The sequence below is a fragment of the Phacochoerus africanus genome, chromosome 1 (genome assembly GCF_016906955.1).
Source record: "Phacochoerus africanus isolate WHEZ1 chromosome 1, ROS_Pafr_v1, whole genome shotgun sequence".
NCBI classification, from domain to species: Eukaryota; Metazoa; Chordata; class Mammalia; order Artiodactyla; family Suidae; genus Phacochoerus; species Phacochoerus africanus.
In genome coordinates this window covers 248679227-248751315 of record NC_062544.1, presented here as the reverse complement: position 1 = coordinate 248751315, position 72089 = coordinate 248679227, and positions in this window count along the sequence as shown.

Sequence of the window (72089 nt, the reverse complement as noted above, 5' to 3'; positions counted from 1 at the left end):
GAGTTTCCACTGTGGCTCAACAGTAGCAAATCTGACTAGTATCCATGAGGACGTGGTTCAACCCCTGGCCTAGCTCAGTGGGTTAGGATCTGGCGTTGCCGTGAGCTGTAGTGTAGGTCACAGATATGGCTCGGATTTGTTGTTGTCGTGGCTGTGGTGTAGGCCAGCTGCTACAGCTCTGATTCAACCCCTAGCCTGGGAATCTCTATATGTTGCAGGTGTGGCCCTAAAAAGACAAAAAAAAAAGTAGAGTTGATATTATGTAATAATATTTCCCTTCCCAGAACTCTTTCCATGGGCTTCCAGGATTCTGAGAAGCACAACTGAACTGAACTGTAGCACATGCCCATAGCAGAAATGCCATGATGGGACCTATATTTTGATTGAGATGTATATTTTTCTGCCTTCTGAATAAGTGTAGAATTATTCTCTTTTAACTTTGCTAATGGGATTCCTCTTCCCCAATATGATTTATGAATCAAATCTTTGCCAAAAAAAAAAGAAAAAGCGATATGTGTGTCTACTCCAAGTCTGACTGCTTAAGGTATCTCCCCTTTAACAGAATAATCCCTCAGTGGCAACTAGCTCCTTTTAATGTTCTTTGATTAAAAACAATTGTGATTTATAGAGTAGAGGTAATAGCGCTGTTTAAGATCCTACTGTTATTAGCAACACAGCAGGAGAGCTCTCAAGACAACAGTCTTTCAGCAGAGGATGTTACGAAACAACTGTAACATATTTCAATAGTACAGCCCATCATTTTTCAAAGTGCCCAAGGAAAGAATATTGCACTAATGAGTAGATTGAAAATATACATATGAGTGGATTTCATGAACCAACTCCATGCATTTTGTTAATTTGGATTTTTAAAAATCATTTTGCACATATTTTTACTATAGAACTACTTGGAAAGATTTATTAGGTAAGACTGTCTTACAGAGCATTGGCATATTACAAGTGAACGAGTCATCCATTTTGGGTTGTATTAAAAAAAAATTCCTTTGCTTCAATAAATACTTTATACAATTTTTTAACAAAAATCTTAACCTAATCGTGTTTACTGTTTAATCCCAAAACTCTGGAGACCTCATTTCCCCTAATCCTAAACACTTAACATTTTAAAAAGGAATATCTTTTCTCAAAATTTTATTGAAGTATAGGTAATTTACAAGATTGTGATCATCTCTGCTGTACAACAAAGTGACCCGGTCATAGATATATACATATCCATTCTGATTCTAAAAAAGAATATATTTACTTTCTACTAGTAAAATTAAATGACATTTGACAGAAAAGTAAATGAAGTTTGGGGGATGAGCTAAATGTCCTTTACTTTTTAAAAACATTAGATATGTGGCAAGAAATTAAAACAGATATTCTAGGAGGCAAAAAAAATTAATCATTGCATTGGGGCTATATTTATGCAGACATTCAATAAAGAAGTGTTGAGTCAAGAGTATAGTGCTCTGCTGAAGTTCCAAGAAGAGCTGCTTTTGAAAAGCTATTGTTTAGATTTACATGAATTAGTTACTGAAATTATTATGAGTAATATCCTCACAAAAAGACATTCAGAGCTCACCTCTAATGTTCATCCAGGGGATAGAAATGAATATTTGAATGTAAGAGTTGGATGGACCCTCTATTGATTAGGAAAGCTCAGACCAAAGAGGTGAGTTCTCCAAGGTCACACGAAGGCCACGGCAAATCTGGCCTTTCATTATCACATTGCTGCTTCTTCTACTCCACCACCAATCCTATCCCTTAGCATAGGTCTAAGCAAATATCTAGAAGTTTCTGGGCAAGAGTTTTAGCTAGTACAAACTATAACCCTGTTATAACTTTTCTCCTTCCAACCATGCTGCAAATAAAAAATTATCTGCTCTCCAATTTTTACTGAGTCAAACAAAATTTTTGTAGTCTCTCTTTCCTTTTTTCAAAGTTTTATTGTTTATTATAAGCCGTAGTGGTAATGCCTGAGTTAGCAGTGGTCAGGTAAGGACCCTGAATAAAAGACTGACTGCTTGACCCCTCTGAATCAGCTGAAAGGACTGGGTATAAACGTCTCTGGGGACGATCCAAGTAGGGTAGGATAACAGGTCCTTTCAGGCCACTGAGAGGGCTCTAATATCCCAGGATGATACTCTGAGGTTACATAGCTTTACTGCAGGTTTGTAATAGATACTGCAAGAAGAAATATGGTAGGGAAGAGACAGCAAAGGGATTGAGATGATTTCCCTGAGCCCAGGAAGGGATGGGTTGGTCTTGTTCTGAATACAAGCTGTAAATCAATAGTTTCAAGACCAATGTTCTTTCAACTGATATTCATTGAAAGTGACCCCAGAGTTTGAAAAGTATTACAACTTCAATGTTGCTAAGCATTCTTCTAATGTACACAGAGAGAGACTAAAGACTTTTAACACAAGCTAAGGCTATACAAATAGCAGGATCTCAAATGATCCTGACAGCAATGTGACCTGAATGCTTCCAGACCCTAGTAGGATTGTGTCCTGCCATTCCTACAAATCAAACTGCTATGCAATGGCCTTTCTAAATTCAAAAGTAATTCCACTTAATTTCTTTGTAATGCTATTCACCAAGAATTTTATTTTGTGTTAACAGGATTATTATACAAATAAAGTTGCACAATTGAAAGGGTCTTGCATAAAGTAGAGGCTTAATAAATAGTGAGATACTACAATTTAAGCAATATTCTATGTTTTCTTACACCAAAATATATTGCTCTATAAGACTCCAATTAAATTTATACGTTCTGTGTTATATTCAGTACCACTCAGCAAAGTGAACATTTCTCTAGCAAATTGAACATCTAACAAAATGTAAACAAAAAGACTTATTTAGTTAAATATAGGGAAATGAAGCCTTCTGTTTTAATAAAAAGTTTGTTCAGTTATTAGCCCTGTGTTTCCATATGTGAATGTGTATATATTTAAAATGAAAGAACAGTAAAAAACTATGTGTCTTTAATTTAAAAAGGGGAAAAAAAACTAAAATAAAAGGGCTGCCAACTCTTATTTTAAATGAAACCTTCACCATGACCCCAGAATATACTAAGCTTTGACAAATTATTATTCAAGACTTTAGAATGTCTAAAGAGAGAATAAGTTAGAGCTTACATCTAAACAACTCTTCAACCTCACCAATGTTTCTATCAATCCATTGAATTCACACCAGAAAACCACCAGATTACCACAATTTTGTCAAATCTAACAAATCTTCGATCTTCTTAGTAATTCACCTTAAAGACTACTTCCCATTAACTTTCCCCATAGTTGATTTCTTCTCCTAGAAACTCTCTCTTACCTTGGCTTCAAGGACACAAAATTTTCCTGACTTTCTTCATTTCTTTCCTTGGCCACTACTTCATAATTTTTCTGCTTCCCTTCTACTTGACATTTACTTATTGAAATTTCTCAGGACTCCTTTTTATACTCTCTTCTGTTCTCACTTTAAATTATTATTCCAGGTTAATCTGCAGCCTTCGGTGTCATTTTAACATAAAAGGATAGTCCCCACCTTCCCATCCCAACAGCATCTTGATGGGAGTAGAGTAAACTAGACAAGAGACTTTTTAAAATAACTCATCAGTTTGAAAAAACTTAAAGACCTAATGGAGATGTCTCTTATGGAGAAGAGACTCAGATCACACCATTGTGATACGGTCAAGAGTCACCATTTTTATGACCTTGAGAATTACAAACTACTGGACCCTGAAGAGGCTAGGGTTTAGAAAGACCAGGTGGCATGTGAGGAGAGACGAAGAGATGAGGGAGACCATCCATGTTCATGAACAGCTAGTGGGAAGACTGTTCTTTACTAGCTACAGTTTCTGATAATTGGCTCTGCATATGCACTGTCCAGATGCTGAAGGCGTAATTAATGAGTCATATCAATGCCCTGTACTCCCAGTTTTTATCTCAAGCTAGATTTTCCTTTGAGTTCCAGACCTTTATACTGAGTCATTACTCAATATATCCATGTCTCCATCCCCTAAGTAATTATGAAAGAGTACCTTTTTCTTCTGGTGATGTTTATCACACTGTTGCTCACAAAGAAACACACATTAAAATTAATGTTTCACTATTCCTCATCCTCCATACCAAATTCATTCATTCTGTTCCATCAATACTCTCATCCAAGCTGCCAAGATCTCTTGCTTGGATTATTTCAATGGACACCTGTTTTAATTATTTTATTTATATTTTTATCAAAGTTATATATGCATGCATGAACACTACACAGATTAAATTCTCAAATAATTCTATGTACAAGGGTTGCAACACAGACACACACACACACACACACACACACACACACACACACACACACACTGACAGACTGCTTTTCCGACATCTTCCTCCTCATTTCCCATCTCTAAACTTTTTGTTTGTTTGTTTTTAGGGCCTCACCTGCAGGATATGGAAGTTTCCAGGCTATGGGGTGAACTGGAGCTGCAGTTGCTGGCCACAGATACAACCATGCCAGATCTAAGCCACATCAGTGACCTATGCCACAGCTTACAGAAAAGCCCAATATTGATCCCAATACTGAGCAAGGCCAGGGATCAAACCCACATCCTCATGGATACCAGCCAGGTGCTTAACCCAATGAGCCACACTGGAAACTCTGCATTTCAACCATTTTCAATTCTTTTAGCTAATTTTGGGGGCATTTAACATTAGGTATCTACAAAGCAAATATAGACTGTTATTTCTTGATTCAGAGTGGAGCATTAATTTCCTGCATGACATTTTATATCCCCTGAAGTTTGTAACCATCTAGTTTTTTTTTTTTTAATTGCTTACTTTCTGTTTATCTCAAACTCTTTGCCAGGCGTTGTCTGTATTTAAAGTTGTTCCATATGTGAAATAGTCTTTCAGTTTCTGCTTCTTGGAGAAATCCCACAGCCTGGTGGCTTGCTCCAGTCTAGTTAGTTGGCTTCCAAGCCTGGTTTTCGTCTCCTTTCAAAACCCTCCTGGAGACTGCTTTTACCTTTCTCCTGTGTTTCTCATTTTCTGTATTCTGCAGCTTTCTACTTCTTGCCTCATTCGCCTTAATTGAGACATAGCCTTCTAAGCAATTGTGACTAAGAGGTGAGCTTTTGTACCTTTCATGTATATTTTCTGTTCTACTCTAACAATTCAATGATAGTGGGGAATTATGGTATTGTAGATTGAAAACAGTGTTCCTTCAGAATCTGAAGCACTATGCCATTTTCTTCTATGCTTGCAGGGTTGCTGTTGAGAACTCTATTTTGAATCTGGCTTATGTATTAGTATCTTTTTTCATTATTTTGGCTTTTGTTGTTTAGTATTTGTTTTCTATTTCTCTCTGGAAATTCGTAGGTTCTTAATTTTGTCCCTCTGAAATACCAAGATGGGATGTTTGAGGCAATGGCAGATCTTTGCAGTCAGTACATTTATGTTTCTCTGTCTTTGCAAACTCTTCAATTCTTCCATTGAACATTTCTTCCTCCATTTTCCTCCTCTTTCTATCTGGAATGGCTATTATGTGAATGTTATCCTTCATGGGCTGATCTTCTAATTTTCTTAAGTTATCTCTTATTTTTCTATCTTTGCTCTACTATTTGGGATATAGTCTCACTTTGTACTTATTTTACTATCTGGAGTATGTACCCTAAATTAGCTTCCACATCTTTAGTTGTTTCTAATATGTTCTTATTTTTAATATCACAGGAGGGTTTTTTTGTATTCTGAACATTCATATTAATAGCATCCTTTAATAATAATCTGTTCTTGATTCCTATTTCTTTATCTTTTAATATCTCAAGTTATTAATCATAGCTTTTATTATCTTCCCTACATAGTTTTTTTCTTCAAATTTTTATTTTTTTGTTTATTTTTCAAGTAAAGAGGATCTCATCACATGTCTGACAATCCTCTGCTGACTGTTCATATTTTATAGTGGGAGATTACAACTGAATTGCATTTCTGAGTGGGAGTGAGACTTTGCCAATGTGGGTTCAGTAGAGATATCTGACTGCACTATATCTTTGGGAAAACCCCAGTCACTATTTTTAGGCTTTTCCTCATAGTCTTGCCAGATTAAACAAAAGCAATTTCTCATGCTCAATGCTTAGCTAGTAGCAACCTGGCTGACAGAATTCCTGAACCCAAGTTGAAGAAAAAGACTTGAGAGTTTCAATATCCACTGCGTTTTTGTTAGTTTTACTACTCAATTTTTATTTATTTATTTCTCTTTTTATGGACCCACCTGTAACATATGGTAGTTCCCAAACTAGGGGTTGAATCTGAGCTGAAGCTGCCAGCATACACCACAGCCATGGCAACGCCAGATCTGCGCTGCATCTGTGACCTATGCCTACAGCTTGAGGCAACACCAGATCCTTAACCCACAGAGCCAGGCCTGGGATCCAGCCTGAATCCTCAGGGACACTATGTCAGGTTCTTAAAGTGCTGAGGCTCAGTGGGAACTCCTTACTTTCTTTTTAGTACAGACTGTTACCACCTCCCAATCATCATTACAACTATACATGGAATCTATAAATATGGAGATTTTGTGTTCACTTCTCCAGACACTGTAAACTTTTATACTTCTGCTCTTATGGGAGGGGGTTTGGGGATCTAACTGTATCCTAGCTTACAACCCATTCACCTTAATTTAGCCCCTCCTCCTTTGTCCCTGCTTCCATGGACCTGGAAAGACAGATTCCTGATACACTGGGAAAATAGGTGGCACACATTTGTTCTGCTTCTACCTACCTCTACTGTTTGTTTAGGATTCAGCTTTCTTCTTTTTATTTAAAGAAGCATTTCCTAATGTACAATCCAGACTTTATTTCTCTACATACACTTAGCAAAATTCTCTACTTCTTCTGAGTATTAATTGCAATTGCAACTCAATCTATTTGAATAATTACTTAAACTTCTGTCTTCCCTGCTAGGTTGCAAGGAACATGACAGCAGTCTAAGGTTGTTTGTTTTCAACTCTAGTGCAGTGCCTGGCACATTTTCTAGTACATGATAAGTCTACAGTACTAATTTATTAAATGAAAGAATGAATAAGAAATAAGAGAACTGAGATAAACATTGCTAAAATCCTCAAGACATAGCCTGTGGCCCACAACTCTTTTAATTATTGGGTCAAACTACAAAATTATTTCAAAATATTACATCATCATATTATACTTGATATGTTAACCCACTTCAAACCCAGAAAAATTTGCTAGTTTATTCAGTTTTAAAATAAACTGAATTTTTAAAACTTAATTTTATGAAGTTATATGTCTTGAGGAATGATTAATATCATAAATCTAGTAGAAAGTTACTAAAATAAATACATATGTATGCCAGATAGTGCTAAAGAATATGAAATATACTAAATCAGAGTAAGGGGCAATGAATACCTATTTTAGATAGGAGGGCCAAGCAAGATTTCTATGTTAAATTCATATTTGAGCAGAGATCAGGAGGAAATTAGAAATTAAATCATGAAGATAACTAATTGTTCTTCATATATACATATATATATATACACACACACAAACCACTAATCAAAAGAAATATTAATTTTGAGTGGCAGTGCAGTTACAAAATGAGAAAAATATTTTTCTATTTTGAAATTATGGGAAATATTTTTTAAAAAGTACTTTTCTCAGCATAGATTTAGTTCCTATGGTTGTTATAGTCAGCATGTTTTAGTTCTTTTCCTTTTCCCCCAGATTCCATATTGTAGCCTTCAAGTTTGTCAGAAATTAGATTAAGATCCATGTTGGACCAAATACCTATTGTTAGAGAAAGAGTAACATTGAAATAACTGTTCTAATTGAATCACAACTAAATTCTTTGCTAACAGTATTCTTGATGAAAATTTCTAAACTATAACTGTGAGTGATTCAAAACTGAGAATCCGCTGAGAGTTCCACCAGTCATCCTTCTTTTCTGCTTTTATCTGTAAACCCCCAGTGGTTCTGGGATCTAATTCCACATGATTCTTTGGATACATAGAATCTAGGCAATAAGCTTTATTTCTTTGTATGTATGTTTCACTCCCAAAGTGAAGGTCTTGAAAGAGAAAGAGACATACAGAGAGAAGACCAGAGAAACCAGGTACATTTAAATATCAAGATACAACCTGACAAAGAGGCTGTAGCAAAATGATCAACAGCAGCACTTTGTCACATCTTTATTTATTTACTTTTTTTTTGTCTTTTTAGGGCTGCATCCATGGCATATGGAGGGTCTCCAGGCTAGGGGTCAAATCAGAGCTGTAGCTGCCAGGCTATGCCACAACCAAAGCAACATCTGTGAACTACACCACAGCGCACAGCAATACTGGATCCTTAACCCACTGAGTGAGGCCAGGGATTGAACTTTCATCCTCATGGATACTAGTCAGGTTCATTAACTGCTGAGCCACAATGGGAACTCCTGTCACATCTTAATCTCAAATTTAATATACAATTCACATCACGTTCCATTACCTAAGGGTAAGATTACTTCTCCATATTATTAACTACCCAACATCATTCTCTCCTATCATAAATTCATTGCCCTACAAGAACAGCTAATATTAGCTGAGTATTTAATAGAAATTGTTATAAGTACGCTAGATAGAAACACACACACACACACAGAGAGAGAGAGAGAGAGAGAAAAAAAAATAGACACATAGATTAGTAGGTATAAACTCATTTAACCATCACATCAAATCATAAAATAGGGGTTAATTTACTCCTACTTTACAGAGAAGGAGAATACTGCGGTATAGAGACTGCAAGCAATTTGCCAAATGTTGCAGAGTTAGTACGTGGCAAACCTTCTATTCAAACCCAAATATTCTTGAGCCAAAATCAAATTACAAAACTTTAATTACCATCATACAGCCCCATCTTCCCCTTAGTTTTTCTTTCATCTAGCATCTCACACTGTCCTATTTCTTCTTTTATCTGTTAGAAGAGTTTAATAACATTTTTGTCATTCACTTCTCCATCTTCCATAAGAAAACCCTTCACAAAAATCTTGCTGCTTTATTCCAAGCCTATCCCTATAGACATAAATGATTCCACCATTTGTGGGTATTGAGCATAAACTGCTATATCCACCATCTTGTTCTGAAATAAACATTGACTGACAAGAAAATTGAATACAGTAATAATTGACTCAACACATCCTTTCCATTTGTAAATTATTTTTGATTTCATATTCATAATAAAATCTGAGAATAACTCTGCTTACCAATGACTTAATTAATACTTTGCCAGGTGGTGAAGCAAAGAGCTTGTGATACATTAATCTTGTCAGTCTCTTTAATTTTTTCCTATTTCTATAAAATAATTATAATGGGAAATTATTAAACCAAGGTTGAAAGAGATAAATTTAGAGGACTTCAATATGAACTCACTAGATAGTTATACAGACCATCTGAGTTTCAAAAAATAAAAAAGCATACTTAGAAAAAAAATTTTAAAGCAATGTAATGCATTATAGCATATTATACTTAAGATAGTACATTTGCCCATGCACTTACAGGCAACTAATCTATGACAAAGGAGGCAAAAATATACAATGGAGAAAAGACAGCCCCTCCAATAAATGGTGCTGGGAAAACTGGACGGCCACATGGAAAAGAATGAAATCAGAACACTCTCTAACACCATACACAAAAATAAACTCAAAATGGATTAAAGACCTAGATAGAAGACCAGACACTATAAAACTCTGAGAGGAAAACACAGGCCAAACACTCTCTGACATAAATGAAGCAACATCTTCTCAGATCCACCTCTTAAGAGTAATGACAATAAAAATAAAAATAAATAAATGGGACCTAATTAAACTTAAAAGTTTCTACACAGCAAAGGAAACCCTAAACAAAATGAAAAGACAACCCACAGAATGGGAGAAAATCTGTGCAAATGAATCAACTGACAAGGGATTCATCTCCAAAATTTATGAACAACTTCTGCTGCTCCACACCAAAAAAAAAAAAAAAAAACCATCAAAACATGGGAAGAAGATCTACACAGACAGTTCTCCAAAGAAGACATACAGATGGCCAAAAAACACATGAAGAGATGTTCAACATCACTCATTATTAGAGAAATGCACATCAAAACCACTATGAGGTATCACCTTACACCAGCCAGAATGGCCATCATCACAAAGTCTACAAACAATAAGTGCTGGACAGGGTGCGGAGAAAAAGGAACCCTATTACACTGTTGGTGGAATTGTAAATTGGTGCATCCACTGTGGAAAACAGTATGGAGAGTCCTCAGAAAACTAAACATAGAACTACCATTTGATCCAGCAATCCCACTCCTCGGCATCTATCCAGAGAAAACCATGACTCAAAAAGACACATGTACTCCAGTGTTCACTGCAGCACTATTTGCAATAGCCAAGACATGGAACCAACCTAAATGTCCCTCGACAGAGGAGTGGATCAAGAAGATGTGGTACATAAACACAATGGACTATCACTCAGCCATTAAAAGGAATGAAATACCAGCATTTTTAGCAACATGGATGGACCTAGAAACTATCATGCTAAGTGAAGTCAGTCAGACAATGAGACACCAACATCAAATGCTATCACTTACATGTGGAATCTGAAAAAAAGGACAGAATGAACTTCTTTGCAGAACAGACACTGACTCACAGACTTTGAAAAACTTATGGTTTCCAAAGGAGAGAGGTTGGGGGGTGGGGGGATGTGCTGGGGGTGTGGGATGGAAATCCTATAAAATTGGATTTTGATGATCATTGTACAACTATAAATGTAATAAAATCATTGCGTAATAAAAAAAGATGAATGCTAAAAAAAAGGATTATTAGGATGAGAAAAACAATTGGAAAATAAAGAACTCAGAAATGACATAAAAAATAATAGCGTCACCAAAAAAAAGATAGCACATTTGATTCCAACTTTATTTCTAAGGATGTGGGCAAAGTTACTTAATTTGTCCATTTGTTAAGAGGAAATGTTGAAATTTACTATCATAGAGGCTCATTTCTATGCTAAAATTCTATTTCCATATTATTATAAAACAAAGGAAGTGGCGAGTTGATAGAAATGGCCTCTTCCAGAATTGATATCTAAGATCAGGTGGTTTTGGCTTCTCCTTCAAAAATTTAGAAAAAAAAATATGTATATATAATATATATATATGCAAATGCTTTGATGAAACTGACACAGGTCACCTATCCACACCCACCCAATGCCAACCTCCACCGCCAGTTTTTAACTGTATGGGCTTCCTCAATTCTTCCTCATTTATATTATAAACTACACAGATGAGTAGATATTCCTTAAGAAATAACTTCTGCCCTTTCTAAAGGACATGAATGGGGAAAAATCTTCTAACTTCTTCATCACCCCTAATTACTTTTGAAAGAGTTTTCCAAGTTCTCTTGACAAGATGGCATTTGTCCACTAACTATCCATGCTTGGAAGTACCCCAGTTTTCTCTAGATAGGTCATTTCCAACTTTAGCTGCACATTGGAATCATCTGGAGAAGCTTTTAAAAGTATTAATGCCTGGGTCCCTCCCCAGGGATTCTGATATTTTAGATGTGGCATGGGGCCTGAGCATTGGGATTTTTTTTTTAAAGCCCCTCCAATGATTCCAACAAACAGCCAATATTGATAATTCTTGTGACTTCTGAAAATGTACTGAAGGAATTCAAACTCTGGATCAAGGAAAACGCTGTGTTCACCTTTATATATCAGCCTCTCTACCTCACTTCTGGTGTATTCTAAGTTGCAAGAAAAAAAGCATACACTTTATTTGCGGCCATAAGAAAATATTGCTATTTTAAAAGAATGGAAATGATTGCAGGCTTCCCTATATTTTGGCAACTTCATAATTCCTCTTAGGTAAAAAATGGTTTCTTTAAAAAAAGACGTCGTTTTTTTTAATTATGAAAGGCAGAGTTTGAATGAGGAAACAGAGAAACACAATTAACTGTTTTGCATAATAAAGATAATATTTGCTGTTGCTGGTGTAGAGACAGTATTTTAACATAAAATAATGTTAGCTTTGAACAGGTAAACTCAGAGGCAAGAACTATTTGTGGGTATGGGTGTGTGCATTTTGCTGCTTTTTATTTGCACTTTTACTGAAAGTGAATGTCATGAAGGATGGAGAAGAGGTGAAACCATCAGGGATAAAGAATATAGAGGAGGAATGGGAAGAAAAACTTTGCAAAGAGAACATATCTCAGCAACATGGGTGATTAAGCCCAAATTTTGAGAAAACATGGCTAGTATTTAAATATTCCCTGAGACAATGTGGGATCAATAAGTCTAGAAAGAGCAATTTTCTCTTTTATGCTATATTTTTTTAACCCCAACCCTTCCCAAATCTTTAGTAGAATTTAACTGTTAACTTAGTAATTGTGTCTCTTCCCTCCACTTTGTGGAATAAAGTCTAAATTTACATTTTGTGGTGAAGTCGACCAGAAAAGCTAAAAGCCTATGTGGAGGTGGAGAGAGATGGCAAGAATGGTCAAGGGAAGCCTGTCGAAACCTGGAATTTGGCACTTGAGCCAACAAATAACCACCAAGACATGTAAGCACAATCTCCTGGAATTCTCAAAAATATCTGGGAGGAATACAAACTTCTTGGAGTCTAAAGTGCAATTGGAATTCAAATCATTTCATTTAGAAATCAAAGAAAAATATTCTCCACTTAAGGCCAGAGGGCACAAATGGGTTACACACTGGTGTATTTATTGGTGGTGGGGAGAGGGGGGATTGCAGAACTCCTAATACCAGACTCATTTATTTCCTTTTTTTCATAAGCCCCATCATCCTCTTTGGGATGAGTGTAGAAAAACATCACAAATTCCGAAAAGATCCTTGACACCTTCAACATATAGTGGAGAGTAAGAGTTTAACAAGTACCTTTTATTGAAGGGCTAAAGACCTTGAAGGAACTCCTAATTTCTAGGTTACAGTCATGACTTCTTTGAGCCTCGCAATAAGTCCTGGGAGAGTAGCAATATCTAAAGTTAGAGTTATTTCTTTTTGTAAGTGAAATGGAAATCCTATCAAAAGAAGAAAACAAGCTATACCTTGTACAACATTAGGGCAATTATAGAATGCTAAATTACTAAATAATTTCTAGGTCTATAAACAGAGTATACTTTATTTAATGATAGTATTCTGTGTTTATTTATTTTTCTTCCTTTAAGGGCCTTAAAATAAAATACGCTTAAATTCTCATCAGGGGTCAATTTTACTATACTCATGGGAGAGTCTTAGTGATAGATTATATTTTTTTCTTAGAGATATTTTTTCTTACAGAAATATTGGTGTGATTTCTAGTCCAGTGGATCTAAGAATATATGAAACATAAACACAAGTAAAATACAAAAATAGCCAGCCTGTGTAAGAATCATTTCTGTGGCTTATTAAAGCTGCAGATGCTAGGTCCCAACAGCAGGGTTGAGGAGCAAGTCTATTTCCTAGGAAAAGCATGGAGAAACCAGGTTTGAGAAACACTGGGCTATATGATAGACCGCTCAAAAAAATCTACAGTTCTGGAGTTTAAAAAATCCTTTGCTGCTAAGAACAAATGCACATATTTGACTTGTGTTGTCTGATAATGTTCTTCATTTATTTCATAGTTTCTAAATTTCTCTCCAATCCCTTCTCTCCTTTCTCTTCGTCCGCCTCCTTACCATCCTTTGGCTTATCCAATCTTTCATCTGAATTCTAAAAAATGAACAGAAGTTAGGTAAAGGAATATCTGAGAAAAGTTTATTCAAAGCTGAAGGAATACCAAGTTCAAAGTGACAAGCAGGAACAAGTTCATTGTGCTTGAGAAACACCAGGAAGCTATCCTTGGTGAGTGAGAGGTATCTGTGGTGGGTGAGGCAGAAAGGGATAATTTCCAAGATCAGAGACACAGGCAAGAGTTGGATACATATGGCTTTGAAGGCCATGGTAATGGTTTGGATTTCATTCTACTGGCAATAAAAAGTACACAAGTACATACACATATACGTAATCATATATATGATTATAATTATGCATTAAAATATTCCAATATAGATACACATCATATAAAAAAAGATATACACAAAAATGGTACCTGTAGTTAGCAGTGGATTATAAGATTACAGTAACTCATCTTTCTTCTTGTGCTTTTCGGAAACTTTCCAAATTTCTAAATTTAAATAATAACTTTAAAAATCAGGGGGAAATGTAATTGGAAGGCTCTAAGTATGGAGAAAAGGTGAAGTTCTGGCTTATATTTAAAATATTGCTCTACCTGCTTTGTGGATATGAGTGAAGAGTAGTCAAGAGAAAGTTCTGCTAAGAAGCTACAGCAGGAGCATAAGCATGGAATAAGGCTGATTGGAGTTGAGCAGCCCTGAAAAGGATATGTGTTGGGTATTATCTTTTGACATTCATTGTTATCCCCACCTGCTTTTGTCATATGCCCTTTTTAGTGGGTGCAGCCTACTGGGAACTATATTTCCACAAGATCTTCACCAGCAAGTGTCTGGTTATACTTTGCCTCTTGTAAGCACTCACACAAGATTCAAAAGGAAAGGACTTAGAAATCATTCTTCCTTCAGTATGCTACCAGCAGCCTGGACTGCTGGAGTGGTGGCAGTAGTGCAGTTTCACAGGTGCAGTTTCAGTAGAAGCTTCTTGCATTGTTATAATTTCTATAACTCAAACCTCTCCAACAATACTATAAGCAGTTGACCTTGTATTAAATATTTCTGTTTGAAATATACAGATTGATTTCTGTTTCCATGATTGAACTCTGACTGATGTAGTATACTCCTTTGCCCAGGAGTAATTCCAAGAAACAGTCCCTTAAGGAAGGGAATCTGGGAATAATTAATTATCTATCCTGACTGGATTTGAAGGTGGCAATGACCTCAGCTTCAAGAGAAAATGGAATATTGGTCATAATACACTTAGACAAAGTGTCCATTAGGGTATAAGCAGCAATTTAAGGGTTCTGTGAGGGCTAGTTACTTCTGGCTCTATTGGAAGGATGATATAAAGAAAATTATGAGTTTGATGTTTTAAATTCTCTATTCAAGTTACAAGCAGAACGTAACTAAAATATCCTCTGAGTGTTTCAGTGATGGACCTAAAATAACCTTTTATCTACAAGAGATAAGATGACCAATATAGACAAAAGCAAGACTTGAAAGTTTGAGTGGGTTTGAAAGGTCATAATGTAATCGAATTTAGGGTTTAAAAATTATAATGGAAATTGAATTCAGAGCATTTAAAGAACTCTAATTTGAAAAGTTCAGTACTTATAAAAAGGAAACAAACCCAGAAAACTGACTATGAAGAAGTTTGGTTTAGTTGGGTGAATCTGAGAAACTTGAGCATTTAGGTCCCACTGTGCTTCCTGATGGGAAAATCCCCTTCTTTCTTGCGTGAGGGGAAAATATTTTCTTATATCATCTGAAGAAATTATCTTACAAAGAGTGAACAGTGTGTCTTCAAGATCTACTCATCATCTCTCACTCTTTCCAGAACTATAATTAGAACATGGCCCAGGATTAAACATACACGGTCTGTCCATAAGGAAATATATTCTACTCCAAAAGAACTACAACATTTTGCCAACTTTCATTGACAAAAATCATGGGGGAGAGAGTATATACTTGTAAAAGGCCAGAGAAGAAGATACAGATCACTGGTCTGGGCTAAATTTAAAGATATAGCTGCCCTGAATTTACTAAGTTAACTCAAAGAGTAGTAAAGGATCCAACAATTTACTCAGGTAATTAACTAAAATCTTGACTCAAAAGTGTCCTACATGAAAATTCAGATGTCAAACGTGAATTAGTATAATGTAAAGGACAGATCTCAAGGTCTGGGGAGAAGGGAGATTTGGAGTGGACCTAGTCTCATACTATGGCTCCTAGGAAGGCCCAGAGGATTGCTTTCACCAAGATATTACAAGAGAATAGCATTGATGCAGTGCCCGTAGGAAAACTTCCGTACTTGCTATGCTTTCTGTATAGACAGAACTGTGAGATGATTCCACCAGAATGGAATCTCTGGTTTTATGAGAGATGCAGTCCAAGCATGGCAGCATCTAAATGTCTGAGACAAAGTTGGTAAGACCACCAAAACAGGTCAATCATGGGGCTGACCTGGTGATCAGAAGGTATAAAATAGGAACCCGACCCAAGTTATCCAAATGGAAGTTCTCAGCTTCTCACTAGGATCCTAGACCTTAATGAGTTCATACACCTGAAGCTCCTTGAATAAAGGTCTCTGAGAATCTGCCAAAAGTCTTTATTATAAATCATCCTCCTAGTCTTCCCCAAAGGGACCTGTAGACACTTGCCAGTGTCCCTGTGCACAGAGGAGAGGGAAATACCCAAGCTTTGGGGAAACTAGAGGACACTGAACCTAAACTGACACTATTTCCTGGGGATGGGATTCAAAGTGCCCATATCATCCATAGTCAGAAAGAGGATTTATATCCATGTGATAAAGATTTAGCTCCAATCCATCAGCATTGAATCAAACTGAGCTATCAATCTGTCTCTTCCAAGCTGTTAAAATTAATGCTATTCTGTGTTTTCTCCAGAGTTGTAGAATTACATTTATTTCTATAATTTTGATAGGGATAATAATTTGAGATCCTTACTCTTGGTCCTATCTACCCATAGTGGTCTTAATTTTATTACTTTTAAACTAGGGAAATAATACCAGACTATTGAAAGAAGCATTTTTATAAGAAAAGAAACTTGCTTCTTGAGTGTGTAAAAAGATAGGCCACAGAAGATAGCAGTAAACTTCTTCAAAGTAAATGGTATACTAATTGCAGCTGGTGTTCCAGGCGTGATCTCTTTGCTGGAGTAAATTAACATTAAGATCAGATTTTCATCTGGCCAGTGCCCCCTCACCTCCAAGGGTAATTGTTAAACATCACCTAGCAAGGATGGCAGGAAAAGTTCCTTCTTTTACTTCAGAAGTATTTCAAGTTTCAGGTTATCTGTCATAATCTAATGCTCAGAGCACTTAATCATAGCTCCATCACACAGGACACTATACTGGCTCACTCCACCCATGACCTTATCATGATCACACCTGGTGAGCAGGAAGGAGCAAATATCCTAAATGTATTGACAAGACATATGCATGCCAGAGGGAAAAGATAAACCTCATGAAATATGGAGAAATGTCCTCTTCATGAGGTTCCAAGAATCCAAGAGAATTGAGACATGCCCAGATATCCCCTCCAAAGTAAAGGTCAAGTTGCTTTGCCTTGTATCTCTGTAACTCAGAGAGAGACACAAGCTTAGGATGCTTCTTTAGATTTTGAAGGCAAAATTAATATGCTGCTCTGAATCATGCAACAGGCAGTTTAGATATTAGGCACAATGGTGGCCCTCCATAGATGTCCATATCCTCTGGAACCTGTAACTATAGTACTTGGCAAAAGGAACTATTATGCTAAGATTAAGTTAAGGACCATGAATTAGGGAGATTAGTCTGTATTACTTAATCCAATCACATGGGTTCGTAAAAGCAGAGAACTATTCCCAAGTGTTATGAGAGGGAGATGGGACTATAGGAAGAAAGAGACACAGCATTGCTGGATATGAAGATAAAGGGGCAAGAGCACAAGGCTAGGAATATAGGGGGCCTTTAGTAGCTGGAAAAGGCAAGGAAATGGACTTTCCCCTAGAACCACCAGAAATAAATGCAGACCTGACAGCCCATGTAGGACTTCTGACTCACAGAACCCTGAAGATAATAACTTTTTTACTGTTTTAGGACACTAAATTTGCAGTAATTTGTTACACATCCATAGAAAACTAATACAAGACCAGAGCAATAAAAGATTCTGAAGCCGGTAGTTATGGTATAACATGCTTTCTTGCTTGGGCTTTATGACCCAGAAGATTCAACAGTGCTCTTAATGTCTACGGCAGATATGAATCCTGATGGACCATATATAATTCCTGATAGTGGAATCATAATTCAGACTTCTAGACTTTTGGGATTGCAGATATCCGTTATTACACAAGGAAAAAAAAAAAAACTGACACTTTGAGAAACAGTTCCTGGGCTAACTACTGAGCTCTGGTAGAGCTTGAATACCTGATCGGGAACATCAAGGGAGCATGTAAACCTGATCTGCCCATTTATGAACTGTTGTTATCTGAGCCATCAAATTATAAAGTTGAGTGTGCACACAAGCAACCCAATTGCAAGTCACTGAGAGCACAAGGAAGTTTCATGTATATTTGCTTCAGGATCTCCTGACACATGCTGCTCCTGCATTTTCCCACCTCTCTCAACTCGAAACTCCTGTTAAGTTCCCCATGATGATTGGTAAAAACAAACAAGCTAAAAATTTCATCTAGATTTATCAATGCTCACCAAAGTCATCTATTACAGAGAAGGGGATGAATATTCATATAGACAATGAATATAATCAGTTCTGAGTGTATCACTCAACCAATATTTTCACAATTCATGGGGAAAAGTACCCATATCAGCAAGATTAGTAAAGTTATGTGCAAAAATAAAGTTATATACTCAACAATACGATATTTCCCATATCAAGCCTTATCTGAATACTGCCTTGGCTGTATTCCCAATCTGTAACAGCAAAGTCAAGGCAAAGGTCTTAATATAGCTCTGTTCTCTAATGGACTGACCAGGTACCCACAGATAGGGTCATTACATTGGGAACCTTGTACCAGGGAGATTACTAAACACACTAATCCTGGATATGGATATGCCTTGTCCCTACTGCTCTTTCCAGCACCACCACCCATTCATTGCCTTACTCATGATTATCATATCCTCATGCATTGCTTCCATGTGAGAAACTCATTTTTCTGCTAAATAAGTGAGGCTTTCCAATTATACTATGTATCTCATCTTTCCGAAACAGCTTCCTATAGAAGTCAGAAGGCCTGTTGGAGATTCAGTTTAGGACTAGTTATGAGAACACTTGGGAGTTTGGGGTGCTGGCCTACAGGATACCGAATAAGCTTTTAACATTATTTTGATCCTATAAATAATGAATGGATCTGTTCTTTCAAAGCCAGAATAAATGGAACTGGGAGCCAAACAGTAGAAGATGATAGGGGTGGCTTCTGTCATTGTTGCCTCTAATAAATCACTCAAATAAATTATTCCTTGTCCCCAGAAATTTGGGTGCTAATATCCTAATACACCTAATTACCAAGAAGGGAATTTTCCAACAGGAAATACAACAATGTCTTAATTTAAATAACATCTGCACTCTTCCTGGTGAGTGTGCTTTTTCTCAGCTCTGCTGCCTAACTTTTCCTCTTTGTCCATTTGTCAGGCTATATCTATACTTCTCATCATATGTAATAGTTCTAGTGAAACATAAGCACTAAATTTCTCTCAGTTCTTACTGAAAATGCTTAGGAAAGCACATGTGAGTGTGCTGCGGTCAGATTCTAACTGCAATTTGATTAGCAGAGCCAGAGAGCCAGTGATTAAGGTCAGAAGGCAAAGGGAAAGAGGGGTCATCACTGTCTACGCAGACATTCCAAAATGTGCCTCGATACCAGCTTATCATGTTCACTATCTCATCAAATTCTTACATCAAATGCAACTTAGATGTCAACTGAAGACTTTCTGTCTTTTGAGTTATGATTGACTTGAACCCCCAACTGCATGCTCTGTAGTTCAGTTTCTTCCACATGATGTCAGCTACGTGCCCAAAGAGGCTTCTGTTTTCCACTCTGAGACCCTGCTTCCTTGTAATTATTTCTGCTCCCTTCTACTCTATCCCAATATAAAGCTGAATGATTTATTTAATTTCCACTAAAGCAAAACAAAAACTATTCACTTATGTCATGCATCATACTAGGAGTTTAGAATTATAGAGAAGTTCATAGTAAAACATCAACAAATCCAAGTATACTCTCCCATAAGATTTTTTAAAATAGTTTTTATTCTTTATTTATTTTCTCTTTTTATGGTTACACCTGTGGCACATGGAAGTTCCTGGGCTAGGGGTCAAATCGGAGCTGCAGCTGCAGGCCAACAGCAAAGCCACAGCAATGCTGGATTGAGCTGCATCTGCAACCTATACTGCAGCTTGTGGCAACACAGATCCTTCCACTTAGCAATGCCAGGAATTGAATCCACATCCTCTTGGCGACGACACTGGGTCCTTAACCCATGTAACCATGGTGGTAACTCCCTCTCTCTCATGAGATTTTTAAATTATGTGAGCATTGGTCTTTTAATTCCTGTACCACTGCCTCCCCTCTGGTCATTTTCCACTCAGAGAGAAAATCAAAACAAAATCATCAAATTTTCTCATGCTCTATAAGTTAACACTTCCTCTTAGAAACAAGATCTTCAAATTCAACACGTTAGTCAAGTTTTTCTCTCTTCCCCAAACAGAAAATTTTTAAAAATTCTTTAAAAGTCTATGAGATATTGAATAATGATAAAAACTTATCAAATGATAAATTTATTAAAATGATAAATCTTCACATAATTAAATGATCATGAGATATTGGAATGATTGTACCTGTGTTGAAGGGGAGGGATATGAGACCAAGCAGTGATAAATTAAGTGCCACATTATGTAGAAATGCAATTTTAACCCAAGAATGTTATATACCAAATTCATGAAGTTTCCACAGCAACAGACTTTTTCCCAGATATTTATGCCTTGCTCTCTACCAAAGTCTTCTTATTATACTTCAATTATTCCTCCCCATAAAATTTATAAAGTCAGCAGTTAGGATGTTTTAAATTTTGGCATCTAGTCAAGATATATTCTGACTAGCTATGATAACTTTTTGAACCTCTGTTACTTCACCTAGAAACTGAAGCATATGGACTTAATTATCTGGGTGACCACTTTTGATTATAATCTTAGGGGACCATATTATACTTGCTGTCATTCCTTCTCTGTTTGTAGTAGTAACTTTACTCTGGTTTAATAAATGCTTCATTTCTAGGAGTTCCCGTCATGGCTCAGTCGTAAATGAATCCGACTAGGAACCATGAAGTTGCAGGTTCAATCCCTGGACTTGCTCAGTGGGTCAAGGATCCAGCGTTGCTGTGAGCTGTGGTGTAGGTTACAGATGTGGCTCAAATCCCACATTGCTGTGGCTCTGGCATAGGTCGGTGGCTACAGCTCTGATTAGACCCTTAGCCTGGGAACCTCCATATGCCACAGGAGTGGCCCTGGAAAAGGCAAAAAGACTAAATAAATAAATAAATGGTTCATTTCTAGCATTTAGTATGTATATTGTATTCAATTTTCCACATGTAGGTCTTTTAGCTATATTTTGGAGGACAAACCAAATATTTATCTTATGTTCCCAATGCCTGTATATAGTTAGAACTCAGTGAATACTTGTTGATTAACAAATAAATGAATACGTATAGTTTAACTACGTAACCTAGAATTGTATATAAGGGAATGATTTATGTTTATTAACAGGCTAATGTGAAAGTCTGCATTGATTTTACTACAATTCAATGGAAGAATACTTCCCTTTAACTAGATAGATTTTATTTTAGAAAGTGAAATGCAGACATACAAAAAATACATTTACAAAGGTGAAAGTGAGTTCATCTGTTATTGAGTAGGACATTCTTTGTTTTTTCTTTGTTGTTTGGTTGGTTTTTTTTTTTTTGGTTTTTTGGTTTTTTGTTTTTTTTTTTTTTTTTTGTCTTTTTGCCTTTTCTAGGGCCGCTCCAGAGGCAGAGATTCCCAGGCTAAGGGTCGAATCTGACCTGTAGCCGCCGGCCTATACACGTGGGATCTGAGCCACGTCTGCGACCTGCACCACAGCTCACAGCAATGCTGGATCTTTAACCCACTGAGCAAGGCCAGGGATCAAACCTGCAACCTCATGGTTCCTAGTCGGATTCATTAACCACTGAGCCACGACAGGAACTCCAGTTGGTTTTTGTTTATATTGAAATATGAGTATGAAAATATTGTGTTCACATTGGCCATTCACAGGCTTAGTTTTTATAGCACCCCATAATGCACTTATTCAGATATGTGTGTATATATAAGGTAGAATAGTTTAATTTTATTTTGAAAAATAAGAGAAACATCTATGAACATGAAAAAAGGACTGCCTACAATGGAGTCAAAAAAAAAAAAAACTTTTGGAGGGGGGTTGCTGTTAGTTATCCGTACAGTTCTTTTACATATATGAGTATATGTATTTTACCACTTTCCACATAGAGAGAAAAAGATACATTTTCATTTATGAAATTTAGATGAAAAGTTGAATTAAATCTTAATTGTATGTTTTCTTTGTTTTGATCTATTCTATTGTCCAAACATCTGGGCAAAGGTTGTGTGTATAGTGCTGTGCCAAGCTATAGAGCAAGGCTCACATTCCAGTGTCTGCTCAATTGCCTTTTCCAAAATGGGTCAATTGATTTTCCCATCTATGTGCATGAAAGCTTAAATTGCATTAGTATTTTCCTTTATCAGAAATAAATGAAGGGAAATGTAATGAAATAAAAGGTAAAATGAAACAAAAAAACAGAGTTCATCTTAATAGATGTTGAGTTTTTAAGCTATTTTATAACAGAATGTTATAAATTGTAAATGTTATTGGCAATTAGGTTTGCTTATTTGCTTTCACTGTTTTCTTCAGTCAGATGCATTATGTTATAGATAACATTATTTGGTGGAGCTATCTGGAAATAAGAAGTGAAGAAACAATTTTTACCAGCCAGTGTGATTAGCAGAGACACATAATTGCCTGCCTATTTACTTTGAGGCTGTCATTTAATGAAGTGGTTCTAACTAAAACTCTAATGGAGAAAAATTCTTAATTCCTTTTTAATATTTCCCTATGTCTGGGAATGCAATTTAAAATAAATTTGAATGTTGATTGCTAAATTATATTCTTTCCCATCAGCACATCAAGTTGTTTCTCTGTTTATAGGCAACAAAACAGATCATTTAAGATGTTTACAAAATAAACAGCCAATCATTAAAAGATAATCATAACAAATTCAACCAAAATGCCAATTCCTATATGGTTAAGCTAGTTTAAATGTTTACTTTTTCATCCAGTGTTCTTAATATATCTGTTCTAAAAATAGTTATGAGTTCTCATGTTTTATGTATCATTTTACTTATAAAGTAATATTTAAATACATTCTTTATTATAAAAATCAAATGGCATTTTGTCCATAGGAATTGTACAATTGACATGTTTAAACTTCTCTATTAAACACATCTATTCAGCATCATACTGAGTGAAAAACACCAATCAGAAAAAGTCACCTACTGTATGATTCCATTTATAAAATATTCTTGAAATGACAAAGTTACAGAAATGGAGAACATGCTTGTAGTGGGCAGATGGTAGGGATGGTGACTGGGAAGAGGGTAGGTGTAACTACAAAGGGGTAACTATGAGGGAGCTCTCTGTGGTGACCAACTAAATCTTTTTTTTTTTTTTTTGTCTTTTGTCTTTTTAGGGCCACACCTATAGCACATGGAGGTTCCGAGGCTAGGGACTGAATCGGAGCTGTAGCCACTGGCCTACCTACAGCCACAGCAATGCCAGATCCAAGCCGTGTCTGCAACCTACACCACAGCTCACGGCAATGCCAGATCTTTAACCCACTGAGTAAGGCAAGGCCAGAGATCAAAACTGCATCCTCATGGCTGCTAGTCAGATTAGTTTCCACTGAGCCATGATGGGAACTCTGTAAATCTGTGTCTTGATTACAGTGGTGGTTACGTGAATCTACACCGTGATAGAGTGGCATGGAAACTATATACACACATGCTAATCAATGTCAATTTCCTGGATTTGATATGCTTTACTTACATAAGGTATAACCATTGGGGAAAATTAAGGAAAGGAAATATGAGACCTCTTTGTGCCATTTTTATAACTTCCTGTGAATCTATAATTATATATAAATAAAGTTTAATAGATAGATAGATAGATAGAGAGAGAGATAGATAGATAGATGATAGATATAGAAGTATTACAGTATAGTAGTTAAGTACATGAGATTTAGAAACAGATTGCCTGAATTGGATTCTTTTCAGCTCTACCTCTTACCAGCTGGCTTTATGTCTTATCAGCTCTAAGACCTTAAATAAATCCAGAAAATTGAACTGCAGTTATCTCTCTTTGCAAATTATAAAAAATAATTTATCTCTTACGCAAATAACTTAAAACACAGCCTGGCCTCTAGGAAATACTATTTAGGCAATTTCTGTCATCATCATCATCTTTGTCTTCATCATCACCACCACCAGGATTGTGGATTCCATGATTCATGTCACTGTTTAGGACTGTTGTGCCAAACTACTTATTACTAATATTCTTTTTCACTCTTAAATATATCTTATTGGGACTAGAAAATATATAGACACATAATTTATATTTTTTTTTTTAGTTGTTAATGGTACAGGGGTTTTTTTTAATTTATTTTTTTCCCACTGTACAGCAAGGGGATCAAGTTATCCTTACATGTATATATTTTTTTCCCACACCCTTTGTTCTTTTGCAATATGAGTATCTAGACATAGTTCTCAATGCTACTCAGCAGGATCTCCTTGTAAATCTATTCTAAGTTGTGTCTGATAACCTAATTTAAAAATCTATTATACTTGGATCCAGTGCATGTTGGTCCTCTCCAGCCCACCAATTCATGTTGTGTAAACTCTGTCTTAAAATAGTCAACAACAAAATATTTAGTATCTAATAGTAGTCTAGTCTCTTTTTAGGCATCACTAATTGCCAGAAAGTTTTATTTTTTTTTCTCAGAACATTTTAATTTTATTTTACTATCGTTAATCACAATGTTATGTCAATTTCTGCTTTATAGCCAAGTGACCCAGTTATACATATATATTCCTGTGCTATATAGAAAAAGCTTGTTTATCCTTTCTAAATATGATCATTTCCATCTAGTAACTTCAAACACCCAGTCCATCCCACTCCCTCCCCTCTCCCCCTTGGTATGAACCCCTATGTTCATTGCAGCACTATTCACAATAACCAAGACATGGAAACAACCTAAATGCCCATCAATAGAAGAAGGGATTAAGATGTGGTACACACATACAATGGAATACTACTCGGCTATGAAAAAGAGTGAAATAATGCCATTCACAGCAACATGGATGCAACTAGAAATTATCATACTAAGTGAAATAAGTTAGAAGGAGAAAGTCAAATATATAATATCACATATGTGGAATCTGAAATATGGCACAAATGAATCTATCTACATAAACAGAAACAGAGTCACAGACATAGAGAACAGAGATGTGGCTGCCAAGAAATTTCTTTCTATGAACTGAAATCTGACTCCCTAAAATGACCCTTTTACTCCCATGACCCTACTCTGTCTCCTGGCATCATACAAATGAGGCTACTAAGGCCTCGTTCATGTTACATTTCTCATATCTCTGAAGCTACATAAATCCATCAAATTCTCAATCCTACCTCCTCACTGCTCACTCACCTCAGCATCTCTTTCTTCTTAGCCTTAATATCTTTCATTTCACCTATGACTTATACTCAGCAAATAAGTTTAATTCTCATTTCTTTCCCCTGGAAACATTGGTTTGTAAATATTTATCTAAAATGTGGTGTCTGAAACCAATACCCCCTCAGATGTGAGCTATGTGCTATATACAGTGGGGCTATTATCTTCCTTATTTAGAACTTGGATCCATTTATTAATGCAGTTTAGTATCACATTTGCCTTATTGGCAGCCATGACACAATGTGTAGGTGCTTGTATAATTAATATTTTAACATAGCTTTTATTACTTTCTTGATATATCCCATGATACACATTAGAAATTTCCTGATGTGAATACTATGACTGCAGGTAGTTAGATTATATATTTAAATCAATAGATTAATATGTAATCATAAATTAAGCAAATTATGTATCAAACATTTAAGTTAATAATATTAAATTAGGTAATAATTATTCATAAATTATATTAAATATGTTATAGATTTTTATATATTGTATCAATATTATAATTCAAATAATCATATATTTTATACATATTGCATAATAATCTACTTGGGAAAATAATCTGAAGTTACATAACATTTTATCATATTTATTGAAATATAGGTGATGAGTTGTACATAAATGAAGATGTTTTCAAAGAAAATGACATTAAGCTTCCACCTTCAAAATAATAGCAGGTATATATGAACAACATGATGCTAATGCATGGTACGTTTTCATTTTATATTTGATATGAAAAGTTGTGGGTTTTTTTTGTCTTTTTAGGGCTGCACCCATAGCATATGGAAGTTACCAGGCTAGGGGTTGAATCAGAGCTGCAGCTGCCGGCCTATGCCATTAGTCACAGCAACACCAGATTTGAGCCACTTCTGCAAACTACATCATAGCTCACAGCAATGCCGGATCCTTACACACTGAGTCAAGACAGGCATCAACACCACATCCTCATGGATACTAGTCAGGTTTGTTACCACTGACCCAGAGCACGAACTCCCAAAAGTACTTTTTATTGAACAAGTTTATCACAATGTAACTAGATTCTACTACTTACAATTCATATAATCATCTCCTAGTCACAATACTGTCTCAGTGTACTCCCCATGGTTAGCTACGTTTTATTAGTATTAGCCTATAATAGGTAGTGTAGAGATATCTTTTTCATTGCTTGACATTAAGATATATCTGAGTGCTATGTAAGAATATCTGGAAATTGGATAGTTAAATCATGCCTGAGAAAATTTACCACATAGCAACTCTTTGTTTGCATTGCCTGCAAAAGAATCTTGACATAGAAGAGGAAGGGAGAAAAGAATAATTTGGTCCCTTTGATTTAGAATAAACTGACATGACATATATTTCATAATATCATTCATATCAGAAGCAGAAAAATAGCATGTGTATGTGTGTAGGGTGAATAGTGGGTTGTACTGTTATACATCTTAAAACATTTTTTTTGTCTTTTTAGGGCTACATCCACAGCATATGGAGGTTCCCAGTCTAGGCTTTCAATGGGAGCTGTAGCTGCCAGCCTATGCCACAGCCACAGCAATGCGGGATCTGAGCCGCATCTGTGACCTACACCACAGCTCACAGCAACACCAGATCCTTAACGCAATGAGCGGGGCCAGGGATCAAACCTGTGTCCTCATGGACGCTAGTCGGGTTCGATAACCACTGAGCCATGATGGGAACTCCTCTTAAAATATTTTAATAACAAATTTACATGTGATTTTTGTGTAATAATTATAATTTATAGCCAGACTGAGTGATAAACAGAAATCACCTCCTCAGCATGGAGAAGAGTGACTAAACCATTGTAAAAGACACGGCCAGCATGAACCTGGATTCTTGAGCCAGATTTTTCGCAAATGAATTTCATAGCTCTTTAGAAACAAAAGTTAAAGATGTGAGCCTCAAACCTGCTCTGTCACAACTAGTACTACAACCTGAGGAAGTGTTTAAATTTACTGAGTTACAGTGTGTTCCAGGGCAAGTTGGAAATAATGAGTTAGTAAGTTTATAACACTTTGCTAATTATAAAAAGTACAAGATTCTTGTACTATGACCAGGTGATTCAGAGTGAAACATCAAAACTTTTGAAAAATAACTGGCAGCTCGGTCATCCAAAAGTCAGAAGATGGAGGTTCTACTACCACCAATTCTTGTTCTAGAAAAGTAATACAATGTCTCTGGCACTGGGTTTTCTCATCTCAGTAATGATGTTCAATCTAGTGATCAAGGCTACTTTCAAATCCAAGGTTTAACAAACCAAAGATACATAATTGGGACAAATGTGCATAGAAAGAGGCTTGTGGCTGTGAGTAAAGTTATTATGGGAAACAATGAAGAGAAGGCTATAAACAAAACACTGAAGTGAGAGGATGAACCCCTAGGGAAATATAGAAGGAATGGTTAGAGTAGTGAGAGAAGAAAAAAATGACTTAATAAGTAGGAAAGAAGAGAAAAATCAATATTTTCTCTGTACCTTGTTTCTGCCAGGAACACAAAAGATTCTTTATGTATTACCTCTTATTTCATATAAAATCATGTGCTGCATTTTTACTACTGCCATTTCATATATGGGGTAACCTTGATCCAGAAAGAAGGGAGCTGCCATTAACATCCAGGTCCCATTTCTATTTCATGCTGCCCTCTACTTGCTAAAATATGTGGAAACCAAACTTACAAGACATTACAGAGGAACTTGGTGGTAGTGAAACTTATTCAGAAAAGTCTTAAATAAAATAAAGAAGATCAGTAATATCAAAGCAGAATCCAGAAGGAGAGAAAAAAAGTGCATTAATTCAATGGACAAATCTGGCAAAAATTAATCTAGGAAATAGATTAGGATTAAGCAGAAACAAATGGGGATTTTTGACAACAATGAGTACTTGGTTATGACTAGAGAATTTGAAATACTAATGTGTACATTTGGAGGCACTATATTAACATGTTATGGTAATATTTCTCATCTAAAGGAGAGAAACTGAAGGCGGCAGCATCCCAGACTTGATATTCCCAAGATATTCCAAGAAAAAAAATCTAAGGGCAAATAAGAATAGGCAGCATCAAAGTCATTGACCATGGATTCCCAGATGGGTAGTAACCAAATTAATGTGTGATGGACTGAGAGTTGACAGAAATACTGAAATTATTTCTGATACAGATACTTTACAATGCTTCAGCACCATAATCATAGGCACTAACTGAACAAATCATTTGTTCCCTTTCACTAGCAGCAGCAGCATATTTTTTCCCCACAAAATTTTCACACAACTTATGTATAAGCATTGAGAATATAAAAATATGTAATGTGTTACACTGACCTACCAGTCAGCATCTCCTTACTTTGCAAGCCCAACCAACAACAGAATGCCTACATTAAGAATGGAAAAAATATTTTGTCCTTATTAGCCATTAAGTGAACTCTGATTAAAAAAACTCTTCCTTCTCTTTCTCTACTTCACTAAAGAAGATGAGTTATGACAATTGACTGTGTGCCTTCCTACAAAGTCTTTAACAAACATGTAAGGGAAAACTTTATAACTTATTTAAAAAGAGTAGCACTTTTCTGTTTTTCCTTAATTGAAAGGACTTTCATTAAAATTGTATGTTATTAAAAAAATAAAAATAAAATTTCTATTGCAGCTACCAGAGCCAGGCTTTTTATTTTCTACTTCTGATGGAAAGAACATGCTACTTTCCCTTTTTGCTACCAATTCTCCCCATCTTCTCTCCTCCTTCATCATCTGATAAACACATAGGTCTCTTTTCAAAGCCCACTTAAAGGACACCACTGTTTAAGCTTCTCCTAATGCTCACCACTGTCATCTCACAGGAAACTAACAACTCTCTATTGTAGCCAAGGAGCCAGGCACTTTGGTGCTGGTGGTTAAGACAAGAGGGCTGGGCTGGGCTTGGCTGGGCAGAGCTGCCATTAAACCCTGGCTTTGCAATGAGCTGGGCCATCTTGGGAAAATCATCAGTCTCTCTGGGCCTTGATTTCCTTGTGATAGATATAATTTCTCTATATATACTTCCACACAGCACCCAATCCGTGATCACATATGCATACATATGCAAGAAATTAGACCATATATTACACATATATAACAAAAAGTTCTATTATTGGTTGTCTCATCTTCAGAATCTAACATAGTTCTCAAATAAATATAGTTAATAGCTTTTGAATTTAGTAAACAAATAACAAAAACAATAGCAATAGTTAATCTCTCACTTACTGAGAGGAGGGGCCCAGGGCATTGCATTCAACAGTTGATATACATACATATTCAATCTTAATAACCATTAAATAACATATAGAGTATCTCCATTTTGTTGTTGATGTTGGTGAAATTTAGAGAAGTTGAATAACTTATGTAGCGTCCTATGTAATTATGTGAAGGAAAGAAAGTTCGATCCTGTGTCAGTCTGATTTCAAAACTGATAAAAGAATGAATGAAACATGGGTTATTCAGTCCAGTTATACCCACGCAGCCCCAGAGGAAGAGATATACAGACCCTGCAATGGCCCCTGCTCTCTCTTCCAGGTGTGCACTTGGCGCAGCCTCCATCTCTCAAGCCCACATTTGAGCCATCACGGACTTGGAGAGATGAAATGAATGACTTTCCCAGCACCCAGCATGGAAGTACAAGGACAAATTTTGTTTTCAGTAGATAGCATCCACGAAAACCGGTCTAAAACAAAATTATATTGTAGCATCTTATTTAAAAACATCCTCTTCAAGGAATTGGTGCCCATCCTCCTTAAACTCTTTCAAAAGGTTTAAGAAGAAGGAATGCTCCCAAAGACATTCTATGATGCCACCATCACCCTCATTCCAAAACCAGGCAGGGATACCACCAAAAAAGAAAACTATCGCCCAATATCATTGATGAATATAGATGTAAAAATTCTCAACAAACTCTTAGCCAACCGAATCCAACAACATACCAAAAAAATTATACACCATGACCAGGTTGGGTTCATCCCAGGTTCACAAGGATGGTTCAACATACGCAAATCAATCAGCATCATACACCACATTAACAAAAAAAAAAGTCAAAAATCATATGATCATCTCAATAGACGCAGAAAAAGCATTTGACAAAGTCCAACATCCATTCATGATCAAGACCCTCGCCAAAGTGGGTATAGAGGGAACATTCCTGAATATAATCAAAGCCATTTATGAGAAACCCACAGCAAATATAATCCTCAATGGGGAAAAACTGAAAGCCTTCTCACTCAAATCTGGAACAGGACAGGGATGCCCACTCTCACCACTGCTCTTCAACATAGGTTTGGAAGTCCTAGCCACAGCAATTAGACAAACAAAAGAAATCAAAGGCATCCATATAGGAAGAGAAGAGATAAAACTGGCACTGTATGCAGATGACATGATACTATACATAGAAAACCCTAAGGACTCAACCCCAAAACTCCTTGAACTGATCAACAAATTCAGCAAAGTAGCAGGATATAAGATTAACATTCAGAAGCCAGTCTCATTTCTGTATACCAGCAATGAAATATTAGAAAAGGAATACAAAAATACGATACCTTTTAAAATTGCACCTCAAAAAATCAAATACCTTGGAATACACCTGACCAAGGAGGTAAAGGACCTATATGCCGAGAACTATAAAATTTTAATCAAAGAAATCAAAGAAGATGTAAAGAAATGGAAAGATACTCCATGTTCCTGGATTGGGAAAATCAATATTGTAAAAAATGGCCATACTACCCAAAGCAATCTACAGATTCAATGCAATCCCTACCAAATTACCCAGGACATTTTTCACAGAACTACAACAAACAATCCAAACATTTATATGGAACCACAAAAGACCCAGAATCGCCAAAGCAATCCTGAGAAACAAAAACCAAACAGGGGGCATAACTCTCCCAGACTTCAAGAAATACTACAAAGCCACAGTCATCAAAACAGTGTGGTACTGGTATCAAAACAGACAGACAGACAGACCAACGGAACAGAAGAGAGAACCCGGAAATAAACCCTGACACCTATGGTCAAGTAATCTTTGACAAGGGAGGCAAGAACATCAAATGGGAAAAAGAAAGTCGATTCAGCAAGCATTGCTGGGAAACCTAGACAGCCGCATGCTAAGCAATGAAACTAGAACACACCCTCACACCATGCACAAAAATAAACTCCAAATGGCTGAAAGACTTAAATACAAGACAGGACACCATCAAACTCCTAGAAGAAAACATAGGCAAGACACTCTCTGACATCAACATCATGAATATTTTCTCAGGTCAGTCTCCCAAAGCAATAGAAATTAGAGCAAAAATAAATCCATGGGACCTCATCAAACTGAAAAGCTTTTGCACAGCAAAGGAAACCCAAAAGAAAACAAAAAGACAACTTACAGAATGGGAGAAAATAGTTTCAAATGATGCAACCGACAAGGGCTTAATCTCTAGAATATATAAACAACTTATACAACCCAACAGCAAAAAAGCCAATCAATCAATGGAAAAATGGGCAAAAGACCTGAATAGACATTTCTCCAAAGAAGATATACAGATGGCCAACAAGCATATGAAAAAATGCTCAACATCGCTGATTATAAGAGAAATGCAAATCAAAACTACCATGAGATATCACCTCACACCAGTCAGAATGGCCATCATTACTAAGTCCACAAATAACAAATGCTGGAGGGGGTGTGGAGAAAAGGGAACCCTCCTGCACTGTTGGTGGGAATGTAAACTGGTACAGCCACTATGGAGAACAGTTTGGAGATACCTTAGAAATCTATACATAGAACTTCCATATGACCCCGCAATCCCACTCTTGGGCATCTATCCAGACAAAACTCTACTTAAAAGAGACACATGCACCCGCATGTTCATTGCAGCACTATTCACAATAGCCAGGCATGGAAACAACCCAAATGTCCATCGACACAGGATTGGATTCAGAAGAGGTGGTATATATACACAATGGAATACTACTCAGCCATAAAAAATAATGACATAATGCCATTTGCAGCAACATGGCTGGAACTAGAGAATCTCATACTGAGTGAAATGAGCCAGAAAGACAAAGACAAATACCATATGATATCACTTATAACTGGAATCTAATATGCAGCACAAATGAACATCTCCTTAGAAAAGAAAATCATGGACTTGGAGAAGAGACTTGTGGCTGCCTGATGGGAGGGGGAGGGGGAGGGGGAGGGAGTGAGAGGGATCGGGAGCTTGGGCTTATCAGACACAATTTAGAATAGATTTACAAGGAGATCCTGCTGAATAGCATTGAGAACTTTGTCTAGATACTCATGTTGCAACAGAAGAAAGGCTGGGGGAAAAATGTAATTGTAATGTATACATGTAAGGATAACCTGACCCCCTTGCTGTACAGTGGGAAAATAAAAAAAAAATTATAAAAAAAATCCTCTTCAGATTTTTAATTCTCTTGAACAATTCCTCTTTATGAATCTTTTAAAAATAATTTTAAAAGCTACTTGCACTTGTTAAGTTTATCTTTTAAGCTACCTCAAGAAATCTCCTATTGCTCTTCATGATAAGTTTAAGGTCATTAAAATGGCTTTAAAAAGCCCTTATCAGTTTTATAAATTTATATAATTCTTCTCACCATGATTTCAAGTTTTGTAAACTTTTCATCCCTTCAAATATTGGACCAGGTCCTCTTATATCTTTCAGGCCATTCCATTTCAGCAAATTAGACTGGCTTCTGGGGTTTCTAGGCACATGCTGATGGCTTCACATCTCTCCAGGTTGTTTGAAGAGGAGCTAGTTTTCTGAGGCAGACCTGGAGGTCAGCACCTTTGGAGTGAACTATTCTCCTGCAAGGTTGCTTTACCTCCCCTCTCTGGTGCACATTTGTATTCTTTTCTCAGAGCCTGCAGGAGATTGACTACACCTAGCAAGAAAGTGATCCATCCAGCTCACATTGCAGAGAGGTTAATTAAATAGGTCCACCCATCACAAACAGGGCATTCCTTTAGACAACAAATCTTGTACTTTCTTTCATTAACTCCATTAATTCTCATCTCTGTAAGAATCCTTGCGCTCTCACCTTAATACTTTTTAAATTTCTAATCTTCTGCCTTCAGATGTTCACAGAAAGTGAACCAGGACTGAGCTGTTTCTTCCCAGGGGAGGCCCTATCTGACGCTGCCAGTTACACCTCAGTCCTCCTCTATTTCATTACGCTGTGATTGCTTCTTTGTAGTGCTTGGGACTATTTCAAATCATCTTATCATTTACTCTTTATTTTTCAACACTTTCTCCCCCAATAAGCCTCTTATTCACACCAAGGTGACATCTAGGCCATAAGTGAAGACAATGAATTTAAAAGAGACATGTTACAATGACTTCCTGTATGTTTCTGAATTACAGCACCTTGTTGAAACCTCTACTGAACCAAATACTAGGTGTATATATATAATCCCTCTAAGAGACTTTGATCTCAGAGAATGGAAATATTTTATTCATTTCACACAATTTAAAAACAATGCCCAGTAAATAGTTTGTTCTATTAAGTAATAGATTTTCAAGAAAATATAGGCTGAACAGAGCTTTGTTTTAAGAAGAGCTGTTTCAAGTCAAGTTCTATGAATCATGACCTCTCATTGATCAAGTCGGCATCAAGGTGTTTTACCTCCACCGAAGCCTTCTCCTTGGTTCTATGCATTCACTCTATGTCCAAGGTATGTGTTGGTAAAGCTAACCTTCATGAAGTACCATGTCCTCCATCTCTTAATATTTTTTATTTCCTTTGATTTCACAGAAAACTATAATGAATTAAACACATTTCAGTACCTGACAATCAATGGGAAAGCGATATTGAACAATATCTGGGAGTTTCCATAATGGCTCAAGGGAAGCGAATCTGACTAGCATCCATGAGGACGCTAGTTTGATCCCTGGCCTCACCTTGCTCAGTGGTTAAGGATCTGGCATTGCCATGAGCTGTGGTGTAGGTTGCAGACATGGCTCAGATCTGAAATTGCTGTGACAAGCGGCTACAGTTCTGATTCAATCCCTGGCCTGGGAACCTCTGGATGCCGTGGGGGCAGCCCTAAAAAAGCAAAAACAAACAAACGAACAAACAAACACAAAAAAACAATATCTGTAATACTGGTTTTAGCTATTTTATATTCTATGGAAACTCTACAGTGATTGGTTAAAAATGTAGAATGAATTTTAAGTTCTCTACCTTATGGTACAGAAAATGTCGGCTGATTCTGCGCTCCAAGAAAAGATTCCCTTTGTAGGCTGGGTGCCTTTGGATTCAGGAGGTTAAGAGTGACCTCTGGTGGCAATGGTATTTCTCATTCACCTTTCCTCTAAGAAAAAAGTGACTTGTGTGCTTTTTACACATCCTGGGAGTGATAGGGTTTAGGTTAAAGAGGATTGATCATAATCAGTCGTGTGCAAGTTAAAACAACCAACTTCCTGGGGGCCTGGGGACTTCGAGGGTAGATATACTTCTATGCCTGTTATTTGTCTATTTCTTTGCTATAAATGCCAACCATAGTCTGTTTCAAGCTATGACTGAAACACTGCTGAACACAGGGTGAGGAAAAGATGCTTATAATCAGTTCTCATCAGCTGATAGCAACTAGATCCAGCATACCACTGGTTGAAATCCTTTCTTAGGTTTTCCATAACCTTCCCTCAATACATATTTGGAGCTGGCCAAACACAAAACAGGGAGAGGCACTGCAAGCAGGAAGTTTTGTGTTGTTTTTGTGAGCAGAGTGATGCCTCCAGGACAAAGCTTAACAGATAAACACAGGATGCCCAGTTAAATTTGAATGGTGAATAAACAACAAATACATATTTTTTATTATGTCACAATTACTGTATGGAGCATATTTATCCTAAAATATAGTCATTGTTCATACAATTAAAATTTAACTTAATATCCTGTATTTTTATTTGCTAACCTTGACTATCTTAAAAGGGCAACAGAATTGAAAGGTTATTTCAGAGAAAGATGAAGGATGTAACAGCTGGCAACCTGCAAATCCTCCTAACAAGTGCTTCACAACCAATGGAGCATCCCAACCAAGGCCCTTGAATGGCTTAAAGGGGAGACAAGACATGGATTCCAGGGTGCTTGAGGGACTGGACAGGGCTAGAGGCCAAAGCCCCAGGGCATCATCACTGGCCTCTGAAGGCCTAGTCTATATCCTTTGGGGTTTTGTGATATGATCCCTGTCTATGTCACCATGTCAGGAAGGTGGAGAGGTCCTCTTCTACTGCTCTTGCTCCTTATTCCTCACTTATGCTAAGATCTTCCTTGGTTGTTGGGCACTGGGGTGGTCCCAGGTGGAACTTCCACAGGGTTCTCTGGCCTAGCAGCATGATGGGGCTTAGCTGTGGCCTCTGAGGCCACAGAGAGTCAGCTAATGTCCATGATGTTCTGCATCAACCTAAAAAGCCTGACGTAACAGTGCTAAAAGGACTTCAGACCAGCCCCAGATCCCTGCAGATTACTGTAGGAGAGAGTAGTAGTTTTAGTTAACAGTAGGATTCTGTAATCATTAGAACCCTACGTTACACAGAGAAAAATAACTGGACACTGGGGCATCTGCCCTTCTGAAGAAAAGAAAGTACATCTTTAAGATGCTTATAAAGAGGGATTTGCAGGAATTTAATTGACTTTAATGAAAGCCAGACTTGAGAATACTTTAATTGAAGTACAACAGTTGGAAGCCATTAATAGGGACCTGGAATCTCTAACTCCTTCCTTGAGTTCAAGAAAAGAGACTCAGAAAAAGCCTGAAAGAAGAGTGATATTGATATTTAGAACAAATTGGGCTCATGGCAAAGGTAAGGTCAGTCTTTAAATGGTAAATGATACATTAAGACACTTGAATTTTCAAGTAACAGCAACTAAAATAACCTTCAATACACATCAGAAAAAAATTAAGCACAACTTTAGACAATAGTTTTTTAAATGCTTGAATGAAAATTTCAATCTTAAGGAAAACCATAATGCTGCTTTAGCAAGTTAAAGGATGGAAAAGAAGAGTAACATTTGTTGAACATTAAATAAAATGCAAGGCTACAAAATTCTAAAGTGGCATGTAGTAAGTTATATAAGTAAAAGATCCTATTTCTGGATGAATATTGCTAAGGCTGAGTAATTATGTTCTTAGAAAAGACAGCACGGATTGTGGGAATTTGGAATCCTATAAAACAAATGTATCAGAAAATGGAAACCTCTTAGTAGAATTTAAGAAAAAAAGATTGATGTGGCTGAATAAAACTTTCTGTGGTAAGCTGAATAATGTCCCTCCTAAAGATATCCATGTCTAATGCCAAGAACCTTACATGACAAAGGGGCCTTTTACAGTTGTGAGTAAATTAAGGATCATGAGATACAGAGGTCATCCTAGATGATCTGGGTGGGCCCAATATAATCACAAGGGGCCTTATAAGAGGGAAGCAGGAGAGTCAGAGTCAGAGAAGGAAATATGATAGAAGCAGAGGTTGAAGTGATATGGCCATGAGCCAAGGATGTAGGCAGCTTCAAAAGACTAAGTTATAAAAGACTAGGAATGAATTTTCCTCTGGTGTCTAGAGGAAACACCATCCTGCTTTCACCTTGATTTTAGCCTGGTAGAAGCAGTTTCAGACTTTTGCAGTCTAGACTGTAAGATAACAAATTTGTGTTGTTTTAAGCACTAAGCCTTTGATAATTTGTTATAGCAGCCATAGGAAACTTAAACACGTTTTAAAAAACTCTTTGGATTCCCGTGTGGCTCAGAGGGTTCAGAATCTGGCAATGTCACTTCAGATGCTTCAGTTATGGAATTTTGAATGCCCTGGGTGTGGCCAAACAAAACAAACAAAAAAATTCTTGAAGAAAAAAGAAAACAAATGTACACTAACTGAAGAAGATAGGATAATCAATGCACTTAAAGATTATATTAAAAGTCTCCAAACTGAGAAAGTTTTGCTGAAATGAAAATCCTCAGTTAGAAAGTAAAAGGAATTTGTTTACAGTTTCCTTTGCTGTGCAGAAACTTTTAAGTTTGATTAGGTTCCATTTGTTTATTTTTGTTTTTATTTTGTAAGAGGTGGATCTGAGATGTTGCTATCATTTATGTCAGAGAGTGTTTGGCCTAAGTTTTCCTCTGAGAGTTTTATAGTGTCTGGTCTTTTGTCTAGGTCTTTAATCCATTTGGAGTTTCCTTTTGTGTATGGTGTTAGGGAGTGTTCTAATTTCTTTCTTTTCCATGTGGCCGTCCAGTTTTCCCAGCACCATTTATCGAAGGGGCTGTCTTTTCTCCATTGTATATTCTTGCCTCCTTTGTCATAGATTAGTTGGCTGTAGGTGCGTGGGTTGAATTCTGGGCTGTCTATCCTGTTCCACTGATCTATATTTCTGTCTTTGTGCCAGTACCATATGGTTTTGATGACTGTTGCTTTGTAGTATAGTCTGAAGTCTGGGAGCCTGATTCCTCCAGCTCCATTTTTCTTTTTCAGGATGTCTTTGGCTATTCTGGGTCTGTTGTGCTTCCAAATAAACTTTAAAATATTTTGTTCGAGTTCTGTGAAAAATGTCCTTGGTAATTTGATAGGGATTGCATTGAATCTGTAGATTGCCTTGGGTAGTATAGTCATTTTGATAATATTGACTCTTCCAATCCAAGAGGATGGTATATCTTTCCATCTGTTTGTGTGATCTTTAATTTCTGTCATCAATGTCTTATGGTTTTCAGAGTACAGGTCTTTTGTCTCTTTACATAGGTTTACTCCTAAGTATTTTATTCTTCTGGAAGTGATGGTAAACAGGATTGCTTCCCTAATTTCTCTTTGTAATCTTTCATGGTTAGTACACAGGAATGCTGTTGATTTCTGTGTATTTATTTTGTATCCTGCAACTTTGCCAAATTCGTGGATGAGCGCTAACAGTTTTCTGGTAGAGTCTTTAGGATTCTCTAGGTATAGTATCATGTCATCTGCAAATAGTGATAGTTTTACTTCTTCCTTTACAACTTAGATTCCTTTTATCTCTTTTACTTCTCTGATTGCCATGGCTAGGACTTCCAAACTATGTTGAATAGTAGTGGCAAGAGCAGACATCCTTTTCTTGTTCCTGATCTCAGTGGGTATTCTTTCAACATTTCACCATTTAGAATGATGTTACCTGTGGGTTTGTCATATATGCCCTTTATTATGTTGAGGTAGGTTGCCTCTGTGCCCACTTTCTGAAGAGTATTTATCAGAAATGGGTGTTGCATTTTGTCAAAGGCTTTTTCTGGATCTATTGAGAGGATCATAAGGTTTTTATTCTTCAGTTTGTTAATATAGTGTATCACACTGATTGATTTGCAGATATTGAAGAATCTGTGCATCCCTGGGATAAATCCCACTTGATCCTGATGGACAATCCTTTTAATGTATTGTTGGATGCAGTTTGCTAATACTTTGTTGAGGATTTTTGCATCAATGTTCATCAGTGAAACTGGCCTGTAATTTTCTTTTTTGGTGGTATCTTTATCTGCTTTTGGTATCAGAGTGATGGTGGCCTCATAGAATGAGTTTGGGAGTGTTCCTTCCTCTGCACTTTTTTGGAATAGTTTCAGAAGGATAGATGTTACCTCTTCTCTAAATGTTTGATAGAATTCACCTGTGAAGCCATCTGGTCCTGGACTTTGGTTTGTTGGAACTTTTTTAATCACAGTTTCAATTTCAGTACTTGTGTTTGGTCCATTCATCTTTTCTATTTCATCTTGGTTTAGTCTTGGAAGATTGTACTTTTCTAAGAATTTGTCCATTTCTTCTAGGTTTTCCATTTTATTGGCATATAGTTGCGTGTAGTAGTCTCTTGTGATCCTTTGTATTTCTGTGATATCCATTGTTATTTCTCCTTTTTCATTTCTAATTTTATTGATTTGAGTCCTCTTTTTCTGGACACATCTGGCTAAGGGTTTATCAATTTTGTTGATTTTTCAAACAACCAGCTTTTAGTTTCATTGACCTTTTCTACGGTTTTCGTTGTTTCTGTTTCATTGATTGCTGCTCTGAGCTTTATGATTTCTTTCCTTCTACTAATTTTAGGTCTTGTCTGTTCTTATCTCTCCAGCTGCTTTAGATAAAAAGTTACCTTGTTTGTTTGAGCTTTTTCATTTTTTCTGAGGTAGGCTTGTATTGCTATAAACTTTCCTCTTAGAATGGCTTTTGTTGTATCCCATAGATTTTGGAGTGTCATAACTTTGTCATCATTTGTTTCTAGGTATTTTTTAATTTGCTCTTTGATTTCTTCAGTGATCCATTGTTTGTTCAGCAGCATATTGGTTAGTCTCCACGTGTTTGTTTGTTTGTTTTGCAGTTTTTTCCTTGTTGATTTCTAGTAGTATAACATTGTGGTCGGAAAGAGACTTGATATGATTTCAATTTTCCTAAAGTTACCAAGATTTCATTTGTAGCCCAGGATGTGATCAATCTTAGAGAATGAAAACAAAAAGACAACACATAGAATGGGAGAAAATCTGTGCAAATGAATCGACTGACAAGGGATTCATCTCCAAAATTTATGAACAACTTCTGCTGCTCCACACCAAAAAAAAAAAAAAAAAAAAACCATCAAAACATGGGAAGAAGATCTACACAGACAGTTCTCCAAAGAAGACATACAGGTGGCCAAAAAACACATGAAGAGATGTTCAACATCACTCATTATTAGAGAAATGCACATCAAAACCACTATGAGGTATCACCTTACACCAGCCAGAATGGCCATCATCACAAAGTCTACAAACAATAAGTGCTGGACAGGGTGCGGAGAAAAAGGAACCCTATTACACTGTTGGTGGAATTGTAAATTGGTGCATCCACTGTGGAAAACAGTATGGAGAGTCCTCAGAAAACTAAACATAGAACTACCATTTGATCCAGCAATCCCACTCCTCGGCATCTATCCAGAGAAAACCATGACTCAAAAAGACACATGTACTCCAGTGTTCACTGCAGCACTATTTGCAATAGCCAAGACATGGAACCAACCTAAATGTCCCTCGACAGAGGAGTGGATCAAGAAGATGTGGTACATAAACACAATGGACTATCACTCAGCCATTAAAAGGAATGAAATACCAGCATTTTTAGCAACATGGATGGACCTAGAAACTATCATGCTAAGTGAAGTCAGTCAGACAATGAGACACCAACATCAAATGCTATCACTTACATGTGGAATCTGAAAAAAAGGACAGAATGAACTTCTTTGCAGAACAGATACTGACTCACAGACTTTGAAAAACTTATGGTTTCCAAAGGAGAGAGGTTGGGGGGTGGGGGGATGTGCTGGGGGTGTGGGATGGAAATCCTATAAAATTGGATTTTGATGATCATTGTACAACTATAAATGTAATAAAATCATTGCGTAATAAAAAAAAGAATACAGGGAAAAAAAGTTTACAAATAATAAATGCTGGAGGAAGAAAAAATGAAAGTAAAAGGCAAAATCTCCAGCAGAAACTTCATGTCCTTCCTGAACTGTATTAAGAAAAATAATTCATCTTCATGAAATATTCAAATTAGAGTAAATTTACCACAAAAGTGATAGAGGAGAATCTTTCCAAATCAATAGATTAGCCACACATTGAAAAGTGGACACATATAAAATAAAAGTCAAAATACTTCAGAAGGATTGGAAATAATCACTGGCAATGATCAATGTCAGTGTATTTGCCATGGAGAGAAAAGCTCATGATAACAGGTAGGGAATGCTAATGGTGGAGATTAACTTTGATGGCTTAAGAAAGAAAAAAAATAAAAACTTAAGACAAAAATGTTTTGAGTTAGAGTTTAATGTGAACATTTTGTAAAGTATCTTTACAGCTCTATAAATGGGACATTTGGCATAGGCCCTAGAATATTACTCAGAAATTCTCCATATAACAGATCCTGAGGAAGGAGATATAACTGCTGTAATGGGGAAAGGATCTATGGTCTCATGTATGGTAGGGACCAGATGCCACTCCTATAGCCTTAGGAGAAGGAGATGCAGCAGCCCCTCCACAAGAAAACTAAAAGGCTTGTCCTGATGCTCTTTCATGGCAGGATGGAGGATGCCATGGATCATGGAGGTCCCTTGAAGAGGGTGGGAGGTATATTTCTGGAGAAGTTTGTTCTTGCTTTCTCGGATTCAGGGAAGTTCCTTTGATTTAACCTTCTTTTGATTTACTGTGGACCTTCCTTTGATTTAACTATCCCATCTGAATGGACATTGTGGTCCTCCACCTCATCCTCCCATCAGAAGGTACCAAAGGGAACATCCTTAAAAAAAGGATTGCTGCCTACCCCCACTCCGAGAAAGCAAGAACAAACCTCTCCAGAAATCTCCCCCTTCAAGGGACTTCCATGACCCACAGCATCCTCCATTGGCAATAAAGCTTTTTATATCAAGTGCTCAATTCGGTCTTCCCCCCATTCAACCTGAAAAGAGAAGTGTTTCAGATTCTGGGCTGATTCAGTCTTCCAAAATGCTTACTTCTGAAGATGCAGAACCACAGTAAGACACTTTCTTCTCTCTCTCTACTAAAGTTGATTTTTTTTCCTCTCTGTTATATCATTATTAGTCAAGTGATTACATATTGATTCAAACAAAAGTTTAATAAAATTGTCTTAAGATAATGCTTTATAATTTTAAATTGTCTAAAGGTAAAATTCTAAGATAATTGCTTTATGTTACTCTACTTACAAACAGTATAATATTTGTATTATTGTCAACAACTCTACTAATAATCCTGAAATACAGCATGGTTTTTTTTTTTGTCTTCTAAAATAATTTTAAACTTTTTCTATTATGACATTATTGATAGCGATTTACATATGTTTAATATATATAATGAAAGTCATATGAGTAAATGTTTCCATTTTATTTAACTTTAGATAGTGTAATTAAAGTATTTTTGTTGATATTTAGCAAGGCTGTTCTGTTGACCCAGTAAGATAGCAATTTTTTTTTCTAAAGTAGGAGGAATTTTTTTCTTGCTTATTTTCACTTTTATAGATAAGTGATTATACAAGTTGTCAAATATGAAATTATAATCATAATTTTCAAAAAATTAATTTTTCAGTTAATGAAATTTTCAAAAATTATAATACAAAAGTTATAATTCATAGTACAGCATTCCATAATAATCATTTTTTTAAAGTGAATTTCAGGAGTAAATTGTTTCCTTTTCTTCTATTTCTAGATAGTATATGGATAGCATTTTGATTGATGGAATTTTAAAAGTCTGCTGTAACACAGACTCTAGTAAGTGTTTTATAGGAACATTCTCACATCTGGAGACATTCAGAATTTCAATTTGTGTATACAAAGGCTGAATTTATACTAGTTATGAGACTAATATGTTTACGTAAATAAATTTTAGTCTAAAAGAAATACTTGTTCATGGGTCACCCTGTGCTTAGTGTAAAACCCTTTAACCCCTTCTTTGGCTCCACCAGTGCTGCAAGGGCCCCAAAAGCCTCTATTTCTTGGTTGCAGGTAAACTGCAAGTTCCCAGCTCAGGGTTGCCCGGCAGCCAAGAAGGAGCTGAACTCCCGCTGAAGGTTGGGCTCAGGTCAGACAAGCAGGGCGCCTGGGATGCAAACTGAAGGAAGCAGGCAGTCACAGAGACATGTTCTTCCTTGGCTCATGGGCTCCTGAGGATCGTCTAGCAGCAATGACTTGGGCAGAGGGAAGGTGTGGGTAGGCGAGCCAGGGACAGCAGGGGCTCTGACCGTTGCTCTCCATCCCACCCAGCCCCTCCCGAGCCCTTCAGGCCTGTCAAAAGCGGGATTTGGACCCTGGCTGGACATTGTCTATGTCAAGATAGGGCATGACAGAGGTATCAGCCATTCCTGGAGGAGTGGGAAACATTCACCTCAAAGGGTTACAGGGCTGTGCTTCAGGGAGTCCCCTGATCCTTGCTGACCCTGCCCTGTACCTCTAATGAGAGTTCTTAGCTGTCACTTTCTGCTAAAATATTTACAGAGAGCCCTCTGTGCTCTGGGCATTGTGCTATTAAGACAGGGACAAATAGAGGGTCAGCTCTAGGGAGGCTCTTCCTTTGCAGTTTCCCCCTTTTTCCTCCAGAGTCATAGACACCCCCAATACCCTGTGGCCAACCTAGCATCAGGCTGGTAGGGCTCAAGCTGGCAGCCTCAGGGACCAGTGGTGGGCTGGCAGGAAGGGTGTCATTCAACAGCCCTCCCACCTCATATATTCAAAGACATGAATGAGCAAGAGGAAATGAAACAAGGGTGTACATCCAGATCTTCACTATGACTTGAGCAACTTCTGTGTTGATTTGTAGAATGGTTTTCAAATGTGGTCTGTATATGTGTGCATTGTCCACAATGCAATGGTTACAGACCTAACACACATTTACATTAATTTATTTTAGCCTTTACTCCTTTAATTTCTTGTGTTGGCAGTCAACAAAACTATAAATCAAGCCCTATTTTGTGTCATTTGCCCATCACTATGTATAAATACTCAGCATAGCCAACTTTAACATGTACTATGTGTAGTCATTGAATATAGATTGGGAAGAAATTCACAGTTGCACACCTTTGTATATTATTTCCACCATAAAGATACAATAGACATAAATAGCCTTGAGAATATATATAACAGCAAAATGCAGTGAGATCATTATGTGAAGATGGAATCTGAGTAATTATTACCTTTCTAAGTAAAGTACATTTAACTATATGTAATTTAATTTGGGACTCAAAATTTCTGTAATTTTAAACAGTTGACTCTAGTTAGCTATCTCTAGCATATAACCCTGTCCCCAAAGGGGTTTTGTGGTTTATATTTCCATTTATATCTATGTTTACTCGAACTCAAATACAAAAAAAAAAAAATTAACATGCACTAACACATAAATATATACTTTTCACATATATGTGTGTGTATATATATATATATATTTTTAGTATGTATGTGTATACACACACACTTTTAATTAATAATCATTAACTGAGTATCTAGTCCATGCCAAAAACTGTATATCTCTCAGAATCATCATTATATGGTACAAATGTCAGTAAACTACAGCCAGTGGGCCATATCTAGCTTGCCACCTATTTTTGTACTGCCAGAGAACAATGTATGACTATTACCCATTTATATAATAAATAATCATCCTTTCTACAAGAATGATTGCTTGAAGAGTTGAGAGCAGCATCAATAATCACCTAAAGAATGAAGTAAGTGGTTTCCAATCTTTTGTATGAAACAAGAGATACTTGTAATAATTCTAATAATTCATCTAATAATTTATTCTCTAAAAATAATCTACTTGGAACAATTATACATGAGAATATTTTTAAAGAATCTGAGAAAACACTTATTCAGTACAATCTGAAGTAGAATCGGCTAAGATGTACTTCAATTAATGTTGGTAAAAAAAAAGTGTGGAGCATAAAAAGGCAAATTTGGATAAGTTTACAAAGTGTGTGAAAACATAAGGTATTTAAGTCTATATCTATTAATTTATTAATTTTCTTACTAATGAGAAATTACTTTCTACAAAATATTTGAATCCTTAGTGTCACCGGTGAACTTCATTGCCTGTGGTGGGTTGTTCTGTGATTTTTTGGTCAGAAATAGAAGCTAAATATCTTAACTTGTCTTACCACCTAGCAGTTTATTGGGTTAGCATTCATAATGTTTTATTGTAATTTTTTTCAGCTCAAGGATGAGATTGGAATATTTTTCTGAATGAGAAGTTCCCTTGGCTTATATTATTGACCACTGAATAGACTTGGAAATTAGCTTCTGTTGTCAACTTGAAAATATTTCATAATGAATTCAACCAACAACTACAAGGTGAAGTAGTGCTTCTGTGTGAGGCTTTTATTAATTGTCATTTGGTCAACTAATATTATATGAATCATTGGTAATGAAAAGTTGCTCTGTTCATTTCTTATGTTGTCAAAAGTTAAAATAAGAAGATATCTATTCCTGTAAATATTTGGAGCAGGTATGTTTTCAAAGATCAAACTACAGGTCCAAAAGCATTTTTTACATCTTAGTGAAAGTAGAGAGAAAATTCCCTTATTTCAAAATCCATTTCAAAACTTTCCAATTGAGAAGCTTCCATCTATTCTTTCAATTAGGAATCTTACTTGGCAATGCAATGACATAATAAAAGAGAAGTATCAAGAGAAGAATCAGAAAGAATTCTAATAAGTGCCTTCTAAGGCATTAATATGTGCACTTAAAACCATATGCTGGTGGACCCATATCAATATTAGACAGAATGTCCATATATGAAAAGACATTTTCAAAGGTAAAAATCTTTAAAATTTTGTTTCAGATTAGCATTAACAGATGAATATTTTCAATCAGTTTTTATAATGGGAAAGACTGTGAACCTCATTTAAATGAAACTTTAATGAAATATTTCTATAATTGTACTAGATTATATATTTTAAATTTAATCTATAAAATTAGTACTTTTTTTTTCTCTTGTTACATAAATGCCTTCATAGTATTCCCAATTTTGCCTCTAGGTCAGCAAACCTAATGTATTTACTATCTGGTCCTTTACAGAAAAGGTTGGTTGACCTCTGATCAAGTTGAAAAGAAAATTAATAAGCATTATTATTAATGACTTTTTAGAATTCCTTGAGGAGTCACTATGCCTACTTGATTGCTGCAGGTAATCAAGAGTAAAGTGTTTTATAAATTTTATTAAAAATTGTTAGAGTAGTAATAATGATATCTATGCTTTAGTTCATATTCAAGTATTTGTTATTAGATATACAGCCACTTAAAATGATAAAAGTAAACAATGTTGCTCGAAATAAAATATTAATTTATGCAAAACTTATTGTTGTTGGCAAATATAACTATATGGCTCTGTGCCATGTGGAAATACTCTGTAAAAGCAATTTGTATCTTTCTAGCTCACTATCTCCCAAGTAGGGTTTAATATACACAATCACGCATCAGTAGGCTATGCACCAAAATGCAGCATGAGTCAAAATCACTGCTGAGATAATCCGCCTTTATGATTTTTGTAAAATTGTCTTCAAGATATACTCTTTTTTTTTTTTTTTGGTCTTTTTGCCATTTCTTGGGCCGGTCCCCCGGCACATGAGGTTCCCAGACTAGGGGTCCAATTGGAGCTGTAGCTGCCAGCCTACTGTAGCTGCCAGACTATGCCAGAGCCACAGAAATGTGGGATCCACAGCTCACAGCAATGCCAGATCGTTAACCCACTGAGAAAGGGCAGGGATCGAACCCTCAATCTCATGGTTCCTAGTCGGATTCGTTAACCACTGCACCACGACGGGAACTCCCAAGATATGTTCTTACAACAAAGGTGCTTTGGAAAGGTAACCCCTGCTCAGAATAGAATGATCCATGTGTTCTCAGGGTAAAGAATCTCCTATTTTTCATTCAAAAGCTGATAGTAAATGACTTAAAAAGATAGTATTAGTAAAGACAGTAAAGCTGATAGTAAAGGACTTAAGAAGATTTATATTATTGCTTTTGTAGTAAACCAATCTATATATCTGATTGATTAGCATATATATATATATGCTATATATAAAACTGATAAACCCTTTGGCAATCATTCACTTCTTTTTGCATTCAAGAGGACAGGAAAAAGAATTTTTTTTTTCCTATAGAAATTTGCTTCCTTTGTCTCCACTTGATGTGGAGATTATCACGGGGCCAAGTTGTCTAAAATAAATTCTAAATTTTCAGTTTTACATTGTTCATGTTTTGTTACATAACTTACTGAACATAAACATAAACCTTCCATCCTATGAACTACAACATGCACTGAAAATTCCCTAACTCTTAAGTTAAACTGCTTCCCTACTTTGTCAATTCTACACTTAAAAGTTGTATAGTTATGGTTTCTTGTGAATAGGTATATCTATATGCTCATCTTAAATCCTTAAATTTTGAAACTCGATTTCAAATTTCAGGTCATTTACATAATGTTAAACACACATGCTTGCACATGCACAAACACAAAGAAACATTATCAGACAAGTGAGAAACTCAAGAACTCAACTGTCCTTTTATTTGCTCATTCATTACTTGTATATTTACTAAATACCTACCAAGTGCCCAGCAGTGCACTAGATGCGTAATTCAGTCAAATAATAATTAGTGCACTACCTCATTTTTATTTATCGAAGCACTGATTTTTTTTTAAGTTTCATAAAATAGAACCAAAGGGGTTATCATTCTTTTAATGAGTGCTTCAAATATATTTTAAATATTTTAACATTATTTTATTTCCCCTAACATAGGAATAATTATACTCTTAAAAGATAGCATTGTTTATCTTTCTTCCTCCAGTTTTGCTTCTAGTCATCCTTCAAAATGAGCGCATAAAGTCGAATTTTATTCTAAAGACTAATTTGCTGAACTGGCCTTTGCTTTAGCTTGGATTTTGCAGTATGTTTTCTTAGCCCAGGAAGATGAATATATTTAATATACTTTAAATTGCATCATATTTTATGAGCTCTCAAGGGATCCACTGTTACATGAACCAAACATTATTGTATAATTATTGCTTCAGATATCTCAAATGATGATGACTAATTAAATATACATATAATACATTTATGAGTGAAAAAATTTCAATGACTTAATTTCTATTCCCTCTTGAAAGTGCCCATATCTTCTGCAGAAGTTTTAGGAAGGAGGAAGAATCTCAGCAATTGAGAACATGATTTGCATTAATATTTCATAGTGCAGTTGAGGGACACAGTTAACTAGAGAAATGCCAAAATCCTCCCATCCTCCAAGTAAGTGTAACTCTTGGTTTCACTAAAAAGGTTCTGTAGAAGGTTCCATGGATGATTTTAGTCTATCTTTTTATGTATATTGTATTTAGGGTAAAATTTATTCTATTATTTATAATAATGTCATAAAGAGACCATTTTTAAAAAAATAAAAATTCACTACTTTCCTCACTGAGGCCACAATCTGTATAACAAATCCCGCTACATTCTAATTCACTAGATTTCCATAGGCTTTTAAGGAGAGTTAGAAATTAGTCAGAAGTTAGCTCTCTGACCACGTCTATCAAGGGAAAAATTCCCAATATGTTATTCCTGAACTATGATCAGAAATTTTCACCAGCTTGTAGTTATATTCCATTTGTAACACAAAAACAAACACACACACACACACACACACACACAGAAAAAAGGCAAAGAGGAAACTTACATCACTTCCATGGTCTAAGAATGAGAGCAGTTTACTGAGAGATCAGAGATCCTATGCTAGTCTTAATACTGTATATTATTAGAGATTTTCCATACTTACATTTTTATATTAACATGCCACTTTTAAGGAATGATAGTAATCTTTATAGAAAGGACAGAGATAGTAACTGATTAATTTAAAGCACTTATTTTGGCTAAATTAGTTGTTTACAGTTTATTTTCCTTTCCTTTTACTTTCTTTTTTGCTTTGCTATTTATTCATCTTTGAAATACAAAGGCCCAAGAACCATTGGCTATGTGGGAGGCAAATACACTGTGCCTCACAAATGTTTCACAAAGAATTCCAAGCAGAATGCACCTTGCATTCTCTCCTAACCAAAGATGAGTTTAACATTCAAACCACATTAGGATATGGTTGCCATAGATGATAGCATTGTGATGTTCCTGTAGCTTTGTTGTATTTGAAAGGTACTGTTAATTAGTTTTCCTTCAAAATATTCCTGCAGGGAAGGGTGGAGCAATAAATTTATCTGAGTTCTAGGGAGTAACTTATGCAGTAATCTCATGCAAAACAAAGCCTGTTGTTAAACTCGCCTTTATGTTTACAGGTACAAGAACCTCTGATTTCCTGACTATCTAAAATGTTTGGATGATTCAAACTCTCTTTGCATTTAGCTCCTCTCAATATAATTCTTTTTATAAATTTTTATAAGCCAGTGCCTTATACAGAGGCTTTGTAACATACTGATATCTACAATTTTAAAATAATTTCCTATTGTTTCCAGACAATTGCCCACAAATAACAAGCCATTCTGGGAAAACAGAGCAAAATGGAATAGCAATAGAAATATAAGAAATGCCTTAAACATAGCAATAGCATTAGGAACTTCCAAATTTTTTGCTTTTTATTTTTTATTTGAGGTCAGGGAAGTCTCTTCCCTCACCTTTTATAAATTACATTTCCATATTCCCCCATATGTTTCTTATCTTCACTTAAAAATGTGACAATGTAACCCAGGTCCAGATGATGCTGAAAGAATTAAGCAAACTGTCCTTGACTTTTCTAAGTAATACCTACACACATAGGAATCAATGATGATTAGAAATGGTACCAGGATATTTGTAGAATCAATAAACTGTTACAACGTAATAAAATATTTTGTTACAAAAAACTAAGAATTGCTATATTCCTTTAAGCAATCAAAACTACACATGTTAAAATACCAAATGCCTTTTATGATTTTTTAGCAGGATTAACTCCTTTTCTTCTTTTGACAATCAGGATGCCCTGGAGTTGTAGGGATGCCCAAATCTACCCAACAGTGATATTGGAATGGCCACTCAGAGAGATCCTTTGACATCTTTTAACAGGCAGCACCTCCCATAATGAACTAAGAAAGTTCTATCCAAATATGCCTGGGCATTGCTGGCATCCTGTTACAGAGGTAGGCTTGGATCTTTCCACCTCCTCCCTAGTATGACGTCAATGGTAAGCCCAAAATAAAAAGTTTATAAATTCTACCCATCAAAAAGAAGAAAAAGCAAACATTATCGGTAATAGAGTGTATTGCTTATTACCAGATGAACTTAATTCCACATGAGAAACTGCAGTACTGTTGAAATAAATTTCTAGGCCGAAGATGGAGCTGTTCCTGCCTGGGGTTCCAGGACAGCAACCACAACTTAAGATAGCATTTGTGTCACTGTGAATGTCCTGCTTGACAATATATGCAGTAAGTATATCCAGTAGCCAATTCTGGAATGCCCAGCCAACTCTGGGCTTCATACTTATTTCCTTATTCCTTCTCGCCCCAGGCAAATTTGACTATATGGCCCCAGCCAATCACATATTTTCTATTTTTCTCTTCATTGTTCTTTAATTTTTGTCCTATAAAAACTTCCTGCCTCTGCCCCATTTTTCCATCCTCCCAATAGAGACTGTCCACTTCATGAAGTGTTATATAAAGTTTGTATCACCTAAATTTTCTTCTTTCACAATTTTTAACAGTACCCAATCTAGACAGGGAAAGTATCAGTATAACCTGGGAGCCCTTAGAAATGCAGGATTTCAGGCCCCACCTCAAATATATTGAATTACAGTCTGCCATTTAACAAAATTCCCTAGGTGTTCTAGACTGAATATTTGTATCCTCCCAAAATTCTTATCTTGAAATCCTATGATGGCAGTTGGAAGTGGAAGCTTTTGAAAGGTATTTAGGACATGAGAGTGGAGCCCTCATGAATGGGTCTAGTGTCCCTATAAATGGGATTCTAGAGACTTTCTGGCTATATGAGGACATAAACAGCTTGAGATCAATGAACCAGGAAGTGATTCTCAATAGATACCTACTCTACCAGTGCTCTGATCTTCAACAACCCAGTCTCCAGAACTGTGAGAAGTAAATGTTTGTCACTTAAGTCACCCAGTCTATGGTATTTTTGTTATAGCTGCCCAGATAGACAAAACACTAAGTGATCAGTATACACATTAAATTTCGAGATGAGGAGTTCCCATTGTGGTGCAGCAGAAAGGAATCTGACTAGGAACCATGAGGTTGTGGGTTCGATCCCTGGACTTGCTTAGTGGATTAAGGATCCGGCATTGCCGTGAGCTGTAGTGTAGGTCACAGATGTGGCTCAAATCTGGCATTGCTGTAGCTGTGGCATAGGCCAGCAGCTACAGATCCAATTATACCCCTAGTCTGGGAATCTCCATATGCCACGGGTGCGGCCCTAAAATGACAAAAAATAAATAAATAAATAAATAAATAAATAAATAAATAAATAAATTTTGAGACAAAAAGTAGAGACTATAGAAGAATTGACAGGAGATTTTCCCCTCTCTATGTGAGGTAACTTGCCTAGCTGGTTTTAAATTAATGTTACCTACATGAGTTTCCTTTATCTCAGGGAGGTAAAATTGTGAGAAAAGGTTCATATTGCAGTTATCAACTTTAAAGCTATATCTGTTATTTTCAGTGGATGTGATAATGAAATTCATTGGCTTCATCTACTCTGTATTGGCTATTTTACAACATGAAAAGCATGCATAAAGTAAATAAGTGCATTTGCATTGAAAAAAATTATTTTCCATTGCAAAAATTTTGATACCAACATTAAAACTAAGTTAAAACTTGAATATTTCAACATCACTCAGAGGTGACATCCTATATAAGGATTCTTGTGCACCTCTAATAAATAAGCCAAACTTATAGAAAAAGAAAAAAAAACTTAAAATAAATCTATGCCAGATAACATTTTAGGAAGAAAGGAGATTACACTCCCCCACACACATAATACAGATGCCCACAAAAGTTGGTTTGAAATAACTGTTCCAACTTTAATGGATGAAGTTGGAACATTTAGCAATTTTCTACTTTGTGTTCAAGTAAAAAATCAAGATATTACCAAGAGACATTATTATAATTATCTATAAACCTATAAGCATGTTATTTCCTAGGTATGTGGTATAATGATTCTAATGGATTATTTTTCCATGATTCATTTCTTTGCCTCTCCAAAGAGTCCAAAGAGCCATTCTGGTTAAATTTGATTAATAGCCCTTACTTCTTTGCAAAACTGGAATTATAAGAGCAAGCATAGGTGGATACTTAACAAGCAAAGACAACGTGGTTTATCGAAGAGACTCTCAACTGAATTAAATGAGAGAGTCTATGGAGTCTATGGAAGAAAAACAAGCCAAATGGAAGTGCTTTAGTGTATGCTGTCATATAGAGAATAAATTGATAATGTTCTAAGATGTCACTGCAGAATGTTTTACAGAATTACATGGGAAAAAGACAACCACGAAAATCTTAGAAACTGAACTACATGCACAAACTTATGTAAGAATTTGTCACAAATAGCTGATTTTAAGAAAGAAAGCTAAGTAGAAGTATGTTGTATCATCTTTCTGTTAATTAGCACCCAAAAGTTTTGGTTGAACTATTTCACGATTTTCTTCTCTATCATTACAGGTATATCCCTAATAGAGAGTTCCCATTGCCTTGGTTAAATTCTACAAATATGGCTTGTGTAGAGGTTCTCTGCAAAGACACAGAAAGAATACGTACCCATGTAAGTAAAAGGTATATATACACACACACACACACACACACACACACACACACACACACACAGTTCTCTATGTCCAGACATTCACAATCAAAAGAAAATAGAAAAAAAATACTGTGTCCAAAGCTCCACCAATTTTGTAGGTTGCCAGTATTAATACTCAACAGCAATTCACATTGAATTGTCTTGTCTTTAAAATTCAATTTGAAATGAATTGGAGATATATGGGGAAAGAAAAATAATCAGATTACCTATTAATTGCTTTCTGTATTTTAGTTACTCTACAAAATACTTTACATTAATCATCTCACATAATATTTATAAGACTTCTTTGGGTTAACTATTGTTTTTATTTCCATTTTACAAATCAAAAAAAAATAAAGCACTGAAAGATTGCATCAGTAAACCAAATTCATATACTTCAATATGGTAGAACAAGTGAATTCAAATGAAATAAGATACTATGAATACAAATGCTTTTCACATATAAATAGTTAAATTATATGTGGATGCTAAATTCTGAGCATTTCTGCATCCTATATCCATGTGAATTTTCCTATAAAAAACATTTTTTTTAGAAAGCATAAGACTGTTTCCAAAAATCTTGATTTATTTTACCCTTCTTCTGTGACTACAATGATTAATTTCTTTGTGACATTTTCAGAGAAATGATGGGCAAAAATATCTAAAAATTAATACAGAGAGGCCACCAATAGAGGAAACTGCTGGTCAGTGATGATTGTTCTAAGATCATTTTCAGAATGATAATGAAAGCAGAGTCTGAGTTGTATACAGTTGGCAGAAGACAGCAAATAGAGAGCATTTTCCAAGAAGCATAGCAGCAATGAGAAGCAAAGAAACAGTGATTTAGCGAGGGGTCAAAATTCATTTTCTTTTTATATTATACATTAAGACTTTAACATTAAAGGAAATAATGGATCATGCAAAAGGAGGTTTCAAAACTATCAAAAGACATAATTGAAGAAGCATGATAGAGATAGCACAAATAAAAGGAGAAAGATGAAGAACCTAAGTACTGATTTTAGGCTTGGCAAGTGGAGAGGGCATTTTTGTTGCACTTGTATTTAAAAAAACATAATGAGAGAAAATATCAGAATCACTGTCCTTGGAGATTAATCCTCAGAAAACGTAGATAGGACAAATTTTTATATCTAAAACACTCTCAAAGCTTCTTACAAAAGCAAACAACCTGATTTAAAAGTAGGCAAAAGATTTGAACAGGTGCTTCGCCAAGGAGGATACAGGATGGCTAATGAGCACAAGAAAAAATACTCAATATCATTAGCTGTTAGGAAAATAGAAAATAAAACCATCATGAGATACCGCTACATACCTATTAGAATAGGTAAAAAAAATATGACAATACTAAGTGGTTGAGGATGCAGAGTAACTGGAACTTTCATACATTACTGGTGGAAATGCAAAAAAAAAAAATTATACAGCCACCTTGAAAAAGTTTGGCAGGGTTTTTTTATTAAGTTAAACATGCACATACCATTGACTCACCAGTCCCAATACTCGGTATTTACTCTAGACAAATAAAAGCTTATGCTCAAAAATATCTACGAAAAAATTTTTAATATTTTTTTTAATTGTAGCTGGTTTACAGTGTTTTGTCAATTTTCTACTGTACAACATGGTGACCCAGTTCTACATACATGTGTTGATTCTTTACAAAAAAAAAATTAAGCATAGCCCTACTTTTTATTGAAGTATACTTTATTTACAATGTTGTGTTACTTTTAGGTATACAGCAATGTGATTCAGATATACATACAAATTTTTTCATATTATTTTCTGTTATAAATTATTATGAAATACTGAGTATAGTTTCATATGCTATATGGTAGCTCTTTGTTGGTTATATATTTTATATATAGTAGTATGTCTGCTAATCTCAACTCCTAATTTATCACCCCTCCCCATTGCTGCTTCTTTTATAACCATAATTTTGTTCTTTGTGTATGTGGATCTATTTGTTTTTGTATATAACTTTATTTGTATCTTTTTTAGATTCCACATATGTGATGTCATATGTTTGGTTTACTTAATATGATAATCAGATAATCTCTAGGTCCAACCAGGTTGCTGCAAATGGCATTATTTTTTATGACTGAATAATATTCCATGATAGATAGATGCCAAATCTCTTATTTATATGTCAGTGCACATTTAAGTGGCTTCTATGTCTTGGCTACTGTAAATAGTGATGCAATGAACACTGGGGTGCATATATCTTTTAGAATTACGGTTTTATCTGACATATGCCTGGAACAGGATTGCAGGATCATATGGTAGTTCTATTTCTAGTTTTTTGAGGAACCTCTCCATAGTGTCTGTACCAATTTACATTCCCACCAAGAGTGTAGGAGGGTTGCTTTATTGATACACCCCATCCAGCATTTATTTGTTGTCGACTTTTTAATGATAGCCATTCTGACTGGTGTAAGGTTATACTTCATTGTAGTTGACTTGCATTTCTCTAACAATTAGCTATGTTTGAGCATATTTTCATGTGCCTTTTGGCCATCTATGTGTCTTCTTTGGAGAAATCTCTTTTTAGTTCTGCCAATTTTTTAGTTTTTTTTATATTAAGCTTATGAGCTGTTTGTATATTTTGGAGATTATTCCTTGTCTGTCACATCATTTGAAATATTTTCTCCATTCTGTAGGCATTCTTTTCATCATTTATGGTTTTGCACAGTAAAGAAAACCTTAAAGAGCAGGCTTTATGGTAGAAACAGCCTCAAAAGCTTACATAATCTATGATTCCATGTATATGACATTTTCAAAAGCATATAGTGATGGAGAACTGATTTCCAAGCTTAGGGATGGAGGGGGACATATATAAAGGCATAGAACAAGCAAGATTTGAGGTGATGGGACTGTCCTGCATCCTCTTTATGGTAGTGGATATATGTTAAAAATCATAGATGGTACAGTAAAAAACAAATTTTACTCAATAATTTTAAAACATGTTTCATGGCTAGTTTGATAAAAAGAACATAATAGAAGAGCTAAATTGCTTTGGATAATGAAATAATTGGAATTATGAAGCTGTCTTCTGGCTGCATAAGTAAAACATTGGGAAAGTTGAAAAGGAGATGGGGCAAGGAAGAACTTGCAAAAAAAACACACCAGCAATATGAGGCCAGCCAGCAAAACTTCCCTTCTAAAACAGTAACCCACAGAAAAAATTCAGTTTGTATGTATTTTCCTCTTTTGTTGTTGATATGTTACTTCCAAATGTTCAATAAACATTCTGCTTTGCACAAAAGTTCCATGTTAGCGTTACTTTTGTGTGTATAGGTGAAATGGTCTCTGCCCATTGATGGCAGTAGCTGGAGCCACAAACAGCTGAAGGAAATAAGGTAGATGGGGATTGAGAACCCAAAGCAGTAGAGAAGGCATAGAGAAACTTATCCTGCTAAGCAGTGCCACAGTGCCACAAAGGCTGTTGCATAGTCCATGAAATGATATTTATATCTAGTTAAGGAAAAGGCTCAAGGTCTTGGGGACAATTGGGCTTCACACATATAACTAGGAAACAGAATGCTGAGCTACTCTCTGAATTATGCCAACAGGAACTTCACCAACATAATTTTCATAATATTAATTATTTGATATCTAATCTCCTTTAGAAGAAAATTTCCCTGTTGAGTTGCAGGTTATTAGATTCTAGCAATTATATTATTTACTTTTCTACAACTTTGCAACTCACACTATTTTATTGTAATGTTTTTAATTCTTCATAAAAATTCACCTGTGCATCTGATAAGACATTGACGATGGTACGTTTCTGTGTAACATCATGATCTGACAGTTCAACTACTGCCTTTGGATGGCTTATGCCCTCTCAGGTACCAGGCTTTCTCTAAACCAGTAACAGCCCCCTAACGTACTGTGAGCCTTTGTACCATTTTCATACTGTCCTTTGCATCATCCCAAAGTCAACTAAAGAAAAAAGAAATGGTATCCTGCATAAGAAGTTAAGACAATGAAGATATATGCTGTGTCCTGAAAAGTTCTGTGACATGTGAACAGCACAACTCATTGATTTTTACCGCAGATTTGAATGAAACAGACAGTGATATATAGTACTCTGTTCTGATGATCCTGGCAAGAATGTAACCTTTACAAACCATGTTGGCTCTTACTTCACTTCTATTCATTTGTTTTTGAAATTTTAGTTTCTTCTATCCTTCACTCCCTATTTCTTTTTGTTAGGAAAGCTATCCTTGCCCTCCTATAGAATAATCAGAGATACTTGCCCTATCACACTGCTAGGGTTGTCATAACAAAATACCACAGACAGGATGACTTAAAACAATAGAAATTAATTTTCTGACAGTCCAGAGGTAAAGTCCAACAAAGTTCAGGGTTGGTTTTTGGTGAGAGCTCTCTTCCTCTATTACAGCAGCTCCTTCTCTATGTCTTCACGTGGCTTCATCCCTTTGCTTCTGTGGGAAAAGTGCTGAGCTCTTATGTCTATTTTTCTTGTAAGAATGTCAGTCCTGTGGGGTCCAGGTCTACCCTTATACCTCATTTAACCTTAATTACCTCCCTAAAGACCCTGTCTCCAAATACAGTGACACTGGGGGAAAGGGGGTGTCATGGTGGTAAGGCTTCAACATAAGTATTTTAGGGGTACACCTTCTGTCCATAACACTGGCATTGTTGAACACTTACTTTAAAAAAAAAAAGTGAATGGAGTTCCTGCTGTGGCACAGTGGAATCTGCTGCATCTCTGCAGTGCCAGGACACAGGTTCAAGCGCTGGCCCCGCACAATGGGTTAAATGATCTGGTGTTGCAGTATGTGGCATAGATCGCAAAGTATGGCTCAGATCCCTGACCCAGGGATTCCTATGTTGTAGGGCAGCCAAAAAAGAAAAAAAAATGGATCTGTATACATGTATAACTGAATCACTTTATTGTACAGCAGAAATTATCACAACATTGTAAATCAACTATACTTCAATAAAACATTTTTTAAAAAAGAAAAGAGAATTGTCACATCACATACAAAAAAATCAAACAAAAATCCTGAGTTCTCATCACAAGGAAAAAAATTTTCTATTTCTTTAATTTGTAACACTATGAGATGATGGATGTCCACGAAATTTACTGTCATCATTTCATGATGTTTGTAAATCAAATCATTATTCTATACACCTTAAACTTACACAGTTCTGTATGCTGAGTACATCTCAATAAAACTGGAAGAAAAAAATTTCAAAAAAAAAAAACATCAACTTTATTTTAATCTTAAGGAGCAGGTTAAGACCACCCATGGGGTTGTTCCTACCCATTCAGGGGCCTGAGCAGTGGGAGCTGCAGACTAGTCCTCAGTGGCTGGCTTAATGCCACCATCTCCAGGAGAGAACTTCTGGGTAGGCATAGAGGGCACCTTTGTGCCTTCAGACCAACCTGTGACCTCAGATTGAGTAGCAGTAAACTCAGGAGCTGCAATGGTCCATTTACCTTGACATTGATCACAGCCTTTTCAGCAGAGGCATGCTCTTCCTTTTTAATCTCTTGAAAAGTATCCCTGCCATAAATATCAGGCAAGACCTCTCCTCTCACTGCTGCTCCCAGGGACATCGTGCTGCACACACACACAGAATTCCCAGGAAGCCCCCACAAGGGATCTCTCTGGTTATTGCTTAAGATGGCAATGTCCAAATAGCATAGAGGACAATGGCTGCCTGGATGCAGCAAGTGAAGCTTCCAGGAGTGAAGCATACAGCAGTGGAAGTGGCTCCAGCAGCAGCAGGAAGCTTTAGCACAACTTGCTCACCAATATTCCTGGAGGATACGACATGGATATCAGCTGAGTTTTCAATGGTAACAACTCCATGAGCTGCCAGCAGAAGCTTATTCTAGGTCCTCTTCAGATTTATGACATAGATGCTACCACTCCTTTTGTAAATGTACTGCTCAATTTGGAAGTCAAGGTCGGTGCCACCTAAATGGGTTCCTGCTGCAAGGAATTTGAGCACATCCTCTTCCTTCATTTGCAGGACATCAAGGATTCTGGACATTGTGAAAGTTCCCCTTGAAGTTAAACTGAGAAACCAAAACCATGCTTTGTGGAACCCTCTCTCAGTAGCACTAAAAGGCTCTTTTTTTAAAATGCATCATTGCTTGATTTTAGGGGGAAATTTATAATAGGCCAGAAATACACCTCCTGAAGTATTCATTTGTTACTCTGTATGACAATCTCTCTTACTGAAAATGTGTCTCTATTTTTTTGTTTCAGTATAACTATGTCCTAAAGGACTCTTTTTTTTTTTTTTTGGCTTTTTAGGGCCACACTCATGGTATATGGAGGTTCCCAGGCTAGAGGTCTGTCTAATCAGAGCTGTGGCTGCCGGCCTATACCACAGCCATAGCAACAAGGGACCCGAGCTGAGTCAGCGACCTCCACCACAGCTCATGGGAACGCCAGATCCTTAACCTACTGAGCAAGGCCAGGGATCAAACTGCAACCTCATGGTTCCTAGTCGGATTCGTTTCCACTGTGCCATGACAGGAACTTTCCTGGAGGACTCTTGAATTGTCACCCACTGACTTGGGAAACTGTGATCTGAGAGTCAAATGTAGGATCCAGCATTGCCATGAGCTGTGGTGTAGGTCGCAGATGTGGCTCAGATCCTGAGTTGCTGTGGCTTTGGTGTAGGCCAGCAGCTATAGCTCTGATTAGACCCCTAGCCTGGGAACCTCCATATGCCATGGGTGTGGCCCTAGATTAAAAAAAAAAAAGGCAAAATATGTACTATAAAAGTTGAGGGGATAAATTAGGAGTTTGGGGTTAACATATACACACTACTACATATAAAAGAGGTAAACAACAAGGACCTATTATATAGGACAAGGAATTATACTCAATATCTTTTAATAACCTATAATGGAAAATAATCTTAAAGAGAATATATATATATATATATATATATATGTATAACTGAATCACTTTGCTGTACACTTGAAATTAATATAACATTGTAAATTAACTATAATTTTTTAAAAGAAAAAAAGGAAGGAAAGAAATCCCAATGTATGGGTTACCTAATTAGTTGAAAATACTGTAACAGCTCATTGGGCAATTTTGTAATCAGATGAGCCCAAGGGATGAATATGATCAAGTTTATAACAGTTCATTTTCTTTGAATGCAGCTGTATACGATGCCCCAGGAGATTCTAGAAGCAATGAAACTACAGTGACTCTTTTGATTAATAACATATTCAATCTCTAAAATCCATGAAGAGAAACACAAATTGTTATGCCTTGAAGGGTATCCATAGGCGCGATGGAGGCTCCTTCAGAGAAAAAGCAAAGAAGTTGGAGATCTCCTGCAAATGACCACCTTAATTGTGTGGCCTTCTTAAAGACGGTCTTTTAAGAGTTTTTCCATTTTTTTTCATTGTATATAAGTTCATAGGGTTAAACTAATGCTGTGATTGCCGTAATTGTTATTTCTCCCCCAGTGATTTTATAGCCAACAAGGGAACATTTAGCACCCACTGATTCCTTGTGGAAAATAACCTATTTAAGGATACTTGCTTCAGTTGAATCTTTTTAAAAATGCTTCCCTGCATTATTTTATTATGGAGAAATCTGCAACAAGGCAGAGCTGGAGCTTCCAAAGAATTCATTTGTCTCCCTATTTATTCTTCTCTGGAAATCATAAGCCTCTTTTGATAGCAGCCCAGATGGGTGCTAAGGAAGCAATTATGATGGGAATTCAGAGAGCTGCAGGACGTCTGCAAGTATTGAGGACTCTTGTTAAGAGTTTAATCCCATGCTCATTATATAGGGCCTCTATCTATCAGTAATTACTGGGTTATTAAATAAATATATCTAGCCCGCCCTTTGTAGAGTACACAGACATAGTCTGAGTTAGCTCTCTGAATGGTATTTAATACATTTTGGCTAGACACAGAAACATTTGACATTATCTAAAAATCTTTTTTCCATTCAACTGAAGGATACTTACTTTAAAAGAACACAGTAAACAAATGAATAATATTTTTCTCATCATTGTCTGGCATACACAGTAAATACAAATTTCCTTCTTTTCCATCCTTTCTTTCTAAAGCCAAATGTATATCATGGGAAGGGAGAAAAACTTTTCGTAACTCTAATATACATGATTTTTAAAAATTCATCTTTCATATTTTTGAAAGGTGGGTAATAAACAGTCTGTTAAGAAAAGTAAAATTCAGAATTTAAAGCGTAATCTGTACCTCAGAGAATATAGTTCTTTGGGGCCTACATTATCTTGTTTTACAGTGTTTACATTTTGTGAAAAAATGATAATTGTAACTTACTGATATCAGGAGCTATAGGTAGTAACATCAACAATTGTTCTCAGTCTAGAGAATCTTTACGACAATTAAAGGACAAAATGGAGAACTGAGATCAGGGGTGGCTAATGAACTAATTAATAGATGATTATAGAATAAACATTTGTACAACTACCAATTAAGGATATACAAGATAACATAAAAGGACAAAGGAGGTATCATGGTAATCAGTGAGGGAAAGTTTGGCTTCTATAAATATTGTAGCTACAAAATAACTTAAGACTAGAAGTACATCAATGCCACGACTATAATTCAGCATAATGCTGGGTTTTTAGCAAGGCGCTGACCACCTAGAGAGACATTTATTGTAGGTAAGGTACAAAAATCTCATGTTAAGTTCTGTCTTAGGAAAGATTAAATGTTTAAACCACCAAGAATGATTATAATGCTTGGTGAATGTTTACAGGAGGGTAAAAAATTCCATCAGGATCTGAGTGCCCCTTCCCTCCACCCCTTAAAAAAAAAAGTTCTAGCAGCATTCAGAAGAATGAACTATATATGTAAAGCTGGAGCAACTGAAGGATTCAATGAGAAAGTAGCAAGCAAACAGAACATGACCTGAGTCTTCAAAGAGTGATGAAGATAGGAAGAGATTCCCAACAAGCAACAGCAATGTAAATAAAAGAAGTAAGGCTGGAATGCAATGAGACTGCTAAAGAATGGGGCTAGTCCACAGAACAAGGGGCTGTCAGACATGAGGCTGGAAAGAAAAGCGGGGTCAGGACATAGAGAATATTTAGGTATTTCTTTCCCTTTTCTTTGAAGCTAGGAGAGAATTAAAATTTAGAGTCTAAATTGAAAATAGGCACTGTAATAAGTGCATATTAAATTAGATTTTTAGTCCTTAAACTTCAAGGTAAGTTTTATTCTTCCTAGTTTGTATATGTGAATGGAGAAATTGAAGAAGTTAACTTGACTTGTTCAAAGTCTTACAACTAATAAACGGCAAAGATTCCATATCAAAACAAGTCTGAGGTTTGTTAGTTTTTTTCTTCTTCTTTTCCTATTGAACGTGCTGGGAAAGGCCAAAAGGAATTCATTTTAAGATACCTTGGGAGGTTAGACCTGACATGACTTTGCAAACAACTGGATATGGAGGTGGTCAAGGAGACATAAAGCTGAAGATGAAACTTTTTTTCGTCTTTTTAGGGCTGCACTCATGGCATATGGAAGTTCGCAGGCTGGGTTTCAAATTGGAGCTGTAGCCGCTGGGCTACACCATAGCCACAGCAACACGGGATCCTTAACTCAATGAGTGAGGCCCGGGATCGAATCTGCATCCTCATGGTTACTAGTCAGATTTGTTTCCACTGAGCCATGACAGGAACTCCCAAAACTTCGTTTCTGAAGACATTGGTGATGTCCTTCAAAAAGAAAGATAGGAGAACAGATTTGTATTGGCTGGAAGGAAGAGAATGAAAAAATATGACTGACAACATAATTTGTGAAGCCCAGTTCAAAACAGAATTTTACTACAAGTTTCAAGACAGCCAACAGCAGAACATTAAACCAAGGGCTTTACTCTGTGGCCGGCACAAATCACATCCCAGCAAGGCTGCCCTAGAAAGTGTTCAGTTTGGGACATGTACCCTTTTGTTAGAGATATAGTAAAAGTGAATTTATAAAACAGGATATGAAAGTCATATGGTCCTTCACAGATCAGAAGGAGAGATAAGAACATTAGAAAAATGTATAAGCTGAAGGACTTTATATCATAATTAAGGGAGAATTGTTTTTAAGGACAGGTGAAAATTTGTCAAGAGTATTTATCTGTTTCTTGGATGAAAGTATTTAGAACAATTTAGAAAAAGAAAAGAGAGCCAGTACTGATCCAGGGATAGAAAGTTATTCTAGAATAGGCTTTGCCACTCATATGTGGTAGACAAAATCTTTATCTAGGAGACAGGATATGGATTTCTATGACTTTTGCTACTAACTAGGCGAGTGGCCTTTAATATTCCTCTCTTCTTTTCACATTTTCTCTTATCAAATGGTAATTTAGGTTAGATGTATTCACTTTACAATTAGATCCCATTTTGTTCTAGGCACCAAACTTACCCTAAATACTGGTGAATAAAACAAAATCTGTGACATTTTTTTACTTACAGAATGCTAAGATTTATTTTAAACACATACACACAAAATAAAGATATATCAGAAAGAGTACGGTCCAGTCAGACCCAGGTAAGCACTCCAGATCACACTCTTACCACCTGTGTTAACTTGATCAAGCCTCTTTCCTGTTTTCATTTTTAATCTGTCAATTGAGAATAATGGTGCTAAGCGCCAAGTGAAGTTTGAGATTCCTATATGTTTATGTAAGTAATGTTATGTAAGTATGTGCATCAGTGCCTAGTGTACAATGCTTACTAAATCAGTGTGTATGGCTTTTCACTCTAACTCTGGTTATATATTTTACATTCTCAGGCATAGTCCTCTATCAGATAATCCATTAAAATTACTTCCCTGGTCACCTCGTCAGGGCTTTTTTTTTTTTTGGTCTTTTTGGCTTCTTTTCTTAGGGCTGCACCGGTGGCATATGGAGCTTCCCAGGCCAGGGGTCTAATCGGAGCTGTAGCTGCTGACCTACACCAAAGCTACAGCAATGCCAAATAGAAGCTGCATCTGTGACCTACACCACAGCTCACGGCAATCCGGATACTTGACCCACTGAGCAAGGCCTGGGATGGAAGCCACAACCTCATTGTTCCCAGTCGGATTCCTTTCTGCTGCACCACGACGGGAACTCATCAGGGCATTTTTTGAGTACTGTTTAAAAAGCCTCCACAAAACTATATTTTTGCCATAAAATTTAAACTTCGACAAATTATTTCATACCTCTTTAAAACATGGCATGTAAGTTTGGAGTTCTTTTTCTCTCAGTGTAGTGATTCTTTATTTTCAATTTGGTTCATAGATCCTCTTGAGAATGTAATGAAAGTTAAGGGTCCTCTTAAGAGAAAAACGCACCTACCCATGTAACAGAACACAATCTCACTGTGGTCCTAGGCTCCCTGGTCCCCTCAAGTCTCTCCATGCAACCCCAGATTGAAAACCCCATAGTAAGCCAAAGATATATTTATTGCAGAAGACTCAAATTTGAATTTGAAATTCATGAATTCCAAGTGGTTATGGAGCTTGATAAATCATCCTTTACCATTGCTAATATCACAAAGGGAAAACTTTGAATCGATTCGATTTCACAGGCCATGTGTGAATATTGATTTCAGTCCTGCCACATAGCCTTCTGCATGCTGAGTGAAGAGACTATTCTGCCCTCATTTCAAGGTGAGGCTCTTCTACTCCAGCAATAAATACTGAAAACAAGGCACATAAGATCCAACTGTCTCAAATGCCGTCCCAGGCTGCTCCTTTAAGTGTCTAAAAGATAAGTTAAATAATATTGATACTTCTGCATGTGGTTATGAGTCCCTTCTTGCCACAGAATTGAAACTAGAAACTATTTGAAGTTTTCAAATCTATGTCAAAAGCCAGATGATTATGAAAGCCCACAATGTTTGAGTCTTTAAGGGCAAAAATCTTTAATGTTTAGGTCCAAGTCATAGTTTATTTTGTGAAAGTGTAAAATACATTAAAAGTCTTGAACTATTTTAAAAAATGGAATTTTTTTTTCTGTTTGTAATGTATCAGCCTTGCATCAGATGTTTATTTCATTAACATATTTATGGAACATCTCCCTTAAGCTGGTTTGTGTTCAGATTGCCCATGGCAGATTAACTCAATATAACACTTATTCTTTTAGTTACATTTTTAGTTATTCTTGTATTGCAGACATCATTACATAATCCACCGAGAATGTGCTTTAAAATATCTACAAATCTATTTAAAAATAAGAAAATGGGAGTTCCCGTCGTGGTGCAGTGGTTAACGAATCTGACTAGGAACCATGAGGTTGCAGGTTCGGTCCCTGCCCTTGCTCAGTGGGTTAACGATCCGGCGTTGCCTTGAGCTGTGGTGTAGGTTGCAGACGCGGCTCAGATCCTGCGTTGCTGTGGCTCTGGTGTAGGCCGGTGGCTACAGCTCCGATTCAACCCCTAGCCTGGGAACCTCCATATGCCTCGGGAGCGGCCCAAGAAATAGCAACAACAACAACAACAACAAAAGACAAAATAAATAAATAAATAAATAAATAAATAAATAAATAAATGATTTAAGATGTTATTATGTCAGGTGGTTTGACTAATTTTCAATGAGACATATTATTCCTCTTCAAAGGTGTATTGTTTTAGGGATGTTATATTTCAAAACGTTAAAAAATTAATAGTTTAGTTAGATTTCCTGTGAGATTTTAAAGTTATGATTCTTGGTGTATAAAAATAAAATGAGAAAACTGTCTTTCACATTACCCTCTATGGTAATTACTAAGAAACATTTCCAGGGATGGATGTATAATTTTTAAAAAGTTATATTGAAAAAGAAAACCCTGTAAAAACTCAAAAATAGTTATCAATTTGACATGGGTGTAGCATTTAAAGTCCCAGATTTTAGTAATCCAAAGTTGTGTGTTCAAAAACATTCCTTCAAGTAACAGAGACAAACTATTCAAATTTTACTTTTGATAAGCATCTGTTTGAGGTTTTTAAACTCAAAAATTCAAAATTAAATTATATGGCACCAGAGGTATATATACTATTTATTTCCAAAAATGAAACAAAAAGGAAAGTGTTTTTAATGCTTATCTTCTACTTCAGAAATATAAACTTCAAATATTACTACTTGAAACTTCAGATAATTGGTCTGCACACACTATTTTCTTTAGACGAGACAGCTTTGCTTTGAAAAAAAAAAAACACAGTTCACTGAAAGCATACCATATGTCAATAAACAGCTAAATGCATTACACATATAGTTTAATTTAATCCTCAGAACAACACCATGTGGGAAATGATGTTGCCATTTTAAAGATGAAGAAGGTGAGGATTATAAAAGCTAGTACTTCCTAAGACTGGTGAAGCTGCATCCTCTTAACTCTGAATTCTGACCTCTTCCCCATATCCATTATAAACAACGTGGTATTAAATGTCTTCTCTAATGCCACAACTTGTGAAATGTTACAAAAATATTAAAAAATTGATATTTTACTATATAAAGGCATCATACCACTGTGGTGACAAGTAGGGCTATGGAGCAAGAATGTCTGGGGTTAGATTCTTGACCATAGACTCAGTGGTTTAAATTAACCACTCAGGTCTTCAGTTCCTACATCCGCAAAATCAGCATCATCAGCTAATGCTAATTTCATAGACTCATGATGGAAATAAAATGAAATTCATTCAACAATATGTGGAAATTACTAAAAAGGGCCCCAGTAGATAACATTCAATATATGTTAACTGTTAATAGAATAAACTATTACTGTTGAATTATCTTTGATTCCCATATCATACTGCCCTATAAAGAATGCAGATTTTTGTCAGATAGAAATCATATTTTTTTTTGTCTTTTTGGGGCCTTACCCATAGCACATGGAGGTTCCCCAGGCTAGGGGTTCAATCAGAGCTGTCTGCTGGCCTACACCACAGCCATAGCAATGCAGGATCCAAGCTGTATCTGAGACCTACACTACAGCTCACAGCAACACTGGATCCTTAACCCGCTGAATGAACCCAGGGAGCGATCCCATGTCCTCAAGGATACTAGTCGGGTTTGTTAACCGCTGAGCCACGACGGGAACTCCCAGAAATCATATTTTATGTTTTTTTCATCTCTGCTTAATGCACCTGATCCTTGTTATAGAAACTAAATACACAGGTTGCCTTCTATCACCCTCCAAGGCAACCAACTCTATATATTTTCTGGGCATGAGCACTTAATATTGAAAAATATTCCATTCTATGAAAACCCAGCCAAAGTCTAACATAGCAACAAAAAGAAAGGAAGGAAGGAAGAAGGAAGTAAAGGAAAAAGAAAAAAAAACTAAAGGAAAGAAACAAAGCCTTGGAAGCTAGACATTTACATCACCTCTATGAGTGAAAATAATAATGCCTCCTTCACAGATTCCCTGCCAACACCTTTTCCTTTATGCTGGGCGTACCAAGCTGTTTACCATATGGGTGTTATTTAGCCATTTCAATTGCCCAAGACTGAACTGAATGGCACCCACACAGACACAAATGTCCACACATTTTGTAACTTGAAATACTGAATTAACAGTTATTGCTATTCTGGATAAAAGACAAATGCTTTACCTTTTCATTTAATATTCTAATGCCATTTGCCAAAATACTTCTTAAGACTCTTTCATAAACTATTCACAGTCTTTGGTTTTTCATCTTACCAGGTATTTCTAGTTTTTAAGAAACTTAAATATTTTTATCCATCATGGTTTTTTTTCTCTTAATGAATGGCTTCATATTTTAAGTTAATATTGCTGCTTGCATTGTTACTTGCAGTATTACAAAACATTGATGTAAAGGATTAGCAAAATGATCTAAAGTCAGTTTTATGAAGGGAATAAAGTTTTTTTATTTTAATGATATATGATCACACTACTGGCTACATCCTCCTCTAGGATAGAGAAACTATCTTATCAATATAGACCCTCAATACACGTTTACTGAAGAGAACTCTAAAACTTTCAATAAGGCAATAGTGTAATATAAAAAAAGGTAATTGGAGTAAGACAATGAAAAAAATGTGATTACTTCAAACATATTAGTTTTGACTGGAGAGAAGTCAGAAGGTATCAACCCATTCACTAACATTTTATCTTAAATCCGATAAAATGGAATATCTTTTAAAAAATCTATAGACTCTTAGACAAGGATAGGATCACATAACACATATAATTCATAGTCACTCCCAATGCCCAAACTTATTGATATCTTCTGTTTTTATCCTAAACTTTGTATGGCTGAGTGGAAAGAACTGTAAATGAAGAGCAATTAAAATTCCTCCCTGATTTAGTTAAATCATTTCACCTGTTTGGCTTTTGCTTGGACCTTGGTAAATAAAATAATTGAACAAGTAATTTCTGAATGTCTTCAATCTTTAGGTTTCTGACTTTATACTTCTGATAATAAGAAACTCAATATATTTTTTGACAATCCACTGGAAAAGCTCAAGTTTTGAGAATATTCTTGACTCCATTTATCTTTGTCCATTGGTTCAGTGTCTGCCAGGGACTCAAGAAACACTTGTGACTGTCTCCCTCTCCCACAGCCTTGCACATATCAGCAGGCTTGCTAGTATCCAATCTCTCCCATTCTTCTCTAAGTAGAAATAAATAAATATGTAACACCCTGATTTTAATGACATTCAGTGAAATACTGAATTTTAGACGTTAATGGTTTTGGCTTTAACGTTCTTCAGGGCTATGTTTTGGTCCAGCAAAAAGTGACCATTCAGTCATTTAAACCTCATTTTTTTCAAACACAAATTTCACAGAGTCTTATAAAATAATCTCAAAAACACACAATGGTCCTAAACTGACCAATGGTACTCTTTATTTGTTCTTTTGATACATCTTCAATGGCTTTGGAGAAAATCTGAAGTCCCTAACATTTCATGAGGGAACCAACGACCTTACTTCAGCTTCTCACTGCTTTTTACTATTTCCCACCTCTCAGGTTCTGTTCAAGCACAAAATTGCCTCTGGCTCCTAAGGCAGAAGCTACTGTTTCTTACTTTCATTTATTGCTTCAAGCTGCTGCTTCTTCACCATAATTTATCTTCACTCTTTTAAGTCAGCCCCTCAGGAAGCCTTCTTTTTGTCTTTCTTAATTTTTTTTTTTTTGTCTTTTGTTGTTGTTGTTGTTGCTATTTCTTGGGCCGCTCCCGAGGCATATGGAGGTTCCCAGGCTAGGGGTTGAATCGGAGCTGTAGCCACCGGCCTACGCTAGAGCCACAGCAACGCGGGATCCGAGCCGCGTCTGCAACCTACACCACAGCTCAAGGCAACGCCGGATCATTAACCCACTGAGCAAGGGCAGGGACCGAACCCGCAACCTAATGGTTCCTAGTCGGATTCGTTAACCACTGCGCCACGACGGGAACTCCCTTTTTGTCTTTCTTAATGCCACAGGATGAAATCAGGGTCCCTTCCATGATCCTGTAACTTGCAGCACAAATATCAATGCCATGAAACTTACCAGAGTGATTTACGAATACCAATTCTCTCTAAATTATTTCTCCTCTAAATTCCAAGTGATTGATGGTTGAGAATAAGAACCCTGTCTTCCTCATTTCTATATACCTCAGGCTTAGCTTGGCATATAGCAAGCTCTATTAAGTGTGTGATAAACACCTGAATCAGTAGAAGGTCTATATTGAATAGGACAAATCACCAGCTTATGACAGATATTTGATAAATCTGTATGAGAAATACCATTGATCTGTGCAGAATCTGTAATTAAGGCATCACAACAATAAAAAATAGGCACCTACTTATAATGCCAGATAATGTGACACTTAACTTGAAGAAACATTGTGACACATGGCGGATGTTTATCATCATCATGTAGAATGTTCCAGTTTCAAAGAGCATCACAAGTGATGCAACTTGAAAGTGGGAGGAAAGCTGAACATCACTGAAGTCCCCTCCTGGGCTCTGCTATTGGAAGGGGGTGGGAAATTAAAAAGAAACTGTATATAGGGCTGTGTGCACTTGCCAGGGTAGCTGTGTTCAGCCACTCTCTAGTCCTGCCAAAGTGGAGGTGGTGCATGAAGCATGGTTTGCAAAACAGCAGATGAGGTTGTTTTGGTCCCCATGGAAACCAGATCTCCCATTGAGAAGTAAACATATTTGGTACTTTTGTAATCAGAACCCATCAAAAAGTGAAAAACAATCCGTTTTTGTAGTATTTATATTGTCTTAAGAAAACAGATATTCAAAGTCAGATTCACCAGAGTATACTTCCATTTCTAACACAGACTTTATCAAGTTATACCTCCCTGACATAAGAGATTTAAAAATTTCTCACTTAGTACTATGAAAATAGGTACCGGGAATGAAATATAGTAAAATGACCAACATAGCCAAAATATGTATCTAAGTAGACATTTGTTCACTCCAGATGTTCACTTAACAGGCAAGGACATCTCCGTATCACAAGACTTCTACAATGAAAATAATGACAAACAAAATAAACAGTGTCCTGGTCACAGCCCATATGACATCATTTCAGTGAACCTTTAAAATGTGTTTAAAAAGTATATTGGAAAATATGGTATTTCAAGTGTTTAAGAACCACTTGGGAAAATATTCAATCCTGTCCCTGAAACTTTCCCTCTGAACATTATATTTTCATGTTACAAGTGAAATAATCCTATACACAGTCTCATTAGAATCAGAAGGCTTGATTGGTGGGAAAATGAGATACATATCAATAAATATTCAATATCTAGAAAATTCTATCCAATGTCCTGCCACAATAGAAATTTTACAATATCTTACATAACAGGTAGTAGGTAGTAATATGACTTCACATACATACTCTTAATTTTTGGAAAAATAAATTTTGCCTCCATGGTTATGTATTTATGAAGCTAAAGCACTGAGATATGAAATGAAAGGTTAGTTCATTAACTATACATTAGAATCTAAGTGAAATTAAGCATATAGATAGTCTAAATAATGAGATACTCAACATATTCTAAACAAAGAATTGAGATGATTGACTCCCTTACATTTAAATATATATCTAATAGCATTGTCTAGGTAAAAGCAAAAAAATAAAGATATAATTCCCATAAATATGAATCCACCCTTTCTAATACATTCACATGCAAAGTCTACAAAATTCAAGGTCTAACACTTAGCAGATCCATCTAATTAATCCCAGCATACTTGCCAATCTTATATAAGATTGTTCTTTTTTCATCATTTATAGAAATTGGCATCCATGTGTTTCTAATAGCTCATAAACACTAGGAATTCTTGCTGCTGTCTATTTATTAGATTTGGGTAAATTTTTAAAGGATGTATTCCAATAAACTGTACTGTTTTCATGGCTGATTATGATACTGGAGAAAATTTTCTAATATTTTTGTTAGAAATGTCAATAGCATTCTGTATCATGTTTCAATATAACATTAAAGTTTCAAATTTATTGCAACTATCTTAGCAAACATAACAACAACAACAAAATCAAGATTGAAAAAGTAACCATCTCACAGAAAAGCACTTTTCATGTGTACATGCTGTTTTGGAACAGTATTTCTAAAGTGGGCCATGAAACCTGAGACAAGGACAAAACCTAAGTTGCAGGGGTTTTTGACCTGGCTTATTACTATGATTGAAGGGTTCAGGCATAGGAGGGATCTTTTTCCCCCGGCCTATTTGCCCAAGTTCTTTGCAATTACTTCCTCAATACATTGTACTGCTCTAGTACCTGACCACCTATGCAGGCTTCAGTCAAGGACATGTTCCTATGCCCTTCTCTGACCTTACTCTGACCTTACTCCCTGTCTGAGGCCATTCAGGCTGCTAAAGAAAATTACCACAGATTGAGTGGTTTATAAACAACAGAAATGTATTTCTTACAGTTCTGGAGGCTGGGAAGTCTGAAATCAAGGTGCCAGCAGATTCAGCGTGTGGTGAGAACCCGCTTCCTGGTTCAGTGATGGCTGTCTTCTTGTTTTGCCCTCACCTAGTAGAAGGTTTGAGTGAGCAGGCTGGGGTCTCTTTTATTAGCGCACTAATCCCATTCATGAGGGCTCCACCCTCAAGACCTAATTATCTCCCCAAAGCCCCACCTACAAACACCATCTCATCAGAGCTTAGGTTTCAACATATGACTTTTGCAAGGGCATAAACATTCAGTTCATGCACTGCTTTTACCTTACTTTTTTTGTGTTCTATACATTTCAGAAAACACATCCCTCATTGGAAAAAGATACAATGAAATTAATATGCAAATACCATTATCATAG